This window comes from Erigeron canadensis, chromosome 4, assembly GCF_010389155.1.
Source record: "Erigeron canadensis isolate Cc75 chromosome 4, C_canadensis_v1, whole genome shotgun sequence".
NCBI classification, from domain to species: Eukaryota; Viridiplantae; Streptophyta; class Magnoliopsida; order Asterales; family Asteraceae; genus Erigeron; species Erigeron canadensis.
Window position 1 is genome coordinate 37,757,051 of NC_057764.1, and position 72,089 is coordinate 37,829,139.

The 72,089-nt window shown below is 32.6% G+C and overlaps 5 protein-coding genes, 1 non-coding gene and 1 pseudogene across 11 annotated transcripts; 4 read left to right on the top strand and 3 right to left on the bottom strand.

Annotated features, from left to right (window-relative positions):
• Positions 1–713: 713 nt before the first annotated feature.
• LOC122597545 lies at positions 714–2,185 on the bottom strand (annotated as a pseudogene).
• Positions 2,186–9,321: 7,136 nt separating this feature from the next.
• On the top strand, positions 9,322–10,756 carry LOC122598183. Its single transcript, XM_043770783.1, has 5 exons — positions 9,322–9,440; positions 9,600–9,714; positions 9,862–9,900; positions 10,012–10,101; positions 10,202–10,756. The coding sequence occupies exons 2-5, from the start codon at positions 9,641–9,643 to the stop codon at positions 10,560–10,562; spliced, it is 564 nt and encodes a 187-aa protein (XP_043626718.1). The 5' UTR covers positions 9,322–9,440; positions 9,600–9,640; the 3' UTR covers positions 10,563–10,756.
• A 7,508-nt stretch (positions 10,757–18,264) lies between these two features.
• On the bottom strand, positions 18,265–19,671 carry LOC122598180 (elongation factor 1-alpha-like). Of its 4 annotated transcripts, XM_043770782.1 has the most exons (3): positions 19,207–19,671; positions 18,814–19,140; positions 18,265–18,606 (listed from the first exon to the last, which is right to left on the bottom strand). In XM_043770782.1, the coding sequence occupies exons 1-3, from the start codon at positions 19,669–19,671 to the stop codon at positions 18,265–18,267; spliced, it is 1,134 nt and encodes a 377-aa protein (XP_043626717.1). The 4 variants fall into 4 exon arrangements, with proteins under 4 accessions (XP_043626717.1, XP_043626715.1, XP_043626714.1 ...); XM_043770780.1 differs by having other exon boundaries at positions 18,265–19,136; positions 19,215–19,671; XM_043770779.1 differs by having other exon boundaries at positions 18,265–19,140.
• Positions 19,672–23,947: 4,276 nt separating this feature from the next.
• Positions 23,948–24,028, bottom strand: TRNAL-AAG. The gene has a single exon. It is a non-coding gene; the product is annotated as a tRNA-Leu (tRNA).
• Positions 24,029–24,499: 471 nt separating this feature from the next.
• LOC122596740 (kinesin-like protein KIN-13B) lies at positions 24,500–29,991 on the top strand. Its single transcript, XM_043769369.1, has 11 exons — positions 24,500–24,706; positions 25,293–25,502; positions 25,600–25,896; positions 26,027–26,104; positions 26,192–26,273; positions 26,552–26,711; positions 26,796–27,098; positions 27,491–27,709; positions 28,315–28,738; positions 28,824–28,889; positions 29,560–29,991. The coding sequence occupies exons 1-11, from the start codon at positions 24,545–24,547 to the stop codon at positions 29,740–29,742; spliced, it is 2,184 nt and encodes a 727-aa protein (XP_043625304.1). The 5' UTR covers positions 24,500–24,544; the 3' UTR covers positions 29,743–29,991.
• A 5,966-nt stretch (positions 29,992–35,957) lies between these two features.
• Positions 35,958–37,362, top strand: LOC122598296 (heat stress transcription factor C-1-like). Its single transcript, XM_043770889.1, has 2 exons — positions 35,958–36,218; positions 36,531–37,362. Exons 1-2 carry the CDS (start codon positions 36,015–36,017, stop codon positions 37,281–37,283), a joined length of 957 nt encoding a protein of 318 aa, XP_043626824.1. The 5' UTR covers positions 35,958–36,014; the 3' UTR covers positions 37,284–37,362.
• Positions 37,363–56,807: 19,445 nt separating this feature from the next.
• Positions 56,808–59,570, top strand: LOC122596231 (indole-3-pyruvate monooxygenase YUCCA2). 3 transcript variants are annotated; one of them, XM_043768776.1, is made up of 4 exons: positions 56,820–57,681; positions 58,318–58,566; positions 58,869–58,994; positions 59,172–59,570. In XM_043768776.1, the coding sequence occupies exons 1-4, from the start codon at positions 56,995–56,997 to the stop codon at positions 59,361–59,363; spliced, it is 1,254 nt and encodes a 417-aa protein (XP_043624711.1). In that variant the 5' UTR covers positions 56,820–56,994; the 3' UTR covers positions 59,364–59,570. The 3 variants fall into 3 exon arrangements, with proteins under 3 accessions (XP_043624712.1, XP_043624711.1, XP_043624710.1); XM_043768775.1 differs by having other exon boundaries at positions 56,827–57,681; positions 59,148–59,570; XM_043768777.1 differs by lacking the exon at positions 59,172–59,570 and having other exon boundaries at positions 56,808–57,681; positions 58,318–58,582; positions 58,869–58,956.
• The last annotated feature ends 12,519 nt before the right edge of the window (positions 59,571–72,089 follow it).

Sequence of the window (72,089 nt, forward strand, 5' to 3'; positions counted from 1 at the left end):
TCTTTTTGGAATCAAACCCAGTTTGCATATTCCTTTTATCCCTGGAGATACTGATATTGCAGCAGTGGAAGATTTCCTTAGAGAAAGGGAGGCAATGATACAAAAGCTTAAATCTAATTTGGGAATGGCAAGGAATAGGATGAAACAGTTTGCAGATGCAAATAGAAGTGATAGAGAGTTTGCAATAGGGGATTGGGTTTATGTGAAATTACATCCTTTTGCACAACAATCTTTGAAGGCACATCATATCAGGAAATTGAGTCCTAAGTATTTTGGACCATTTCTTATCATAAAAAGAATTGGTAAGGTTGCTTATCAATTGGACTTACCAGCTGAAACCCAGATCCATCATACATTTCATGTATCATTGTTAAAGAGGGCTGTAGGACCATTGCCAACTCCATCACCGTTGCCTCAAGGTCACAGATTCACATTACAACCCAGAGCCATTTTGGATAAAAAAAAAGTGGTCAAAAGAAATGGTAAAGTGGCTGTTCAAATTCTAGTTCACTGGGAAGGTTTGGATGTTTCAGATGCTTCTTGGGAATTCTTGGAAGACATGCAGTTGAGGTTTCCACAATTTCATTTTTGAGGGCAAAAATGCTTAAAGGGGGAGCTAATGTTACACATATTATCCAAATTAAGGAAGAAATGGAGAAACTCGGAAGTACAGGGACTGAAAGTGTCACAATTAGAAATAGTTTGAATGTTTGTTAGAAGTTAGTTACGAAGTTGTTGATTTGGGTTATATAAACGATATATCTCTCTAAATTCATTTTCAGTTTGGAATCAATACAATACATTTCTCCTATCTCTATATTTCTCTCTATCACAGTTGGATCCTTCTTGTACACGCTCTTGATCACGCCTACACCAACATTCTGACTCAAGTCCCTGATAGCAAACCAACCCAATGGAGGGTACTCAGAGAAAGTCTCAACCACCATCGGCTTTGTTGGAACCATCTTCACCATTACAGCCTCACCATTTGTCAAGAACTCAGGTTCCCGCTCCAGCTCCTCAAAATTCCTCCGGTCAATCTTTCTCAATAACTCAGCAAACTTAACAGTACTATCAGAAGTATGGCAATCAAGCATTGGCATGTACCCTTTTCTAATTTGACCCGGGTGGTTCATGATGATGACGTGAGAAGTAAAACTAGCAACACCCTATGCACTATGCAGAGTCATCCTTAGAGTTTGAAGCTACATACCCACGTTTAAGATCCTTCAATGCAACATTTTTAACACCGAAACCAACAGTCTCCTGGCACTGCCTCAAGCAGTGCTTTGTTGTGCATCTCAATAGATTCGACCTCAGTTGTCAATCCACTGAGGCCAAAAGTGACCACCATACCTGGCTTCATCACACCAGTTTCAACACGTCCCACAGGTATAGTTCCAATCCCACCAATGTGGTAGACATCACAAATCGGAAGGCGGCGAGGCTTGTCAAATAGTCTTTTTGGCTCACTGATCCGGTCAATGGCTTCAAGTAGAGTTGGACCCTCATACCACTCTAGATTAGGTGGGTTGTATCCACATTTTGTTAAGTAGAGCTCCAATTCTTGGACAATATCTTCAAACCTAGACTGCGAGTATGTGGATCTAGTAGCATCCATCTGCATAACAACAAATAACAAAGCTAGCTAGTTAACCATAAAAAATAAGCACAACTATCTTCTTTAATTGCATAAAAGGAAGGGGAAAAAAACAAGTACCTTGTTACAGTAGCAAATCATTTGCTTGACACCAAGTATAAATGCAAGCAACATGTGTTCACGAATTAGTCCGGTGGTCATTCCATATTCATAATTTTCAGAATCAATGATGAGAAGGGCGCAGTCAGCCTGGGAGGTTCCAGTGATCATGTTCTTGATATACTTATGATGCCCAGGAGTATCAAGGACAGAGCCGTAATATTCAGTGGTCTCGAATTTCGACATTGTATTGTCGATAGTATTACCCGTTTCACCCTCTGCCTTGAGCCTGTCCAACACCCAAGCATACTTGACTCGACCTTTTTGCATCTCAGGAGCCTCTTTCTCGAACCTTTCAATCACACTCTTGTCAATTCCACCTAGCTTGTAGATGAAGTGGCATGTGGTAGCTGACTTGCCAGAATCCACATCTCCAATAATCACAATGTTGATATGAGCCTTTTCTACTTCTTTTTCTTCACCCATGATAAAAACAAAAATAAGCAGGCTGACTGCCTGGCCTGCAATCAAAATTCAACTTTTAGACAAAATAAAGCCAGTCCACTGCATAACAAGTGAACAACGATAACCGAAAGGGAAATCCAATATAGACGACAATCACCTTTGTAAATTATTATTATTACACGAAATGGGTAAAAGAAGATTGAATAATCTTACTCATTAAAAAAAGGTAAAAACCCCTAAATTCACATTCACTGATTCACATTATCATTAGTATAGACTTAAATATGGTGGGGTCAAGTTGTTTTTAGATTTAAGCTAAGACCATTAATTTATAATTAACGTTCAAACCATAACTGAACAAAGAAAATATTTCAAACTTAAAACCATAACCAACGAAGCAAAGATGTCCGTTAATGAGAATTTACAAATGAAACCATTAGTTGGGTAATGTTAAAAGTGAAAATGTCATTGATCAATTTAGCACAATGGGTACCCAAATCATAATTCCACCAACAAATTTGCTTCATTGCCAAAAAACATCTCAACCGTAGCAGTTCCAATGGGCAAAACCAATGCTAGCTTTAACAACCAATAGATCAATGGACAAGATTTTTTGTGTGCTTCTACCATCACTTTATCAAGGTCAGTATTACCATTCAAGTTAGCAAAGCTTTGATCTTTTCACAACAATTCACATATGCATATTACATTAGTAATTACTAGAAAGGTACCGCACAAAGCGGTGATGTAATGGCGGTGGTGATAGGTGGTGGTGGCGCACAATGGCAATTGGTGGCGTTGACGGTGGCGGCAAACAGGATAGGTTATTGATGTAATGTAGTTTTAATGAATTGTTAAAACTTAAAATTCTAACAAAAATGGGTTTTGCTTTATAATATACTAGAACGATACCCGCGAGATGCGGCTGTGTAATGACGGTGGTGGTGGTGGTGATGGGTGGTTGTGGCGTGCGTCGGTAGCAGCGATAGTGACAATGTAATGGCGGCAGAGACGATGGGGTGACAGGTGGTGGTAGCTCGCGGCTGTGGCGATTGGTGGTGGTGGCGGCGTCGGTGGTTATAGATGCGCTAACTACTAATAACAAACTTAATAGCAAATTATCAATCAAACTTTCATCATCCAACAATTCAAATAACTATGCCCTAACAAATAATAGTAACTAGTTAAATAGCTTTAACAAAGAAAAAGAGTTAGGGTTTAGAAAATTGACCTTTGAATTCAAATATTTACTGTTGTAGAGTGAAAAGGGTTGTAGAGTGAAAAGGGTATGTGATAATCCAAACACGTAAAAGATTTAGAGAAAGGTTTAAATATGGGAATTTCACTATGGGCAATGAGAAGAGCGCAGTCAGTCTAGGAGGTTCCAGTGATCATGTTCTTGGTAAAAGTTGTTGATGGAGACATGCTGTGCCTTTTAAATCTTGTTTGGGTTCTTTTGTCTGTGATTCCGGAGCATTCAGTGATAGCTTTCTAGTAGAAAGTTTCTACTGAGCCCACGAATCTTCTGTCTGCAGGGTGACAAGAAACATTAGCGAAAATGCAAAGCTATGTACATTTCATAAATATATTGTCCACTTTATTAGAGATAATCATTCAATATCATAAATATACAATTAACACCTATATATGACATTGAATGCTTATCTCTAATACACCTGCTGCCATGATGCTTTCCTTTCACTTGTCTAAGGTGATCAAAAAAAAAAAAACAGATCCAATATGAAATATATAAATGCCATGCTTGAATCAGTGACAACTTGACACCTACCATGATGTGGGATTGCATTAATTAGACCAGGCATCATTCTTTCAGGCATAAATCAATTGTGTGTTTGAACCTACAGCATACTCGTGCATATCATTTGTCACTCATACTGCTGTTTGATCTTCTATGTACATGAAGTGAACTTATCTTCTATGTACATGAAGTGAACTTATAAAAAGAAACACACAATACAAACAAGTAAACAGATTTGGGCTTGCAGGAAGCATACAGATGCAAGTCTAGTAACACTTTCCCAGAAACCACTTAACAAGAACATGAATTTGAGTGGGGATGCTCAAATTGTAAACACAAGTGCCTTCAATTTCCAATGATCATGATGTAAGGTCAGATAGAGACATTATGAAACAAGAGTGAGTGATTCTGAAGGAGTGTGACGTGAAGTAAACACCTCTGTTTGGCAACATTCTCCCTAACTCATTATGAACCCATGAGGAAGCTAACAAATAAGGTTCACTAAACGCAATCAATAGTATAGCCCTAAAACAGTAAAAAAGGGTAATGGGGGGAACCCTAGCCCCGGTACCACAATTGGATACCCATTGACCCACCCCGTATGAGTCATATGATGTCGGTAAAATACCTCCATCCTAATCCCCACATGATCTGGGCACCCAGAAGGATCGAACCCACATATTTAAACTTCACATATGGGTCTAGGCTTCATTGGTAATGGGTACCTTAAAGGAATTATTTTTTGTGCCTAGCAGGGATCGAACCTGAGACCTTAAGGTCACAAAGTGTTTGCCTTACCACTAGGCTAATTCCTTGTTGGTACAGCCCTAAAACAGTAACAAAATCAGCATACAAGCACACATAAAAACACAGATCTTTTTGCGTGGAAAACCTCTTAAAGCGACAATAAAAAGACATGGACCCTTTGGTCCCTAAAATTCACTACCACCAATAATAGAGCGATACAAACTGACAACGCACGAAATTGTACTAGTTTTATAGTTAAATATAACTCATGAAAATTGTACTAGTTTCATAGTTAAATAAACTAATTTTTAATCAGTCATAAGCCCCGATTTGTTCAATTTTAAACTAATAAGCAAGTAATATGCAACATACATATTAAGCATCTTGATTCACGAGACGTTCACAATTTAAACAAAGTTGCAACAAGGACGACGCTTGTTAGACCATTTATTGACAACCCCACGAACCAACGTTCATCTTTTCCATCACTCCTTCCAACGCTTTGTAAGTGAAACCAGACAAACCAGACATGTCGAACAACTTGTGAATGTCATCAGGTTTGCTATTCAACCTGTAAACAATAACATCAAGCACCACGTTCAAGAGGCTTTTGATCCTCAATCTGCAAGCAGCCTGAAGAGAAAAACAGGAAATTTCTTAAAAAGCAAATTTTTTTATTTTTTATAAATAAAAAATTTCACATTAATCACAGAAAGTCATTATATTACAATGGTTGGGCAACAAGTTGCTCCGCTACCCCTTTTGACTAGCAAACCCAATCTGCTAAATACAACGTTTTGGGCGAGGAAAAAAGAAAAAAAGAACCTGATAAAGCTGAAAAAGAATGGACAGAGTTTGTTTTGAGGCAAATTCCCAATCGAAATCCTGCAGTGCGGCGGGACGAGCATCATCGTTGTCATCGTAATCTTTGTCGGCAGTCTCCCAACGTTTAACACAGAATTCATTAACCAATTCAACAATATCTTTAGTGAGCTCGATGGGTATCCGACCTTTAAATCCCCTTTCTACAAACTCCAGGATATCAGCAGATTCAAAGCAGCATCTGAGATCTACTTGTGCGACCTTACCTCCCTTACATCGATATTTAAACTTGGCCACCTCCCGATCTCTATTATCCACTAATTTTATCATCGTCATCTTCGTAAGTCCGACCGGACCAGAACTTTACACGGTCATCTCAACTTTGTGCTTCTTTTCTAATTTTTCTTTATTTGCTTGTGTTCATATATGTTTATCCCTAATGTTACATTAGGCAGCAGTTCTCTACTTTATTGAACAAATTGTAATGAGCTAAATGAATCTCATGTCTCATATGTTAATGCTATGTTATTGAGTTTTTTTTTAAAGAAAGAGGAAATAAGAGAGGAGAGGAGAATGGTAGAGAAGGAGTGAATTTTCCTTCCTTCCAAATCATTCTAAGAGTGGAAGGAAAAAATTATAACCAAAATGTATTGATTTCTCCTTCCAACTCCTTTCTTTTCTTTTCTCTTTTTTTCTTTAAAATTTTCCTTCCTTCTAAATCATCCCAAAAGTGGAAGGAAAAAATTATAACCAAAATGTATTGATTTCTCCTTCCAACTTCTTTCTTTTCTTTTCTCTTTTTCTCTTTAAAATTTTCCTTCCTTCCAAATCATCCCAAAAGTGGAAGGAAAAAATTATAACCAAAATGTATTGATTTCTCCTTCCAACTCCTTTCTTTTCTTTTCTCTTTTTCTCTTTAGTAAAACTCAAGAACACAAATATTTTAAAAATCCTTCATTTTTTCTTCCTTTCTCTTCAAAAAAAAACTCAAGAACACAACATAAGTGTTGGGTTAGTATTGAGCCGATTTTCTTACATTCTTATTTCAATTTTACAAGTTAATTATATACTCATCTCTAAATACTTATAATTTTTATACTTTTGGATTAGAATCCTTAAGAATTAAAAAATTTTGATATTTAAATCTTATCACTGGATTTAATCTAACAACTAAAGTTATCAAACTTTACTTGTAATGTTGAGATCTCTATCTTATACTTTTATAGTTTTAATTGTGTACAAACATTACATTATGATATTTGTTATGTCATTTCATGTAATATTTTTCTTTTTTAAGTATTTCCATTATGTTGTTTGCAATAACTATATAAGTCTTATGACTTATGAATAACAAGTTCTTCATTAGCAATGTTGACATATAATAATCATTTCCAACTTCAATTAACGTGAAAGTTATTGGTCAAAGAATATAAGTTTTAATACTTAACAGATAAAAGATACATTTTTTTTAATAAAATTTAAATGTATCAAATTGTTTTAAGTAGACTTTTATATAGATTGTGATATTAACTTTTCACAAATATATTAGGTCAAAACAGTTTTAAGTAGACGAGCAATAGTACTCGCGCATTGCGGCGGTGAGATGATGGAGGTGATACATCATAGGAGGTGATAAGTCGTAGAGTGTGATATCCAAATGTTTAGCCGTACGGGCTCCGTACTCGGATTAAAAATTCGTCAAAGTATATCGAATAACATCTCTAATGAAAGAGCATGAAATTTTAAGAACACCCATACAATTTTTATAATTAATAGTTGAGATTTAAAGAGAGAGAAAAAATGAGTTGTTATGATTTAAGGGTATTATAGGTATACTAGCTTAAGCACCCGGGTGATACCCGGATAGTATTAACTTATTATAGTTATAAAAATTGTGATGTAAATATTAAATATGAAAATTTGACAACATAATTAACAGTGTTATACACATACATTCATAATACAGATCACCCAAGTTTATTTCAATACATAAAACATAAATAAAAAAGTTCAAAATAGAAAACGATACTGATAATAAATTCAAAATGTGAGTAAATGACAGAAAAAGTTAACAATTTTTGACAGGTTATTCATTGTTTTGTTTTGTTTGTGCTGTAACAAATGGAATTTTTACTTTTGAATAAATTATTTAACCTATGCATATTGTATTTATTTATTTCTCCTTCTTTTTCATATATATATATATATATATATATATATATATATTTAATTCATTGGTTATGTTTTTCTGATGCAAGTTACTCCGTATTAGCTATTATGAATGATAAATAAATACGCAAATCATTTTATTAAAAATTTATTAATTACAATAATTTACATAATTTTATCTGTCTTGCTAATGACATTCATATGCGTTGTCATTGACAGACATATAATAATTGGACTTTTATCATAAAATTCAAAGAAGGATTTTTAATATGAAATGTAAAATTTTTTTAAGACATACTAATTTTATTTGGAACATGCTAAATACATTCTAAGACTATAATTCACAAGCATAAAAAACTATACAGTTAATACCAAACTCACACCCCTAAATTTTATGTTAAGTGATTATTTTATGCACGTAAAGTATATACTATATGACTATATCTAAAATAACTCATATTTTTTATTAATAAGTTTAATATGTTTTAAACATGATATTAAATTACAGTTTTTTTAAATTAAATAATTAATTTGTTTAGTTCTATGAATGAATAAGTCTAGAATATGATATATATATAATAATAAATTAAAAATGATATAATTTGCTTTAGTAAAAAAAGGCACTATAATTCGGCAGAATATAACAAACTAGTGTTTAGTAGTTACATAGTTTTTGTTATATCCAAATATAAAATTTATGATATCATAACTAATAATTATTAAAATAAATAAGAGGATGAAAGGGTTTTAGATGAGCTTTTTTAAACTAAAATTAAGATTGGACTTCAGTTTTATATATATAGAAGAAATAGATAGAGATATTTAAATTAGTGAATAAAGAATGAAGGTAATTTAGTTAGTTCAAATCATCTTTTGAGATTTCAAAAAAGAGCAAAATGTTTTATAAGATAGTATATATATAGACTAGGCACGTGTTTGAATTTTTGGTTAAAAGATTCAATTAACCTCAAAAGTATAAACGTGTGTGGAGATCTTAAAATACATATTGTTAAAGAGTTCGATATCAAAATTTACATATTACTACATAAAATAAAATAAATGTAATGTGTTTCGGGTCAAAGCCCACGTATCTCGTTAACTATTAAAAATAAAAAGAGTTAATTGTAAAATTGGTCCCTATGATTTATACATTTTAGCAATGAGGGTCTCTATTTTAAGAAATTTTTGCAAGACTAGTCTTTTTTTTTAACAGAACCGTTAGCGGGTGTCGTATGAAAATGGACCTCCATTGCTAGTGTATATATCAACTAGTTTTCAAAAGAAAAATTAAAATCTTATATTGTAATCTTATATTTATTTAAAAAAGTTCTCAATGTGTTAATTGCAAGATTGGTTCTTGTGGTTTTTCCATTTTAGCAATGGGGGTCTCTTTTTCGAGTTCACTAGCAATCGGGGTCCTTTATGTGTCGTATGAAAAGACAATATTACCCCTGCACATGATGACAACGTGAAGACTTGAAGGCATCAATCTTGGAATTCTAAGAAAAAATTTTCAAAATAGAAACCCCTATTACAACGATATTTCGAAAAGAACCCCGTTACTAAAGTATGTAAATCACAAAATCAATCATGCAAAGTTGCAATTAACTCAAGTAAAAATTTCCAATAACTAAAGTCCCTACCCACCCGACCCATTTTTTGACGAGGGAGGGTGTGACTGTGGGAGGAGGGAAACCAAACCTAGACATTTTCTTTACAATTGATTAACCCATTTTTTGATAAGTACCTGAAATCCTCCCCCGCCAAGTGGTCAGTCAGGTATGTCGCTCCTTATTTCTTGCAATTTTGCATAAGTAACAATAATTTCTCTGAATTAAATTCTTTCTGATAGTGCATTCAAATACCCCCTCCCAATTGTTGTTGGTCAATTGATTAATTACTTTTTCTACAAGTTAAAAAATTTGATGATTGTTGCAGAAACTAATACTCGTAATAAATAAGTAGTAATAATAATAATAATGATGTCGGATGGAGATTACATGGAACGAAACGCAGCAGCGGCTAGGTTTTTATCTCTACCTAAAGACGATCAGTGAGCCCCCTCCCTTCATACTTCCATTTACCTAATATCATTATCATTATTACTATGTTTTATATCTATATATACACGCACACGCGAATTAATTAAATATAAACCATGCTTGCCTGCCTAATTGTTGTTGTTATGAATTGATTGTAGATATAAATGGGTACAGGGAGTGATCTATCTAGGTCATCTGTGAGTATTCATTCCTTCATTTTTTTATATCTATATACTTATTCTAATTAAGTTTGTTAAGTTTTTTAAGCATAAATTCTCATTGTTTTTGTTTTGATGAGTTCATTGTAGGTCTGAGGAAAGGAAACGATACCAAAGATATTTACTAAATAAAAAAATAAAAAACTACGAGCAGATTTCATATCTAAACGAGCAAGAATTGTGAGTAGAGTTATTATTCTGTCGATTTTTTCTAACTACTAGTAGTTGTAGATTGATTATTTCAGAGTATTAGTTAACGAGAGTTGATTGATGGTTGAAGGATAAATGTGGGGGGTTTGGGCAGAGAAGAGGCCGAGAGTCTTTACAATCGATCTCAGAAGAAGCCCTACAAGTGTCCATCCCTTCTAGGACGTTTAGAACAAAAAAAGTTTAAAGAAATGATGATGGGACTCACGGTAGAAGACGACGAAGAATTAATATACCCACAATCTGATGATGATGGGGCTTCTTCAGAAGCAAACTCCAATCAGACTGATGAAGGAGCTTGTTCAATTAGAAAAATCAATTGTTATGATGACCAAGGAAAAAAAGAATTGGTGGAGATGGTTAAAAGTTATCAGATGAAGTTAGAGGAGTTGAATCAGATAGCAAATAAAAGGAAAAGTAACTTGAGGAATTGATTGATTGATTGTACAAGAATGATGATCCCATTTTATCCACCAAAGCAAATTAGGCACTAATTAAAGACGTTTTTCAATCTGATAAAGAAGAAAAAGAAGATAGTTAACAACTGGTAGTTTTATGTCTTCTTATGTCAACTTTGTTTCTTTTATCATCCCTTTTTCCATCTATATATATTTTTGTTGGGGGAGAATTGAATTGTCTTTATACGCTTTTGTGTGTGTTCTTAAGATTTTTTGGGGGAAATTGTCGTCTTCATATGCTTGTGTGCTGGTAAGATTTTTAATTTGTTTCATGGGATGTGTTTGGCTACGGGAAATGAAACCAGAATCATGGAAATGGTTTCATTTCCTTTGCTTTGTAGGTTGAGATTTAATAGATACAGGAAATCATCTGCATTTCCATCCCTTTTGAAGGGAAAACAAATTCCTTTCATTAAATATCTCCATGTGGTTTGTAGATATATACTGGCAACTTATAAAAAATGAGGGTATATAATGTTCTAGTCATATTGCTTCCATCTTCATAAACTTAAAATTCACCAAACTCTCTCTCTAGCCACAATAGCACCTTGAGTCTTGAGATTAACTACAAATCTCACCATCTCCCACGTTGGCTGCTCAATCTTCAATTCGTCATGGATGTTGCTTTTTGATATCAGTTTTGTGTTCATCTTATGCTGAAAATACTCAAACATTTTCTTCTACTCCATCCCTTGGTTACATTTTTCACTAATTGTTTATGTGATTATTGGCTTTAAATCCTAGACCATTTGAAGTGGGAAGTGATATTCGTACAATTTCTTTTAATGAATGTACCATTATTGTGCATTATTGGCTTGTACAGTCAGCTATACAATATGTACATTGTGGTACATTAATCAAAGATAGTGGTACGAATATCACTTCCCATTTGAAGTTGCCTTCATGTTCCCCTGGTTTGCTTTTTAACATCGGTTGGTTTGGGGCACTTTTGACATGTTTTTTAACCTGTGTGAACCTTATCATTGTTTTCCTTATTCTGGGCCAAAGTTAAAAAACCTGAAGAGGGTTCAATACCAGTCAAACCTATTTTCATGCCGCCTTTCGGGAACTTTTTTGGTTGATTTTCTTTTGAACATTTTGCATCAATATGTGCCTTCGTGTCGGATATAAGAAGTGCATTCTCCTTTTGAGGGTCAGAGGAACTGTGTCATTAGTTCTTTTGGTTGAATCTAAGATAAGATGTTGCATATTCTTGCCAAAAAGACATAGTTTCTTCTAGCTAAGCTTTCTAATCCAGATCAAGTCGTTGATGGAGAAATGCTGTGCCTTTTAAATCTTATTTGGGTTCTCGAATGTGTAAATGATTACTTATGGTGTGCAAGGGTGCCTCATTCCTCCCCCTTTCACTCTCTTTTGTGTTTGATCCCAAAGCATTCAGTGACAGCTTTCTACTGATCCCCTGTAATCTTCTGTCTGCAGGTTGACAAGAAACATCTATGATAAGCATTCAATATCATAAGTATTGAATGTTTAATTCTAATACACTTGCTGCTATGATGCTTTCCTTATCTAACGGTGATGACAAAAAATCCATCCAATATGGAATATAAATACCATGCTTGAATCAGTGCTAACTTGACGCCTACCAGGATCCGGGATAGCATTAATTAGATCAGCCATCATTCATCCAGAAATCATTCAACTTTGTCTTTGAACTTACAGCACACTCATTCACATCACTTCCACCCATTATGCTGCTTGATTTTCTGTCTGCAGGAAGTGAAGTTACTAAAAAAACACAATAATGCAAACAAGTAAACTGTCAAGATTTCCTTTTCAGGTTACGCAAGGAGGGCGAGTCATTTGACTTGGATGCACTGGGCCTAACTGGGTATCCTGTGGCCGTTTCTGAGACCTAGCGTAAGGATTTCATTACGTTACGACAAAGCATTGTTCATATAATCATTACTCCATATACTTTTCTGAAGCTTGCGTTATTTTGTCTAAACAAGGTGACAAGTTATCCGTTTGAACTTATATAGTAACAGATATGTACCACTACCAATCCACAAAATATTAATGACCAACATGCTTGCAGGAAGCATACTAGCTGATGCGAGTCTAAGCCTTCCCCGAAAGCAAATCCAGTAATTTGAAGAAAAATGACTTTGAGAGGGGATGCTGGAGAAGTGTGCTGGCAAATAAGACTTCAACAGTAAACGCCATCCTTTAACAACATTTTCCGTAACCCATTATGAACCCATGAGGGAGCTAACAAATAAGGTTTACCAAACGCAATAAGTACGCCCCTGAAACAGTAACAAAATCAGCATACAGACATAGATCTTTTTGTAAAATGACCAACATATTTATAAACCAAGAAATAGTCCCAGAAGGAACTCTAAACCTTGAACGCAAAATGTCATATTAAAAAAAGAAGCAAGCTAAACCTGACATCACATGAATATTGTAGTAGTTTCATAGTTAAATCTATCACATTGAGTCATAAACACATAGTTAAACATAAGACAATTATCCAAATACAACTTAAAAACTACACAGCCAGTGATATGCCCATTTGTTCATCTTTAGATTAACAATGAAGTAATATGCAACATACGTATTAAGCACATGGAACCACGAGACGTCCACAATTTAAACTACTGTCATAAAGACGCTTATCGGGTGATTTGCTTATAACCCCAAGCACTACAAAGTTTCAGCCTCTCCTTTCTTTCTTCGAACGCTTTACGAGGGAAACCCCACATGTCGAAGAGCATCATGACCTAACCTGTCAACAATAGCATCATGCACCACATTCAAGAGGCTTTCGACCCTCAGTTTGCAAGCAGCCTGAAACGAAAACAGACGACCAACATATTTATAAAACAGATGATACCTCTGTGGATAGACACAAAACAATGACAATGATATTTAAGAAAACAACAATATATAATACAATAAACCTTCAAGGTATTATTCTAATTTACAAAAAACAAATATATTAGTAACAAATCAACCACACAACAATTCCCCAAATTTGAACCTGATGGGATTTGAACTTATGAGAAATTAACATTTGTTTGTCAACACATCCCTAACCTATATGAACATATGAGGAAGTTAAACAAATATCAATTATATTAAAAATTACAATTAACTTATGAGACAACAAAAGGTCAAACTTGATGACCATATCTTTGTATTATTATATATATAGAAAAAAATAACACGTGTAGTAGCAGTAGAACGTGCGCAAGCTGAACAAGAATGGACATGGGCTGTGTTTTGAGACAAATTCCCAATCGGAATCCTGCAGCGACGTTACCGCCCAGACATCTGATATCCACTCGTGCGACCTTACCGCCCAGACATCGATATTCAACCTTCACGTCGCGACCGCTCTTATCCAAAACCTTTATCATCCTCCACCCTGGTCTGGTCTGGTCTGGTCGGTCGGATTATTTTTATATATTTGTGGGAATAATAATAACTTTCTACTACGAGTATTACCAAAGGTAATTCACAGATTCATAGTGTGGATCTAAATAAAGCTACTCGTATATAAGAAAGTACTTGTAATATATAAATTTGTTTTTATTTATTTAATTTAATTTTCTTTTTATTTATTGAAAAATACTAAACAAAGCCCTACTTAACATACTTACAAAGATTGTACGTATTCATATCAAAAATCCACCCCTGATTTTTATGGCTTTGTTTATCAAAACCCTTATTTATTTTGCCTAACTGGATTTTATTCCAAAGATGTGATCTTAGGAAACAAAACTTAACTTTAAATTTATTTTATTTTGGAAGAAAAACAACTATTACTATTACTAACATATCTAAATATATATATATCTATACTATATTATAAAGCAAGTAGGGTTTCAAATTTCAACTTTCAATTTTAACAATGTACACATGATAATACATAATGTATCATCCATCATTACCTACAACTTTCTCTCTCCTCCATAAATCATTAACTTTATTCATCTAATTCTTTCAAAGTCTTTTATATCAAAAACCGGACCTCGATAAATTATAAAAATTATATGGGTGTTCTTAAAATTTCATGCTCTTTCATTAGAGATGTCATTTGATATACTTTCGACAAATTTTTAAATCCGAGGGCGGAGCCCGTACGGCTAAGACATGTGGTTGTGACACTCTATGACATATCACCTCCCATGACCTATCATACTCTATGACCTATCACCCTCGCCATCTCACCGCCAAAACGCGCGGGTACTTGCCCTCGTATATATAAAAAAGCTTTATATTTAAAATGGAGAATCTTAGACCCAAATTTAAATTTTAATCAGAGCTATTACATAACATGATGATGTCATATTCTTTATATATATATATATATATATACTAGGTCTTTTACCCCGCGCGATGTGCGTATTATTATAAGTCATTGTTCAATTAGTGTTGATTTAATGTTTTGATGTAACAGTATCAAATTCACATAACTTGCATATTGATGGGTAACCATTTAAAAAAGATTAATAAAATAGATTTAAAAAAAATTTATGTATCAATTTGCATATAAGGATAATGTCGATCATAAACTTTGATTTGGAATGATAAGGATATATAAAACTAAACAATATATTATACCAAAGTTAATGTTTTTTTTAGGAAAAAAAAAATCAATTTTATTATAAAAATTTAATGTCCCGTACATAATAAAATATTTATTAAAGTTTTATGTTTAAATTTTTTAAAACTTTTTTTGGGTATATAAATTGTCAAATAAATATAGAGATGCCACATAGGATAAATCCTATGTGGCAATGTTTTAACATAGGTTTAAGATTGAGGAGGGCTTTAGAATCGTTCGGATTCCTACTGTTTTAATAATTATATAGATATATATATATATATAACTTTTTTAAGTATAATTTAATTTAATAATTTAAATATGGTTATTAATTACGGAAGTTAATTCCTACATTTTATAGTTATAAAATAGTCTTTATTTCAATGATATAATTATGAAAACAAATTCCTAAATTTTATAATATATTGTCAAAATAACTTTTTTGATTTTATTTCACATTATATTATTTTTTTTTTTGATTTATGTTGTATATTTTGTCTAAATTATGAGTTTATATTGAATTTTTATTGGTTATTGACTTATATAAATAAAAGACAATTGTTTCTAAAAGCTTTTTTAGACAAAAATCTTATGTGGCAACTTCTTATTCTTTCCTATAAGTGTTTTAAAAATTCATGACATCATAAATCTTTTGATTTTTTTTTCTTTTGATCTTTATATAATTTAATCTAATATGAAAACCAAATTACTTTTTAAGTTAATATATCTCTTACTAATAACAAATCAAGATCCCACAAATTTTATGTCAAATTTTCCTTTATACGAGTAGTTATTCACTAGTATTAAATAATTATGCTAATGTTATTATTAATAATATAGAGTTATAGTATATTTTAATTTGTAGCTTAGTTATTAGTTTCTTTTAAATTGTAATATAACTGAAGGAATATAATTATGAAATTGTGTTTATTATGAAATTTTTAGCTTTTATAATGATTTTTCTTCTTATACACTATGAGTAAGTAATAACTTTCATAAAAAACTTCATTCTCTTTAACTTAAAGGTGTATAGCAAATGAAAAGTTACTTGTCCGATATCTATTTAAAGGTTTTAATACATTATTATGCTTATAACTTTTTTTTTTCATTCTCGTGTATTATTTTATCACATGTACTCAAATATGTGACATATAGTAAATGCTAAAATATTCTATTACATCATATTTAATTACTATTGCATTATTTGATTCAGTATTTGACATATCAACTTTTCATATATAATAATGAAACAAACCTACAATTATTGTTTTAATAAACATTATTGATTATTGATTATTGATTAGCAAAATTTGTATTAAAAACCCGGGTTATTTAGCTAGTAAATATTAAGTTTTACATTGTTAGTATCATATGATATTTAGATAAAATATATTTCTGATATGTATATGATGCGTAAAATAATAAAAACAAAAGATTGTAAAAATAGCAGCATCACCATTTTTTAAAAACAGCAATGAAATATATTTCTGATATCATAAGATGTTTGCTTCATACTTATCGGATGTGTTTGGTTACGGGAAATCAAACCAGAAATTTGTAAGTGGTTTTGTTTCCTATCTTGTGGATCGAGATTTAGCAAACACATGAGAAATCGTATTTCTCAAGAAATCATCAATATTATACTAGGACTTTTACCCGCACGATGTACAGTTATTTAAAAATGTTGTTTTAGTTATATGAATATTTATAATAACTTTTAACAACTATACATTATTTAGGCTATAACTTTTAACAACTATACATTATTTAGGCATGTACATATAAATCTATATTATCATTAAATGGAAATTTTTACATTTATTGAAATAGATAAATTCAAAACATAACTCTTATTATTTATGAAAATCTTTGCATTTATATAAAAACATACGTTATCAAATATTCATATTAACTATCACATATTATACTTCATGCAATACTAATGAACATAAAATGAAGTTAAAATGTAAATATAATGTAAAATCATAACGATCTTTTATTTTTTGCAAAGTAATATATGACTTATTAGAATTTCATCAAACTCTTTCAAAGAAAATAGTTTCATAAAACTTACTTCATCAAATAATAAAATTCATAAAAGTTGAAAAGTTTTAATTAGATATAGTTAGAAACCAAATTCAAATTATAATTAGATTACAAAGAACAAACCTATGATTCAAATTATGTCGAATTCACCTAGTAATTGATAATAATTTTATAAAACGTAAAATCACCACCACGAAAAGGATAAAAAACTATATTACAATGTGATATATAATATTGGTTATATTAGATAGTAAAATTAAGAAATAAATAATTTGAAAACCAAATATTTTCTAATTTTAAAAATAGATTTTAAATTCATATGTTTCTATTATGATATAGAATGTGATTTTTTACTTTTATTTTTGTAAGATTTTGTTTATATATAGATTTTATTTTTATTTAATTTAATAGTTTTAGATAATATAATTTTGTAGATTTATATTTTGTAAAAAAATATAGAGATGCCACATAGGATAAAGACCTATGTGGCAATTTTTAAAAATATTTTTAAATTGTAGAAGGCTTTAAAATGCTAGGATAACTATTGTTTTAATATTTATATAGATAGACATGTATCATTTCCAATCCTTTTGAAGGGAAAACAAATTCCTTTCATTAGAAAATTTTCCCTCCCTGTCGTTTGTAGATAGAAATTGGGAACTTAATACAAATGGGGGTATATATTTATTGTTCTAGTCACGTTCCAGTCATTCCTTCCATCTTCAAAATAAAGTAAAATCCACCGAACTCTCTCTGGCCACAATAGCTAGCACCTTGAGCTGCTCAATCTTCAAAATAAAAATGGGCGTATGGTTGATCAGAACATAGTTGTGATTTGTGGTACGCAATACAAGACTCGAGAGAAAATCTGGGGTGGGTATTATCAATTATAAACCATCTACTGATACGATTTACAATACGTGTTGAAACCAGAGTTGACATTCAAGTAATCTAATTTGTAATCGGCACTCCTGTCAATTACTTAGTTGATATTTAGATGAAACTACTATCCTACAGCAAAATAAACATGAAAGTACAAGGAAAGTACGCCACCATTCATCCAGTTGGATCCTTCTTATCCACGCTCTTGATCACGCCCACACCAACAGTCTGCCTCAAGTCCCGGACAGCAAACCGACCCAATGGAGGGTACTCGGAGAAAGTCTCAACCACCATCGGCTTTGTTGGAACCATCTTCACCATTCCAGCCTCACCATTTTTCAAGAACTCAGGTTCCCGCTCCAGCTCCTCAAAAGACCTCCGGTCAATCTTGCTCAATAGCTCAGCAAACTTAACAGTAATATGACAGGTATGGCAATCAAGCATTGGTGTGTACCCTTTTCTAATTTGACCCGGGTGGTTCATGATGATGACGTGAGAAGTAAAGCTAGCAGCACCCTTTGCAGGATCATCCTTAGAGTTTGAAGCAACATACCCACGTTTAAGATCCTTCGATGCAACATTTTTAACACTGAAACCAACACTGTCTCCTGGCACTGCCTCAAGCAGTGGTTTGTTGTGCATCTCAATAGATTTGACCTCAGCTGTCAATCCACTTGGGCCAAAAGTGACCACCATACCTGGCTTCATCACACCAGTTTCAACACGTCCCACAGGCACAGTTCCGATCCCACTAATGTGGTAGACATCATGAACTGGAAGGCGGAGAGGCTTGTCAAATAGTCTTTTTGGCTCACTGATTCGGTCAATGGCTTCAAGTAGAGTTGGACCCTTATACCATTTTAGGTTAGGTGACCTCTCAGTCAAGTTATCGCCCTCAAAACCAGAAATTGGGACAAATGGGATTTTGTCAGGGTCATATCCGACTTTCATGAAGTAGGACTCCAAATCTTCGACAATATCTTCATACCTATATTGTGCGTATTTGGGTCTAGTAGCATCCATTTGCAAAACAACAAATAACAAAGCTAGCTAGTTAACGAATAAGAACAACTATCTTCTTCATTTGCATACAAAGGAAGGGGAAAAAACAAGTACCTTGTTACAGCAGCAAATTATTTGCTTGACACCAAGTATAAATGCAAGCAAAATGTGTTCACGAATAAGTCCGGTGGTCATTCCATATTCAAAACGTTCAGAATCAACGATGAGAAGGGCACAGTCGGCCTGGGAGGTTCCAGTGATCATGTTCTTGATGAACCTATGCTGTCCAGGAGTATCAAGGACAGAGCAGTAATATTTAGTGGTCTCGAATTTGCACATTGTATTGTCGATAGTATTACCCCTTTCACGCTCTGCCTTGAGCCTGTCCAACACCCAAGCATACTTGACTCCAACTTGGTGCATCTCAGCAGCCTCTTTCTCGAACCTTTCGATCACAGTCTTGTCAATTCCACCTAGCTTGTAGATCAAGTGGCCTGCAGTAGTTGACTTGCCAGAATTTGCATCTCCAATGACCACAATGTTGATATGAGCCTTTTCTACTTCTTTTTCTTCACCCATTATAAAAACAAAATTAAAAAAAGAAAAAAAAAGAAAAAGAAAAAAAGAAAGCTGGCTGCCTGGCCTGCAATCAAAATTCAATTTTCAGACAAAATAAACATAGGCCACTGCATAACAAGTGAACAATGATAACTGAAGGGAAATCAAGGGAAATCCAACATAGACGACAATCACCTTTGTAAATTTGTATTATTATTACACGAAATGGGTAAAAAAAGATTGAATAATTTTACTCATAACAAAAAGGTAAAACCCCCTAAATTTACATTCACTGATTCATATTATCATTAAAATAGACTAAAAATGGTGGGATCAAGTTGTGTTTAGATTTAAGCTAAGGCCATTAATTTATATTTAACGTTCAAACTTATAACCATAACCGAACGAAGCAGATATTTCAAACTTAAAACCATAACCATACGAAGCAAATATGTCGATTAACGAAAATTGTCAAAGGGAACCATTAGTTGGCTAATGTTAAAAATGAAAATGTCTAACACAATGGGTACCCAAATAATAATAATTTCACCAACAAATTTGCTTCATTGCCAAAAGACATCTCTCAACCGTAGCAGTTCTAACGGGTAAAACCAATGCTAGCTTTAACAATCAAATAGATCAATGGACAAGATTTATTTTTGTTTGCTTCCACCATCACTTTATCAAGGTCAGTAATACACTAATACCATTCAAGTTGGCAAAACTTTCATCTTTTCATTAAACAAGTATAACTAATACATAATTAAACAACAATTTACAAATGCATATTACATTAGTAATTACTAGAAGGGTACCCGCACAAAGCGGCGATGTATTATAAATCGGTGGCGGTGGTGGCAAGCAGTGTAGGTTTGATGTAATATAGTTTTAATGAATTGTTAAAACTTAAAATTCTAACAAAAATGGGTTTTTTTTTTTAACAGCAGTGGTGATTGGACTCAGCGGCATGCCTCTTCATCGTCCGGTGGGGATCAGCAACGTCACCAGCACAGTCAATCCGAGGGCATGACTGGCGGTGGAAGTCCCACTACCGTTCTAAAAGAAACCAGCTAAATGCTAGAGAAAACCCCCATGCCCCACCTCATTGGCAAGGACTTCCCAGTATGCCTTTCAAAGGTTTCGAACCCGTGACCAACATTTGGCTGATAGACATAATGGGCATGAAATGTCCAGTTGGGCTAAATCCCAAATATACTAGAGCGGTATCCAGGCTGTGTTGGTGGTGGCGGTGATGGGTGGTTGTGACGTGGGTCGGTAGCCGCGGTGTAGGCGATCTAATGGTGGGGGAGGTGATGGCGGTGATAGGTGGGGGGGGGGGGGCACGGTGGTGGCAGCGGGGAGTATAGATAAGTATAGATGCGCTAACTACTAATAACAAAAACTTAATACTCGTAGCAAATTATCGATCAAACTTTCATCATCCAACACTTCGTATAACTATGCCCTAATAAATAATATTAATAACTAGTTAAATAGCTTTAACAAAGAAAAAGAGTTAGGGTTTAGAAAATTGACCTTTGAATTCAAATATTTACTGTTGTAGAGTGAAAAGGGTATGTGATAATCCAAACACGTAAAGAAAGGCTAAAATTTGGGTATTTCACAATGGACAATTTGGCGGGAAAACATCAGATGGCAATTTGGAGGGAAAACATTTGTCAGCTCGTGCGTTTGGCCATGTGTGTGGGTTGTGGAAAGAAGAATTGGGAATTCATGGCATGTGGGCTTTTTGTTAAGGGGCTTGGTTTATTATGGGTTGGGGGCTTGGGGCTAGTCTTAAAAGCCTTTTTTTTGGTATCAATCCCAGAATACCTGTTTTGGTGGTGATCACAGTTTTTTTTTATGACCCAATATCGGTCTATGTATAAGATCCAAAAGGTACATTGAGTGGCTCATGAGTATGTCATAATAGATCCGAACACTTGGCCCGAAATGGGTTCCAGACTAGTGCGTTTTTAACAAATCAGAAGGGTCTGTTTCAAACTGAGTTGTATAGATATGAAAAGCTTAGTTTGGGTGCCATTTTTAGCATATGGAATGGACAATTCTGCATTCACCAAACCACTCGTAAGGCTTAGTTCGTTTCTGTTTCTATTTCACATACTGCCTGGCAAATATATAGTAGTTTCTTAAGGGAATGCTTATGCGGATTTCTCAGGAAATCATGATCTATACTATGTTTTTGCATTTGCATCCCTTTTGAAGGGAAGGCAAATTCCTTTGATTAAAACTTATAGATAGAAATTGGCAACTTAAGAAAAATGGGTATATATCATGTATTCATGTTCTAGTCACATTCCTTCCATCTTCAAAAGTACAAGTAAAATCCACCAAGCTCTCTCTAGCCACAATAATACCTTGAGATAAATTAACCTAACCTGTGTGAACCTTATCATTGTTTTCTCTATCTTGGGCTATGCTTAAAAAACCTTATCAGATGTGAGTAGCGCATTCTTCTTTTGAGGTGCGGGAGGAACCGTGTCATTAGTTCTTTTAGTTGAATCTATGATAACATGTTGTATATTCTAGCCAGAAAGACTTGGTTGAATCTTATTTGGGTTCTTGAAACTGTGATTGACTACTTGTAATGTGCAAGTGTGCCTTCCCATTTCACTCACTTTTGTGTTTAATCCCGAAGCATTCACTTCCTTCTACGATGACCTGGGATTGCAATAGACCTGGCATCATTCATCCAGACATCATTCGATTGTGTTTAAACCCGCAGCATACTCGTGCATATCACTTTCAACCAGTTCTGCTGCTTGATCTTCTGTCTGCAGGAAGTGACCTTATTAAAGAAGCACTACAAATCTACAATGCAAACAAGTAAACCGGTAAGGTTTTCTATTCTGGTTACTCAGGGATGGCGAGCTTTTGACTCGGATGTATGGGACCTCACCGGGTATCCCATGGTTGTTTTAGATATCTCGTGTATTGATTTCATGAAGTTACAACCATGTTACCTTGGAGGTGGTTAACAGTACACTACAATACGTTGTTCTTGTTACTCAATACACTTCTCTGATGCTTACGTTATGATGTCTAAACGAGGTGAAAAGTTATCAGCTTGACCTTATAAAGTAACGGATATGTACCAACTACTGAATCAACAAACATTTGATGCCCATGATTTGGACTTGCAGGAGGCATACCGATTCAAGTCTAAGACTTTGCTGAAAACCATTCAAGTTACTGGAAGAAAAATTAAATAAGAACATGAATTTGAGAAGGGATGCTGAAATTGTAAACACAAGTGCCTCCAAATTTCAATCATCATGATGTAAGGTCAGACCCAGACATTTTGAAACAAGAAGTGAGTGATTCTGAAGGAGTGTTATGGTAAATAACACCACAACAATAAACGCATTCGTTTGGAAACATTTTCCCTAACCCGTTTGAACCCAAGAGGAAGCTAAAAAATAAAGATTACCAAATGCAATCATACAGCCCCGAAACAGTAACAAGATCGGCATAAAAGCACACACACACACACACAAACCGTTCCCAGCATCTTGTAAGTGATCTTTCTCTTCCTTCTAAAATGCCTCATAAGCTTTAATTATAGACCAAGCAGCAGTTCCACAAGGATTTCTAAACCTTGAATACAAAATGTCATTTCAAAAAAAGAAGGAAGCTAAACCTGCCAAGTGCCAACACACGAATACTGTACTAATTTCATTGTTAAATCTAACACATTTAGTCATTCACACATACTTAAACATAACACAATTATCCAATCACATCTAACCTGAATATTAGACCATCAGTCATATGCCCCATTTGTTCATTTATAAAGCATTTGGAACCACGATACGCCCACAATTTAAATTAAACTGCAACAAAGACACTTGTTAGACCATTTGCTGATACCCCAAACTCCACAAACGATCATCCGTTCCATCGCTTCTTCAAACGCTTTCTGAGCGAAACCAGACATGTTGTAGAGCCTGTAAATCTCATCAGGCTTGCTATCCAACCTCTTACTAATAGCAACACACACCACGTTCAATAAGTTTTTCATCTTCAGTCTGCGAGCACCCTGAAGAAGCCAAAAAAGAATGGACATAGGCTGTTTCGAGACAAATTCCCAACTGAATTCCTGCAGCGTGAGAGCGGCGTTATTAATCCTTGTTGATATATATTTATTACTCGTATTAATTAACTAATTTGTTGTCAAGGATTTAGAGTAATTTTAACGTTCAAAAAAAGTAATTTTTTTGTGTCAAGAAAATTAGAGTGAAAAGAATACATATAAAAAACGGAAAAAAAGTAGACATGTTGAGAGTGGGATTTGAACCCACGCCCTTTCGGACCAGAACCTTAATCTGGCGCCTTAGACCAACTCGGCCATCTCAACTTCATGTTTCTTTTTCTAGATTTCTTATAATTATAATATCTTAATCTGGTTGTATCGAAAAAATATCAACTCTGTTTGTCACCCTCGAGAGGGCCCCACACCCACTAATAATTCCCCCCCAACCCTGTTTTCAAATTCCAAAACACATCTTTCAAATATCAATAAAAACACTCAACACAAACACCACCCCCCTTATTTTCTTCTTCTTCAACACTCAAAAAAATCACACCAATCTCAATCCCAACAACTCCATCTCACCTTTACCCACACACACACAAATATAAATCTCATTTTCTTCTGCTCTCAAAGAAAATTTAATATCGTATTTCTTGTTTTTTTTTTTCTTACTATTTTTACCCCTTTCTTCTGCCGGCCAGCCTGCTTTTTTGTCTCTATCTTATTTTAAATCAAATACCCACAAATAAAAATCCAATCTTTACTATTCTTTCTTTCAAAAACCCTAATCTTGATTTTAATCAAGGGTATTAATATTTTCCTTTTTTTACTGTTAATTACATGAATAATACAAAATTAGGAATGCAGAGATCCAGTTCTAATCATAAGCTTCAATACCCATCTTCTGATAACTTCATTGAATCCAGTTTTAATAATAAATGGCTTCAATCAGCTGGTCTGCATAATCTTTATTCCTCAAACCCTAATTTACCCCCACTTCAGGTAAAACCCTTTTTTTTACTGTTTACTTTTTTATTTTAGTTTGTTTTATAAAATATATGTTAGCTGTTCGATTGCTTATTGACTACTTATAGAAGAGATGATGGGTGTTTAAGTAGAAATGTTATCTAAACAAGTGTGTTTTGGACCGGTATATGTGCCCGGTCCGTTAGATAAGATGGTTTGTATCATTATTGACCAACATTTTTGTCGATTACAAGTTTAAATTAAACAAATGTTTGTGTTCCTTAAGGTTGGAATTTTTTTAACCCCAGCTGACATGTTAGGCGTATCAAAGGGTGGTCCATCTAACTAATCCACCGTGATCATTGAGTTTCTCTAATAAATTAGATGGCTTTTTGACACCCCATCAAGGATTAACCAGGCTACATGCTAAAGATGTCGGCCCATCAACCAAGATGTCGGTTCATTTTCCGATGGAATGACAAATATGTGAATCATTGTGTAGTTTAAAGAAGCGTTATTCATGTAACTTGGCTGAGAATTTGATGAAAGTTTTAGCTATCTATTCATTACTAATATGTAAGTGTTGGTGGATATGTTTTTTTATATTGGTGCAATGGTGCAGGATTTTGGGTTTTATGGGAATAGTAATGATATTGAGGGTCCGAGAACAAATAGGAATATGCAGAGAGGGAATGCAGATACATTTACTCCTTCGCTTTGTTCTCGTTCGTCGAGCTTTACTAAGTATGGTAATGTGGAGCAAGTTTCGCCTAGTGACTTTAGCCCCGGGTTACTTGATCTTCATTCTTTCGATACCGAGCTGCTAACTGAGGTCTAAGTTCTAATTACTTGAGTTTATTAGCTGAAATATTATAATGCAATAAACGAACATTCGTGATACTGAAATGTTTAATATATTGGATTTGTAGGTTCATAGTGAAAACAATTTGAACTTGCTAAACCAGCCTTTGTATGGTGAAGGTTTTGATGATGTCAATGCTTATTCTTTGACCAACAAGTTTGCTAATATATCTTGTGGTCCAACCGAATACAATGCTGTAAAGGGGTCATTGGCAGATAAAGAGAAGGCTAGCAATGTTGCTAAGATTAAAGTTGTGGTACGTAAAAGACCACTTAATAAAAAGGAACTTGCGAAAAGGGAGGAAGATATTATCAGCATTGACTCTAATACCAGTTCACTCACTGTTCATGAATCGAAAGTTAAGGTAAGCTTACGGTGAAAGTTAAAAATTTAGCATGTAACTGTTTTTAGGTTGTATAGTCTGAACTTACATATTATGTTGTGACTTTACATTTTGTAGACTGTAATGTACTAGTGTACTACTACCCTTGTAGGTTGACCTGACTGAATACGTCGAGAAACATGGATTTGTTTTTGATGCCGTGATGAATGAAGATGTCACAAATGATGAAGTGGGTATATGAAACTGTGTCCTCAACCTCATTGTGCACCCTTTTGGATTATTTAAATGCTGATAGTTTTCTTTTCTTGTGTTGTAGATATACTCACAAACTGTGGAGCCCATCATCCCAATTATCTTCCAACGAACAAAAGCAACCTGCTTTGCTTATGGGCAAACAGGTACAACTCTGCCTCTAATACTGATAAATTTGTTATTTACCTAAAAGTAGTTTGGCCTCGGAGGCTTTGTGTTTTCTTGTTCTTTGGATATGCATTATGTGTTTTGATAATGATTGCTCCCCTTGAATTATCTAAATAGAGTTTGCTAATCCATACATTAACATAAAAAGTGAGCAAAGTGACTTTCGTTTGAATGATCATGTAATCAGCTATGAAACATAAATCCAAACACAACCAGATTTGGACAGGCTTTTAAAAGTTCAAATGTTTTTGTTTAGGCAGCGGGAAGACCTATACAATGCAGCCATTACCTCTAAGAGCTTCTCAAGATATATTGAGACTTATGTTCCACAACTATCGAAACCAAGGATTTCAGTTGTTTGTCAGTTTCTTTGAAATTTATGGTGGGAAAGTTTTTGATCTTCTTAATGATAGAAAGTAAGTTTTTGTTTTAATAAATTCTTTCTCAACCAGTCCAAGAATTTTATGTAGCTAGCAACTCAGCTGGGTTTTGTTTTACAGGAAGCTTTGCATGAGGGAGGATGGAAAACAACAAGTTTGCATTGTGGGCTTGCAGGAGTACATAGTTTCAAAAGTGGAAACAGTGAAGGAACTAATCGAAAGAGGTAATGCAACTAGAAGTACTGGCACAACAGGTGCAAATGAAGAATCCTCTCGATCACACGCTATTCTTCAACTTGCTGTCAAGAAATTGGTTGATGGCAATGAATCCAAGCCTCCCCGTATGGTTGGGAAACTATCTTTCATAGATCTTGCTGGAAGTGAACGTGGAGCGGATACCACTGATAATGATAAGCAAACAAGGTGGCTTAGTCAATGAATTCATTTAATTTGAAATTAAGAAAGGAGAGGTGGCATTATGGGGGGCTGGGTATCGGATTAACACAGGCTGGTTTGGGTTGACCGCAAACACATGATTGAGTAATGGATTAGTTATGCATACAAAACTATTGCAGTGATAATCTAAATCTTTGAATAAGTATTACTTCGGAGGTTGTATGCATCAAAGGTGACTTTCAACTCGATTGAACAACTCCTGTTTTAGCCAACTCTTTTTATATTGCCAATTGAGATAAAACAACAATGCCCAACTCAACACCACACACAAATTAATACTACCATAAGTAATTTGTTAAAGTTATTGTATCTAACAAGAAAGCCTCAGCATTGATGAATCTGGATTGTTGATATTGCAGGATGGAGGGTGCTGAAATCAATAAAAGTTTGCTTGCTCTAAAGGAATGTATTAGAGCTCTTGATAATGACCAGGGTCATATTCCATTTAGAGGGAGTAAGCTTACGGAAGTTCTTAGAGATTCGTTTGTTGGTAACTCGCGCACTGTTATGATATCATGCATTTCACCAAATTCCGGATCTTGTGAACATACTTTAAACACACTACGATATGCTGACAGGTGACTAAAACCTAAAAATCCTTTTATTAGAGGTGTTTGAATGCTCGACTGCTCGTTATAAAATCTGTTTTTGATTATTAGGACTTAAAGTTGTCATGAACTCACAATAAGATTGTATATGATTAATTAAAGTTTGAACAATCAGCTTCACAACTGCTGCAGCAAAAATGATTATTTAACAAAGTGATAAGCTTACTCATTTGCCCCTATTTTTACCCATATTTTCATTGTCAGTAACACTACTGATACTTTAATTAATGGAACTATACTCGATATTCCGTTAAATTTTTTATGTTAAAAATGGCTGTCATTTTTGTTAGTTGATTCAAAATAGATTGCACATTTAATTCAGTTTTTTCAAGAATTTCTTGTTGACTCATTTTATCTATTACTAGCTGTTTTGATAATCAGAATGTTTCAAACACTTAGACAACAACTATCCGTATGTCACAACTTTTAACTGCCAAAAACGCGTTTTGTTAATATCATGTCATCAGTTTGAACTTTGTAAAACACATCCAAACACCCACATAATCTGTTGGGGCATACTATTACTTGGAAAGCATAGAATATGTTTGGCTGACTTTCACATTATCACATATTAGGGTCAAGAGTTTATCAAAAGGAAGCAGCTCCAGAAAGGACCTATCATCTTCAGCATTAAACCTTCGCAACTCGATCCAGTTACCTGTATCATCATCTTCATCAATATTAACGCGTTCTGAAGATGTTAAAAATGATAAAGTAACATACGAAACTAATAGATTTGGATGGCCTAAACCAACAGATAGGAATGTATCAACGTCTTTAATCATGGAACATCCTTCTATTGAAAGATCAACTGTTTATCTTCCTTCAACAGAAAGTTACAGAAATGATTATGGAGGTACAGATGAAGAAATTATGGAAGATGATTTTGAGTATCCCATGGAGACCCGTGAACCAAAAAATATTTCAACATTGGAGAAGCCGGCCACTCAAATAAAACCTATAGTTGAGGCCACTGACGATCTCAATGGCCTTCTAGAGGTAAATTTGAGTCCCCATTTGCATGTTTTTGCAACATACAAGTAACATAAACTGTAATTAGCTTATTATTTGATTTGTGCTTTAGGAAGAGGAAAATCTTGTACTTGCTCATCGGAAACAAGTGGAGGAGACTATGGATTTTGTTAGGGAGGTAAGTAGCATCTTTGCTTCTTATGTCTAGAGGTGGCATATTTGACTCATTTACATAACGATGGGTCGATATGGGATTATTTTTTACTGGCAAGATGGGTGGGCTTGGTTACAAACATCTTTTTGCTCCCGTTTTTATTGATAAGTAATTAATTACTGTATTTAATATGATTAGAAAATCTATAGTAGTCATCTTTTTTTTTTTTAATTTTCATACCCAATCTTGATATAACACATCAGTCCTCTCTTCTCTCCTTTACAACGCTGCCACTCCCAGCAGTCGTCAGTCATCACCATAGTTCTGGAAAGTTAATATAGGAATAAGATTGAAAAACTACCAAAAATTATCCGTCATTGCCACATTGCACAGTACCATGCTAGTATTGTTTCAAATAAAAAGTGACTGAAAACTGAAATGTTGATAGTCGCCCAAAGTATATGCCATTGCTTTCAATGTCTTATATTGCTTTATTTTAAGATATAAAGTTATTAGGCTATAATATGAATACTTAATAGGTAATGATAAATGATTATTTAGTTTTAATACTTTATAATCATTTAGATTACTATATCATTTTGTAACAATATTTTGTACATCTTTTTGGAAGCAGCATTATATTTCGTACATTAATTATTCTGTTATAAAGCTTGCTAATAGTCTTTCTACATAGGAAATGAACCTGCTGGTAGAAGTGGATCAACCAGGAAACCAACTAGATAAGTATATTACAAAGTTAAATGTCATTCTTTCACAAAAAGCAGCCGGGATTCAACTATTACAGACACAACTACGTAAGTTTCAAAAACATCTTGAAGACTACAATGTACTATCATCATCATCATCTGCCAACTGATGCAGCATACAAGCCAATGTTAGTGTGAGTGATTGGTTTATTATGTCTTGTATTGAACATCGAGTGTTTCATTATTTTTTGTTTTCTCTCATATATATGCTTGATGTGGGTTTCTGAGTGTGAATTGTGTAAGGTTTGTAACTTTACAAAAATCGATATGCCGTTTATGATTTTTAGTTGAGCTGGCAAAATGTGTACACGAACAAAGAGTTTACACTCTACACTAGTAAACATCTCATCATTTTTAGATTTTTTTAGAGTTATATATTCGTCTTTATAAACATGTGCCACTAATCATCATCGTTTATATATATTAAAAATGAAATCTTGATACTGTTTCTAGAAAAAGTGCATTACAAGATTTGTAGGTAAGGATAATTTTTGCCATTTTAGTCACATGAAGATCAAAAAGGAATATGATTGTTGTTAATTAATTATTTTTTTTGTCCTAATGGTTATATTAGGATGATGATAATCACTTTTGACCAACTTGTATCCCTTACATTGTGAAAGCTGTTGGGGGGAAAGTATGCACAGTTTTCACTTTTACCATTTTTTTAAAAATTTGTATTCTTCTAATCAATTGATTGCGATACACATTACATTAAATTACAGTAGTTTTTAGAGTTAATTACATGAATGATACCTGTGCTTTGCAACACGATACAAGCTTTGTTCCCAACTATGTATAAAATGGAAGGGGATTCCCGGATCGATGGCTGTGAAAAATTGAACTATCCGTGTGTAGTTTTTTTTTTTACAACACGACTATTGTTATAGTTTTTTTTTTTTTTTCCTTTTAAGTTAGGGATTAAACTTTTACAACGATGAAAACCATAGGAATCATCGTTGGAATTAACTCTAATTTTTGTTTGTGGCTTGTTTGTTCAATTTTTGTTTTTTTTTCCCACATGTATTTCCCCCTTTTTTGAAAGATGAATTTTGTTGTAAACTTTGTGTCGTGATTCGACAGTGGAAGGTCTAGCATATATTGTTTTAATCGGATCTGCGTTAGAGAGTTCTCTCGAAGTAAAAATGTTTATTTTAAATAACCGATGGAAGGAAGAGCCACTAGTAATCACCATGTTAAATCGAAGTTACAAAACTTGTACCAACTAATTAATGATTTTGCCATGTGCTCAAACGTTTGTAAGACCAAAAGGTGATGACTCAATTAGTGCCTAAAACTTTTAAAGTAGAATCACCATATATATATTTTATATTTTATCTGATTTATATAAAATTAAATTCATTATCTTGGGTAATATGAAAAATTTAGTTATTTGGTATACAGTAAGTTTTATACAAATAATAATGACAACATAGATAATAACATTGATAATAACATTGGGACGGAAAGTATATAACTTTGACCACTCTTTTTATGGCATAAGTTCATGATTATGATTTATGTCATTGCCTTAATATCTCAATAAGCTACTTATTGCGTAGACAACAAAAGTTATTAGACTTTCCGCATCAATTTAGGATATCCATCTAATAAACATCCTAATCACCGTGTCACGTCACATTTTCATCTATTCTTCCCACAAACACCTTTTACCCACAATAAATAATATAACCATCCTTCATACAAACAACCAAATAACTTCCCAACTAATTTTTGTCAAACCAATTCATCATCCATCCAATTTTTGTCATTTACCTCCATCCTTCACCATCCTTCTCTACAAACACCCAAGGATGGATACCTTCCACCTCATCACTAACAACAATACCCTTTCTACAAACATCCTCCATGTCATCACAAATCACCTATGGATACCCTTGTTATGCATGGTCCTAGATTATATACATGTCTTTTGTTGTCAACTCAATCCAGTTGAATGTGGTGTATAAGTTTTGTGAATTACTGGTAAATAAATCATCAACAAATTAATTGATACTTGAGAGGAATTGAGACCTAAAAGTCTTGAGTTTAAATTTTGGTGTGAGAGTTTCTCTTTAAATTGAAACTGGGTATATTAAGAGGCAATGTTGTTAAGTCCAAATTTACCATCTAAAAAATAAGAAAAGTAGAGATAAACTATATAATGACCATATCCAATGAGAGAAATGATATTTATGTTAAAAGCTTCGGTGATACCACTATATAGGTTACTGAAAATACGACTACATAAATTTGTGATCCTGTAAATAACACTTGTAATAAAAATTAGCTATCTAAATTAAGAGGTTTGCAAGATTTAATAGCAGGAGCTATTTTTAATTGCATATATATAACTCAAAATCTAAGAACTATGATTGGTCACTAAACCTCAAATTTCCTCTCTTTAAGACTCTAACTGATGTACTTTTGCCTAAACTACAGGTAATTATACATGAACATTAGTTATGATGTTGATATGTTGTCATTAGTCTTTGGGTTGGCAATAAACAGCTAGTTAATTAAGTTTTTGACTAATTAGTTCGAAATGAATTTATACTACCATTTTGAGTTTGCTTCAAATTAATAACTTAAAAAGCACCGAATTTTGGAAATAATTAAGGCTCCATGATATGCGTAATAGACCAAACACTAATATCCTCCGGTTTTTTTTATAAATACGGATTGAATATCACAACAGAAAATCTAGACTATGTTCTCTTAACCACGTTCATGCTAAAGAGCCCACAACCAATACTTGGCAAGAAGAAAAACTCCAGAATAATCAAAAACACGACAATACATTAAGGAAAAACTTTGCTCTCTAAAACTCGAATATGATTCTTTCCGAATCCAAACTCTCGAAAAAGAACTTCTATACCACTGGGCTATTAACCCGTGGTTGTAACCAGTTTATTGTTATCATTTGGCTTTAAGTAATTAGTTGTGTAAAACCAACTTTAAATTATAAACTTTTTAAATAGCCAAAGAATAAGCTCAACTACCCAAATTACCCAATGACAAAAGACAATTCATATGTCAGCAAAAGATAGACAGTGCTGGATAACTAAAGTTTATTGTCTCCGGATCAATAGAAAAATAGAAAATCTCTGCTTTAAATCTTACTATTATAAAACTCGTTCTAGCTTAATTAGGTTTCAACAGTTAACCTATTGCCAATCAATCTATTCCATCGTCGCCCCCATACCATTATACCAAATTAGCGATGGTCCATCTTTAGATTAATGATAATAAATTTGATGTTGAACGAAATGAAAATGAGTAAATCTAGATTTAAAAAGATTTTACAAACATACTCTTTTTCTTTTTTGATTGAACCACTTTACATGTCACATGCATTTATTGAAAATTATTTTATAAAATGTTTGTTAGCCTAGCATTGTTTAATTAAAAAAATATTTTAGTTTTTAAAGACAATCAGACATAAGAAAACCAATTTATATACTAAACTTACACTTCTATTAAGGAAAAAGATAAGTAGTATTCTTGTGTCTAGCATTACACTATATATGAAAGCGTCGTTATGAATAGTAACTTGCATTCGGGTTTTGCCAAATTACATCTCTATCGAATTTTTTTTATTACGGGTTACTTTTTTGTTTTTACACTTGTTTTTCCTTTTGAGTCATTCTACCTATTTGTGGCACACCCTTTACCACTAATTGCATTTTGCTACATCAAATCTGCTTGAATTCTAAACTAAATATTGATATTTTTGTCATACCCCATTCTGTTCGGGTTTCCACTTCGAGTTATTTTTTGGTTTCTTGCAATTGTTTTTAATTATACTGAATACAGGTTATTTTTTCGTTTTTTTACACTTTTCTTGCCTTTTGCGTCATTCAACCTTTTTGTAGCACACCCCGTACCACTACTTACATTTTGCTAAATCGCATCCGCTTGAATTCTAAACTAATATATTGATTTTTATTTCTATATCACATCCTGTTCGAGTTTTCGCTACGGGTTACTTTTTTGTTTCTTTCACACTTTTAAACAAGCATATTTATAATAGAATTTTTGATTGAGCGGTTGAATGTTGAACACAAAGTAAAAAAAATTTCTAGTTGTAAATTAAGAGAGATGGTGACGTTTTTTAAAGAATATGTTAATTATTCCCTTTTTCCCTTTGGGCAAATAATGGCAATGGCTTTGATTAGTACCCCATAATGTAAACAACTTAACACGAATTGTTATAGTGCATGTGTATCGAACTTCAATTTTGTATATTGTATGTAATGAACTTTTAAATCTTGTGTATTGTATGTATTCAACCAATCAAAACTTGACAAGTGGCAACTTATATGGTTGCCACATATACTCGGATACATACAGTGCACAAGATTTAAAAATTTATTACATACAATACATGTAATTGAAGTTCAATACATATTATAACTATTTGTGTAAAGTTGTTTACATTCTAAAATACTAATCCCTATTAAATAATCATATTTTATTCCTCATAATAGTACAGTTATACACTTATACTAATGCAAACATAAAATAACCAATTAAAGATTACAAAAAGATTATAGCCATGCACTTTCAAGTGTATTGTTGGCTCCTTTCGATTGGTTCATAAAAATATTAAAATATTAAGGTTTGTTCTAGTCGTTGAAGTTTACAATGACACCCCACACTCTTTTTTCTTTTTATCAATAAACAACTAAAGAAATAAATATTTTCTGTACCATGTCCATGTCTGATAGTTACCATTATTTATAATTAAACTGATGTTGCTCTAATGAAGATCGATATGTTTTTGGTTTGAAATAAACTCTCTAATCAAACTAAATTGATCCATTATGAAGAGGAGTTGAGACTTGATTGGGGAGTTGCTCAACAAATTGTGATATTTTGGTAGCCAATTTATTTAGTTCATTGTCATAAAATAACTTTATATATATAGTACATAACGAATATGACTTCAGTGACGAGTGATATTCCATATAATTAGTACAATCCGTCCCATCAAACAATATGACTACTAAATCAAATAAGTTTTTATTTAGTTTGCCAAAATTATTAATTAATAATATATATATATATATAGAGAGAAAAAAAAAATTGAGTGTAGGGCTGTTATGCACCCAACTTGGTTGAAAAGCCCCTCACATATCAATATTTTAATATTTTAAATAAATATTTGGCCCTCCATGATTTTTATGGTTTAAAAAAAAGGTATGTGAAAGGTTTTTCACCTAATTTAAGTGTCTAACAACTTCATATTCTCTTCTTCATATATATATATATAACTTGTATTCACCCTTTTATAAAACTTTAAGACGATAGAAGATTAACTAATTTGTTATTTAATTGATTGTATCCACGATGATATTTTGTAAACTTAAGTTAATACGTTAGCCAATCAAGTCCTTACACAATTCCACTTGCAATCCACCATTGATATATTTTATCTCTTGATTATTAATCAAGTATTTGAAAAAAACAAGACAAGGTAATGAAGATCAATGATTTTAAAAAATTGTTAAATATATACTTAGTACTAATTTATAAACTTAATCAGCACTTAAAATAATCCTGAAACATTAGTAATATTTAATATGGTCAAAACCGAATATGTGGCACCAAAGCATTTGGGTACGTGTTCATCTATGTATTTAATTTATTCATTTTATAGTTGTTTTATATTGAAAAGGCAAGAAAGTATTAATTTTTTAATACACCACATCAAAACTAGATTCGGACTTTGTATTTAAAAACGTTCTTGTTCAGTTGTTAATGTTAGGAAAAACCGGCATTATGCGTGAAAACCAAGAGAAATGCTTTAGACAATTTTAATCACGACCTTAAACCCTATGATACGAGTATAGATTTATATTTATCTTTTTTATAGATAGTATACTTCTCTTGATTGCACTTTTTTAGTATCCATTTTCATATTTTAGTTTTTTTCGGAAATATATATCTATATATATATTTCAAAAACACATTAATAACCCCATCCTTTGATATGCTTAAAACATTTTTCATTCAAAAAAGTATAAATATATATATAACGCTTATTTAGTTTGTTTGATAACATATTATTGCAATCGGGATAGAATGATTTTGTTTGATAAAAGTCACTACAAGTTATACGGAGTAACATTTTTGACATAAATATTTTCATACTCTCCATTTTAGCGCGTGACTAAACTCGGGAAAATATCTAAAGCTCCAACCCCACCACACTATTTCAGGTGGCCCCACCGTCGTGACCGCCATGCTTTCACACCTTAACTTAAAACTTATAACTGCTTTTGTCACCATATCATTTTTCATCTTATATATATAGTATATAGACACGCACATACAAACTCATAAATCTTAAACCCCCCCTCATATATCATATATATATATGGAATCTAACGACATAATCGCACCCTTTGTCCTGAAAACATATCAAATGGTCAACGATGTATCTCTGGACGGTTATATCCGTTGGGGATTAGGTAACAACAGCTTCATCGTTGTCGAACCTCTCGAATTCTCTCAACGCCTCTTGCCCGGTTTCTTCAAGCACAACAATTTCTCCAGCTTCGTTCGCCAGCTAAACACTTATGTAAGCATATATATTTATTTATTTAATTATATTCCTGAGAAGCAAATTAACTCTGATTAATTAATTAATTTTGTAACTTAATTTTATTTGCAAAATTAGATAGGTAGCTTACTTCCCATTTGTCGATTCTACTTAACCAGTCATTATTTTAAATATTGAATAGTAGTGTTTATTTAAAATGATATATTTGTACTTATGTAATTTGAATAAACTAAAATAATATTTGTTTAGTAAGATAAGCTAGAATGAATTATTATTTGATAATTTGATTATTTGTGAAATTGAGTTGGATTTTGGTTATGATATATATAGGGGTTTAGAAAAGTGGATCCTGATAGATGGGAATTTGCGAATGAATGGTTTTTGAGAGGACAAACGCATTTACTAAAGAATATTGGTCGAAAGAAACAAATTCATTCTCGAAATAGCATAAATTTTATGCGTTTGGAAGAAGACGAAGATGAAGACATGGCAAATGAAATTGTGAGATTAAAACAAGAGCAAAAAGGACTAGAAAAAGAGCTAGTGGAAATGAATAAAAGGCTTGAAGCAACGGAGAAACGACCCGAACAAATTATGACCTTATTACATAAAGTAGCAGAGGATCCGGAGATCCTCCCACGAATGATGCTCGATAAGAACCAACGTATAAAACGATTGGTGGATAAAAAACGCCAAAGGATTTTGATTCCTTCCACGTCTTCCTCTCCCTCTTCAAGTATGAAGTTTAAAGAGGAAGAGGAGTATGGAATTATAGAAGGGTTCATGAGTTCGTCACCAGAGGGATATTATGGTGACGAACCATTTTTAATTTCATCACCATCCCCGACACCAGAGACACAGTCCATGGCCATGACGTGGCCACACACTAAAATCTCTCGTGTTGGAAATGAGTTTGACATGGGATCCGAATCCATAAATAGAATTAATATGTATGTAAATAATTATAAGGATGGAAATAGTACTGGTGGATTTGATATAGATTACTCCGGTGGGTTTCCACCGGGTAATGATGATAGACTGCCACTGGTGTATCCATTTTCATTGCTGGGTGGTGGATTTTAGCTTCCTAGTTTTTTTAATTAGCTATTGATATTGTGATTTTATTTTTGTATGAATGCTAGAGAATTGTGATTTCATTTTATTTTTTGTTTTTTTAAGCCGCAAAAAATTATATATTAAAATCGCATCTATGCTTAATTACTTAATATAATTTTCTATGCATGGATTATTCAGTTTTTAATGCAGGTCTAACATTTTAGTTCTTTAAAGACACTACAAGAAAAATGTTGATTAGTGACGATTTTACTTAGTAACGACGTCACTAATATTTTCATTTAGTTACCATTAAGAAAAAGTGGTCACTAAACAAATTTAGTGGCCAAAAAATAACATTTTTTCATCTCTAAACAAAATTAGTCACGGACCTTTAGTGACGAAAAATGACGACTTCAAATTTGGTAACTAATTTATCATAATGACCAAAATTTGGTCACTAAACAAAATTAGTGACAAAAATTTGGTCATTATGATAAATTAGTGACCAAATTTTAAGTGGTCACTTTTTGTCACTCTTCGTCAAAAAATAGTGACAAAAAATATGTATGTTTTAACATAAAAGTATTGAGTAATAGCTTCTTCTTTTTTGTTATGAAGTGTTTAAATAAATGAATTACTAACTTGATTATATATAAACTATCTTCATAATTAATTTCAAAATGTGTAATACATTGGACATACTTCAAATTTTACTAGTATGCTACCTGCATTATATGGCGACGAGTGGTGATCTAACATCGACTATTGACGGTGTTTACGATGTCCAATGGTGTATGTTGATATAAAAAAGATGGTGAAAATATTTAAGAAAATATATAAGGAGTTAAAGTGTGAATTCGTATGATAAAGGTTTATAGTATAAAATTAATTTATTAATGACAAATTGAATAATTTTTAATAACTCTTTCCATAAAGGGTATTCATTTAAGGCAAATACTTTATACTTTTATCGTTTTGTGACTTACTTTTGTGTACTTACAAGTGATTATGCATATTATAACGATAGTGTACCCAGAAAATGACTAATGAAGAATTTAAACTATAAAGGTGTTAAATATTCAAATCAATTGTAATTTACTTGGAAAGGGGGTTTATGCAGGATTCATGTTGATCAAGATGAATGTTTGAAGGAAGAAAGCTGAATGATTAAAGGAAGGAAGTTGTTTGCATAAAGATCATGTTGGATGAACAAGAAAGGACTTAAAGAACCTTTCTAAGACTTCTAAGGGACTGAAGATGTACATTTATGCTTCTATTATTTTTTAGGCTCGTTTTGTATCTACTCTTAAATTATTGGGACTAAATGTGTAATTATGTATAGGGTTTAGCTAGCCAAACCCTTGTTATTGTTCATATCACCTCTTCGAACAGCCTTTAATCCGTTGGAGAAAACCCTATTTCCTTTTCAGTTATTATCACGTAATAAACCTATTTTGATTAGATACCATCTTACGCGACCAAAACACCGTTAGCTGACTGTCACCCCCCCTCCCACGTGACTTGCACGTGAGGGATACAAATATAATTTGTGTTTCTTAATTACTTAAAGGGATAATTGCAGAAAATAAAAAGCACTTTTCGACCAATTCACGAAAATAACAGTGATCTTTAAAAGTTTTACTTTTTAGCAATGAATTTTCATTTATTCCCGAAAATAGTAACATTTGACACGTGTACATGATGACGTGACATTTTTTAACGACGACATGACATTATTTTTTATTTATTTATTATGTAATTTCTATCAGCCGTGTCATTTCTCCCAAAAAAATGACATGGATCCGTTTCAGTTTTGGTTCCGACAAGGTGTTTCTTTTCATCATTTTCTTTTGAAGCTAATTTCAGCTTGATTTTATTGATTTCCGTTGAGTTTCTTCCTAGCTATTTCAAGCATTAAAAAGTTGTGTATGAGAATCTTAAAGGGGGCATAGATCTAGCTCTTCTTTGTCTATCTCAAGATTAAAAATCTCTAAAATTAGATGCCAAAACGTTCGTCGTTTTAGCCGGAGGGAGATCCTAAGGATGTTCAAGTTGAGACGAGAGTTTCACAGGCCGGATCTGGGCCGTTTAAGAATAGTTCGTCGACAGATGACATAGATCCAGATAGCGGAGGCCCAGAGGTTAACTCGAACTCGAACAGACCGCCGACGGTTTCTAAATTAGTTGAAGAAATCGAGAAGAAACCACTTCCACCTCCAGTATTTATTGATAGAAAGTAAATATTTTAAAGGTCACTGTTATTTTCATAAATTGGTCGAAAGGTCCTTTCTATATTATGTAGTTATAAAGTATGTCACGTCATTAAAAAATGCCACATGATCAAAAAAATGTCCATGTCATCATGTACGTGTGTCAAATGTTACTATTTTTGGAAATAAATAAAAGTTCATTTCTAAAAAGTAAAACTTTTAAATGTCACTGCTATTTTCGTGAATTAGTCTAAAGGTGCTTTCTATTTTCTGCAGTTATCCCTTACTTAAAAATGATACCTAATATTTACTCGATATTGCTGGTTTCAAAACTAACGTTTAGTTATTACTTTTTTTAAAAGGTGAATTTCGCTTAAAGTTTCGCGTCGTGATTCGACAGCGGGAGGTCTAGTATACACTGTCTTAACTAGACCCGCGCTAGAAAACCCGATCTTTCAAAGCATAAATGCCTATATCAAATACCCGATCTAGGAAAAACCTTTACTAAGGACCCTTAAACTTGAACCCAGATATACCATTGCCTAACCATCATAGAAAGGCTTCCTATGTATGTCCACCCAAAATTTAATCACAAAACCTCTTAGAATGAAAATATTCTTTCATCAACCACTAAGTTAATGCTCAATGCTCAAGTATTACGTCTAATTTCCAGTTATTTCTACAAACTTACCTTCCTCGCACATCTAATCTAAAAATAATTGTCATGTGCGGGTATTTAATATTCATAATTAGATTTAGTATTTATCTTTCTCTAATTTTGTGTCATGTCACCAAACATAAACATTAAATAGGTTATTGGATGGATGTGCTTATTTCAACCAACCAATCAGAAAATAGGAAATACGAACCAATCAGAATAGAGAGAAATTGAGAAAAAGAAAGGCAAATCATTGGGTACCGCGCCACCGCGCGTGATAAACTTGATCAAGTATCACGGGGTGCACGTGATAGCGAACGGGAATTCAACAAAACGACAATACATCCAAATTCCATCTCACAGGATTTACAATTCCAACTTTTGGGTTCGAAATTGGAGATAAACACAACATTTTATCAAGAAATGTTTGTTTAAGTTCAGTCATAGAAATAAACGGATATATACTTAAAACCAACAAATTTACGTTCATTTGCAACACATTAAGAACATAAATTGGCAAATACGAGTATAAACATCAGACAAACCATTTTCATATTCGTCAACTTGAAAATTAAAAGGAGATAAAACACAAATGGTTGGATATGGTCTTAATTTATTAGCTTAATTTGTGTTTTACATTTGTACCACATTGAAAAAAGGATGAAAAACAAGTGTGCTTATAAGTGTTGGATTATTAAAGTATTCAAATCATCATTTGAAAGCTATTTGAAGAGAGTTGCACACATTAATCCATTAAAAGCGTAACTAGCATTAAACTGAATAATAGTATGAATTATCCAACATGGAATTATCATCAAAAACGTATGGAGATAGATAGAGAGAAAAAAAAAAAAAAAAAAAAACTATGCTTAATCTTTTGTTTTGTGATGAATCCTAGGAGGAAACAAGTTCGGTTAACCACCATAATTGTGGTAGTGTTTGAATGCTAATATTCCTTTTGTGATGAATCCTAAGAGTAAACTAGTTCGGTTAACCACCATTGTGGTAGTGTATAGTGAATGTTAATTAATATTCCTATAGAATAACGATATGATTATCATGTCTTCAATTAGTTTCTGTCGTAATATTTTGCTCTCTATTTTTTGTAAATTTTACAACCAAAATTTTAACATAAACAAACCTTAACTAATAACATCCGATAATAGAAGAAAATTTTGGCTACCAAAAGTTGATGGTTGAAGAAAGAAAAGTTGATATACAACGGATGTTTTGTGTTTAAGGTATGAAAATATAGGTTAAAAGTTTATTTAAGTTAAAGAAAATACTATTAAGATTTTCATAATTATTGTAAATAAAATATTTTTCAAAGAATATATCTATGCGTATTGATAAAATAACTTGTAGAGTGTAGACCTTTAAAATAAACTAGGACGTTACCCGCGCAATGCAACGGTGATCGTGGCGGTGACGATGTAATTGTACAGGCGATTGTTGGTGGTAGATGAAACGTTAATTGATGTAGATTATTGATGTAAATGGTTAATGAAGATATTTTCAAAGATAAAGGATTGATAGTGTAATTTAATCATTAATGTTAAGGGTATTGTAAGTGAAAATATTAAACATTTTAAGGATGTTAGATGAAAATATTACATGGAAGGACATTTTAGACATTTCCTCTCATGTAACTTTCAACATGGGGTATTTTCTTTAATTAGTAGTATAGATTAAATAATAAAAAAACACCCTTAATTAGTTGTTGAAGATCCTATCTTTGTCCGATCACACGCACTTTCTAAATTTGTTAATTAACCAATAAGGTTATGACACCATATTGAATCAAAAGATCCCCACGTTATGTGCTTTCCAACTTTAGTGAGACACGCTTCGACCTGTTTCGGCCCCATTACTCCACTATTTAGTGCCTTTTCTAATAATCTAATGTTGTGTTATTTAGACCATGTTAGTCACATACCAGGTAGCTTAATTAATAGTGACCATCATGGTATCGTTATAAAGAAATCTTATATTTGAATTCTGTAAGTTATATAATTACATTTTGTAAGTTATATCGTGTAAGTATCATCGAAAGGATTTAAAACGGTTACATATATACATAACCCGATATATATAATATATATACATCTCAGATGCAAGGTTGTGGAACTCGAGAATCGAGACAAAATCGGAGAGGGGAGAGTCAGGATTTTTTAAAAATTGGATCGGATCGATGAATAGTGAGTTTTTTATGTGTACATTAATGGTTTTTCAAATTGTAAGTAAAAATTTAAAAAATATATATAACTTTAAACTTAAGCATAACATAATTTTTCAACTTAAACATAATTGTCTAGAAACAATGACATAATTCATAAAAGCTTTAACAAAAAAAAAAGTTTGACTTTGTTTACCCGATCCGATACAGCTGAGACTTGACCGATATGGCTGAGTCTTGACCAAGTTGACCCGAATTTAAAACCCTGACTGATTTTCAGACCGAGTATGACAAACTCGTATCGCCAGTCGGCCGATACACAATCCGACTCGGTGAAACCGGTCACATCAGCCGAGTTTCACAACCTTGCTCAGATATCATCTGAGTCAAATACACACAACATCAAATTAAACAAAGATAACATCACTCGTCATTTAAATCGATCGGTCCGTCTTTTCTATATTACTCTGTATTAGTTAAACGAAATTCATTATACTGATGATAATATACGCATATCTATTATTAAGAATCTATGTCGACAATATATAGTATATGTGTCTTTAGGCTCTTTATTTAAAGAGCCTAATGACGTGATTTTCTCCTTTAATTATATCTTAAGTTATACTCGTAATCACTAAGTATACGTTTCTAAGAGTTATATTATGTACCTAAAATAATGAACTTTTCTATCTATAATTTTATTTATATCTTGTGTCGGTTTTATGGTAATTAACATTATGATTTTTATTTATGGTTTTATTATAGTGATGAGTATTTACATATTCCTTTTCATTTCTCGTCTTCTATAGATATATAAGTTGTTGTTTATATCTTTTAATTGTCTCAAAGGAATGTCTCACCACATCCTTCTCATCCCTTCCCATTTAGAAAAAAAACATCAAAAAAATAAATAATAATAATAATAGTAATAATAAAGGAGGTGGCAAGCAAATTTGACATGAGGGTCAATATTTCTCTTTCACCAACCAAACGTTGCCTATAAGGCGATCGAGGCGATATCGTTCCCATTAGGCACCGATTGATACTTGTTTCCTTCCCGGGGTACCGAGCATGGGAGCACGTACCCTTATGGCGCGCATTATGGAGTTGATATTTGGAAATACGGTAACAAAGTGGTGCATCTCATCCCGATCGATACTGTGTTAATACTCGTAAAGTTTTGGATAAAGACATCTCCAAGTACCAATCAAAGAATTGCTTTGCAATGGATAGGTACAATACATAATGCAGGTCTAAATCACAAGGATTGAATTGGGGAAAATGTATGGATCTCCAACCCTACCTCGACTTTCAACAGGACATGATATACACATATATTAGCTCTTTGTATGTCTGTTCATTTTGTCTTATTTGGTATATGCATTGTAACTTGTGGGAAGTAGTATTTTGGTTCATAGGTCTTATCTCTTTCACATAGATTTGTATTTATCTTTGTTTAACTTCTTTAGCTTTTGTTTTTACCATGGTTGTTTTGTGATATACGTTCTATATTAATCATACATTTTATATTTTATATATTTCCCAACTTGTAATGATATATATTAGAATAAACACGATTCGATTCGAGTGATAAAACATCCTCAATCGTTTTGTGAAACCTGTAAGAGTATAAAGCATAATTGCTATTTATTTCGGGTTCCCATAACAAGGTGATTGAGTAATAATTGGATGAATTCGGCTGATGTTATGCACGAATTAGATAAGGAAGACACACGAAAATTAGTGAGGAATTAGTGTCTCATTAACCTTAATTTAGGGTTTTTGACTCTTTATTTATAATTAGAGTATTTACACATTCAACCCCTTTGGTGTTTAATGTGTGTAACATTAGTCCTCATAATTCCAATCATCTAATGGGAAACCCTATACTAATCTTTAAGAGTAAATACGCCCATTATATATTTATTAGACATAGGGATTTCAGTTATCGTCAAGTATCATATCAGGATGATACATGATCAGTGACGGTCACACTAACGTGGTTCCAACAATATATCTACAACACTAAGGAATATATTTACTATAATTATGTATTAAACACTTATACAGTATGCTATATGTATTTGTATTTTATGATATATTTATCAATTAATTTGTAGTGCTAATATCAACAACCATTATCCTTACACGACAATCACTGCTTTAAACAACTACGTATTATCCTCGTGTATTTGAGAGAAGTGACTACACAATTTTGAGATAAAACTTGTTTAAATCTCAAACACGAATTTTTGGGCTCTCTATTTTCAAAGACTTACTTGATAGTTTATACGATAACTTTTCTCTTTATATAATACTAATCTTAATACTCGTACAATGTACAGATTGATATATATATTATATATATATTCAATAAGGTAAATTAAAAGTGAATATGGGGTTATAGTTTGTTCCCCATCTAAGCTTAGACGGGGAACTTTTCACATTCAAATATTTTAATATTTGTTTGTATTTTAAATAAAACCATGGACCCTCATGAATCTTATGATTAAAAAAATAAAATGTGAGTTGTTCCCTATCTAAACTTAGATTGGGGCATAGTTGTTAAGCTTTTACAAATCACGATTGACTCTTACGAGTCGAGTCGATTTACACCAAAAACGAGTCGACTCATTAGGTGACTCGTTTTTGTTCATACTCTTACGAGTCGCTGTGTGAACTTAGACCGAGTTATGAGTCGCAAACTTATAAATATTGTATTTTGATAGTATGGTTATATATTATATATTATACTTAACTTGCAACAATATTTTATGTGTTATCTATGTAGTTTTGATCATTTTACTACGAATTTGGAGATAAATTGTAACTTTAAAACTATTGAATATGTAATATTTTGGTAAGTTTTTTAAGATAACGAACTTATAATTTGTTTTTAAAAACGTGAAATATATAATTATGTTATATTATGTAGTACTGAAAAATGTTCCGACTCTTACGACTCGAGTCACGTTCCGAGTTACGAGTCAAAAAATCATTTTTCAAGTTGACAACTATGAATGGGGACAACCCCATACTCACTTCTCCATTGAATAAATATCAATGTTAATATATATTATATATGACATACCGAATTCAAATTATATTAGAAAATAGTTTAATCAACATAATCCACACAACAATTTTAAAACAATAAAATAAGAATATATCACTTCAGTGGTAAAAATCATATCTCTATTATTTCTTGACGGATATATAGGCGAAAGACACCTATAATCAAATGAAAGCATAAAACACAAAGAAATATTTGTGTATATTAATGACAAAGCAAATATGTACTTCTGTTAATAAAATTTTAAATTGTCACACATATATAACTTATAATTATTAATTATTAAATACGGTTAGTAAAATAACAAAATATCCAAACAAACCTACTAATGTGCAATACATGTAAAATAGAAAAAGAAGTAATATCAATTAAAAAAAACAAATAAATATAAATTGGACACATGTCTGAATTGAGTGCAGTTCTATTTGAAGCAGAGTTTTCAGATTTTCTTAGACGTTAGTGTACCCCGACAGTTTCACTCTTTAGATAATACGTTTGCAACAACGTACATGCAACATGCAATGTAACAATCATATTTAAAAAAATACATCCATTAAGGGCTTAAGGCCTCCATAGCAAAGCTAATAAACAGATATTGTAAATCATGGTAATAAACAGATATTGAAAGCTAATATCTATAAGAAGTTTCTTTAATTGAATTATTAAGAAAAATGTTACAATAAAAAGTCATGACAGGATATTAATAGATGAACAATTTAAACGTTTTCATCAATGTTTCAGTATTACGTTATTTATATTTGAATTTACAAGTTTTTTATTTCATATTTTAATTGCATTGTTTATATTTGAATTCACTGGTTTGAATTTTCACAACTTTTATTGGATTACATATATTTAATTTATTTTTAATGTGTCATAAACAATTCGTGTATTTGATACAGGTCTAAATCTAATATATCCTATATGAATTATGATTACTAATAAATAAATAAAAAGGGTAATGGAGGGGACCCTAGCCCCGGTACCACAATTAGATATCCATCGACTCACCCCGTATGAGTCATATGATGTCGGTACAAAACCTCCATCCTAATCCCCACATGATCTGGGCAGCCCGAAAGATAGATCTTGCGTATTTAAACTTCACATGTGGGTCTAGGCTTCATTGGTAACGAATAGCATAAAAGAATTATTTTTTGTGCCAAGCAGTGATTGAACCTGAGACCTTAAGGTAATCAAGTGATTGCCTTACCTATATAAATATAAATGTAAATTAATAAATACGTGGATATAACAACCTCATAAAACAAATAAATATTATTAAAATAACGACTTTATTTTTGTGAATCTCTTTTAAGTAAGATTATAAATGAATAAGAATATGTGTAGAATTAATAAAGACACATATCGTTTAAATATTATGACATATGTCGTTCAAAGAAGTGTTAATAATTTTGTTTTAGTTTATTGGTAGATATCTTCTTCATAATGATGAAATGATCTATGCGTGCTTATGTATCCATATTTTTTTTACTTCTTTATTATTGTTAAAATATACACTACAAACAATATTGCATTTGTTCATACTTTTAGGTGAGTGCGAACAAATTAAAAATTTTGTCACGCTTTTTAGTGTGTAGAAATATATTAAATTAAAAGTGTATGAAAATTTCTACATACTAAAAAGTGTGTAGAATAAAAGTTCACACTTTTTAGTGTGAACTTTCATAATTATTTTGTTATACCTCATTTGTTCACGGTAATTTTTGTTAGTTACCGTAGATAAATGGGGTGTGACAAAATAATTTAATATATTTTTACACACTAAAAAGCATAACAAAATTTTTAATTTGTTCACACTCACCTAAAAGTGTAAACAAATGCAATATGATTTGTAGTGATATATATATATATATATATATAACAATATAAGCTTTTAACTTTTGATAATGGTTCTTAATAGTAATAATAATAATAATAATAATAATAATAATAATAATAATAATAATAATAATAATAATAATAATCATCCTTTTTATATGATATAATATAATATACTATATAGATATATACTTATGTTATAATCCTTTTTACAAGTATTTGTATTGTCAAAAACATGTTTCTAATATATCGGTAGGACGCATGAGTGATAAACGTTCGACCTGCATAGTAGCCGGACCCAGCAGACAAGTTTTCTTCTTTTCAGATTCTCGGCAGACAGGTATGATTTTCTAAACATTTCTCATTTTTCATCTTGCACTCCTTTGTGGCCGGAGGTCCCTATGGAAGCAGTCTTTCTACCTTTGTGTAGAGGTAAGACTGTCTACAGCTTATCTCCCCCATACCCCGCACATGGATTGGATCTTGTTGTTGTTGTTGTTACAATATATTTTTTAGAATTAATAAATTCATACATCATTAAAAAAAAAAATGCTCACAGGCTTGAATCTCAATTTATACCTCAACACCAATTTTTATTGGTTTACGTAAATTAGCTTCATATTGTCTTTCTCCAATGGTAACACAGTACGTGTGTAAAATTTCAAGGTGTGTAGCTGAAAAGAGTACAAATAGGTGGCAGCCATCCCAATTACTTGGAATTTATAATCTAAGAAAAATACTACCTAGAATATAATAAATAAATACAATCGAGTAATTAATTGGGTTCCGATCGATATGGTTTACCTCCCTTTTGGGGACCAGTCTTAATAAGTGTGTTATAAGAGTGTGGAAATGCCACGTGGATCATTAGTGTATGTTTAAAACTTAAAATACAAACACCGCTAGCGCTTTAACGTGTGATTAGATAAATACGAGATTGTTTAACGTGTGCTTAAATAAATGCATGATTGTTTTTTTTTTTTTAATAAGAATAGTTAATTCTTTATGCTAGTTTTTTTTTTTTTTTTAAAGTGAATTTCATTCAATAAGTACGAGTGATTTTGATACATTATTTAACAGAAAAACAAAGATCCCATGCCCTATAGAGGAAATTATTTTATTTAAAAAGTGACCAATCCTTCTATGTAAGGATTAATGCGAGTAATTTTAATTTAAGGTAAGTGATCCGTACTGCAGACTTTATATAAGCTTAGGTACTGCAATTTTAAAAAAAGATAAATTAAACATTTGAATTTGATAAATATACATAGCCCTCTTGAATGTTACATAATCCCCCCTGCTTTACCTAAGATAGGTACTGCATGTTTTACCTAACCTTTCACCTTTAATTTATTGTTGATGTTTTCTTTACATAAGAGATAAATTTATCTTAATAAAAATTTAGACAGTGTCAGCTTGATACCGTATAAAATGTATCTTAAATTTTCTAAAGTCTTTAACAATCCCTTTCTTTTAGTTGGTCTTGATACCGTATAATATGTTATCAAACATATTGTTAACGGATTTACTCAGGCCTCAAACTCTCATTTCTTATAAGTCCTAATTAAATAAATTTAAGCGTAAGTCCAAAAGTACACATGCTCGAAAAATGAAAAACCCAAAGCCTATAATATGTTGGGGGGCCTAAGGCGGCTGTCTAACCCACATGTATGGTAAAGCAGGCCATGATATGAGGTCCTGAGGATTTTTAGTACCAATCGGGAAATAGAGGCCTCTCGTTCTAGCCAATTTAAATATGCCAATTCAAAACTTTTATGCCTTATAGAAAAGGTTCGAAATGATCATGGTTGAGTTTGCCCTTTATCATGGCCTCCCTTGCATACAAAAACATGCTTAATTATTATGTAAGTTATACTAATTTTATAAGAAATTATATGCTTTATAATCTTGTGAGATGGACCCACTACCTTTTCTCATAAGATACAACATATATGAAAAATTAAATTCATTTCGAGACTAGTTTTCATTTGAGATGAACTTGGATTTATATAATAAATAAACAGATGAAACCATTAAACCAAACATCGTCACTAAAAATAAATAAACAGAAATCACACATATGACCTATGAGCCACCTTTTTAACTTCTTTGCAGTCGGGCAATCGATACTTGTTGACAAAACACGAATACACATGCACATGAAACACGGTTTTAATTTCTGTAGATACATGAAATCGACATAAAACAAAACAAATGCATATTTAACTGGCACCTAATGTGTTTTTCTGGATGATCGACATTATACAGTATTATGCTGGATACAGGATTAATTGTATAGGCAATTAGGCACTGGATAACTAAGAATAGGACCTATAGGCTATAAGCCTATAACCCTCTAGCTTTTTGTTGAAGATTAATGGTTCTGATGGGCTTATTGTACTAGGCTAGATTATGATGGGCACCCTTTTTATTGGGTCTTGTACTCTTGCTATTTTAATATCCTTCGTTATTTGGGCCTTTAGGGCGATAAATATATCCATTTTTTAGGCTTCCCAACAATTTACTATTTCCATAATAAAAACATTACTAGATTTTAGACCCGTGTCCAATACTGGACACGGGGTTTACGATATTATCAATATTAGATGTTCATACATTTAACTTATAAAACTTATAATTTTGAACGTATACGATTCTAAGTGTTATACTTTGCAAGTTTTAGTACAATAATCATAGGTTCGTCACTGTTATTATTAGCTGAGACATATTGATGAAATTGTTTGTCGTAGTCATTCCACAAGGCACATGCTACAATAATTTTTCTATTATAGAATTTTTGAAACCAGTTGTACTCATAATTTGATATTATTATTAAAGATAATTAGGAATTAAAATATAAATATATTTGTGATCCGGTACTTGACATTCAAGTATATGTATTTGATCATGATGCGAGCTTATAACACGAATAGGTTTACTTTTAAGCACATGTCCTATGATATTTAGATAACAATTAGGATTGTTTTCATATTCTTTGATAACAATTATGATTCTTGATTTGAGTGACAATTAAAATTTTAAAAATTAAATATAAATACGTTTTGTAACTTTTTAAAAAAATCTCCTCAAGTTGATACTAAAAATAAATATAAATTAAGTATTGAGGGCTAAAAAGTGTAAATTATTGATGGAAAACAAAAAAGTATAAATTAATGAGATTTTTTTTCTACAAATTAATATAAATACTAATATAATAATATATTTGGATAATTATTATTAGAGTTTTTAATTTACAGCTAATCTAAATAATGACATAAGCGAGAGTCAATTCGATGAAATTGAGCGATTTGATTGGCTAATAAGTCATTAGTTCAACTGTCTTATAGTATATATTAAGATTAAGATTGCATTTCATGTATACGATTCTTTTAAATTGTTATTGTCAGGAGTATGTTGATTTGTTTGGATTGATTTAAAACACTCGGTTTTTGGTTATTAAAATCAATCGAATAAATGATCTCTAACACTACCCCAAAGTATTGGCAAGACTCCATTTGATGATATTGATCGAATAATTCCCTCAACTCCACTCTCCATCGCCCAAATCATTTTTCCAGTCGGACTTCATCATTAACATAAGCTGATATTGATTTCACACAGAACATTAATTCGTTGAAACACCTGAATACTCCTGAATCCAGCCCTAATGTGGCTCTCACACCACCTGTTGTACGTAATTCAAATCCAACATAAGAAGAACTACTAAAGTTTCTAAGCCGAATGACTTCTTTGGTTGACCAACAATCGATTACAACAATAATGGATGTACCAAATAATTTGATTACATAGAAAGATTTAGTGAAATTGTGAAAAACTATAACTAGCTGTTTACCAATATCTTAGCCAGTAATTAATGATTTGGATAGTTGAAATAAGTAATATGAAGTAAAATAATGTAATTGACAGTTATTTTTGTTTATTAAGTCGAAAAAGAAATATGAAATTTGACTTAATTATTAACTTTATCTATACTTATACTTATACTTACTCTTTTATAATAATTATCAACCCTTTATTTTAGGAAGTGTTAGAAAATGGTTAGATACAAAAGCACTAAATTACCCTTAATAAATACCCTCTATTGAAATGGTTATTAGAGATTACCAAATTTGCCCATAATGAATTAATTTATACTTTGAAACCTTATCTTGCAAATTTACATTCTAAGTCTTTATCTTTTAAAATATTTTCACTATCACCATTACATCAACTTACACGGTTACACCATTCAACACCAATTGTTGATGTCATCACCACCCATCACTGACACCACTAAACCGTCGTCGCCAGTGTCCGCTTAAGATTTTTTGAAACCTTAAACGAAATCAAATTTAAGGGCCTCCTTCATTAGCATATTCATTAAAGTAAATAAATAAAACGTAAAAAAAAAAGTAGCTTGACTTATGTTATTAAAATACTAGTGTAAAATGTGTATAGATTGATACAAAAACCAATAAAAATGTTAACGCAATGCAAAAGTTCTAATGATATCTAGCAAAAGTTCAAACACTAAGCATTTTACATAAAATGTGGAGGCCTTATATTTTTGGGGTCTAAAGCAATGGCTTAGCATTGATAACTATTGAGTTGCCTATGGCCATCGCCGTCATCACCACCGCATTATGCGGGTACCATGCTAGTTAAAGTAAAAAGTAAACGGGCCTAAGTTCAAGTTAGCAAAAAAAACTTGACCCAATTCAATAACTAACTGCCAGTGATCAGGCCTATATCAAACGGTAATTCAAAACTTGTTTGTGTCTTTTTTTTCTTATGAACCTTAATGGTGTATAAATTTACTTATTTTTCAAAAGAAATTCTATAACTAACTACTTTGAGCTTTAAAAAACATCATTATTCATGTTTAATGTTAGTGCCTTCATAAGTGACAGAAATCCAATAATTTCGTCTCTAGATGTTGTCACAAGTGGAAACAAGGGCTCCGCACATGTATTTAAATATTTTTACCTTGTTTTAACTTTTGTTTTCTATGCATATTTATAGTCCTTGCAAGATAATAAGAACACTCTTTATTAGGAAATATTGGTGGGTTCTTTAATTATGTGTGAAAATGTTTTTAAGCTCCTCCATTATTAAAACCAAGTTAAAAATAGATTACGGGGGTCCAGGCAATAAATCTCAGGTTGTTTTATAGAAGAATAAATTAGATAATAATAAATAAATTATTAATGGTTGGTATATATTATTGTCCTTTAAATTGTTGATGATGATTTGTGGCCCTTTTGCTCAATGAACAGCCAAAAAGAAAATGGGTGCTAAATACCTCACAATATATGTATACCAGAATTTCATTTAAATTAATATATGCGTATCACTTTATAAAAGTAATTTCGAAAACCATATCGTTTTAAATTAAGAGTCGTGGTCTAATGTTATTTCGTTAACTATAGATTTTCTTTAGGTATATATATGTCTTCTATTATTCATGGACTAGCTTTTTACCTGATAATGCTTTTTGAATTTTAAGCAATGCCAATCATCGTCGCGATACGAAAATATATAATTTGAAGCCTACCCCATTAACAAATTTGAAATATATACCTCTGGGATAATTATTTTTTCATGATGGACTCCTTTTAATAATCAAATTAAGCTAATATACTTTATCTCTACAATATTGTGAAACATGCATATAGGCATATAGCCCATAACTTAAAATCTTGTCTTTTTTTAAATTTTGTATATCAAATTAAAATAATTATAACAAAATTAATCATAACGTGAAACAAATCTTTAATTATATTAGCTTAAATTATCTTCCTTCTTTGTCTTTATATGAGGAGAAGTATTAATCATTCAGACGAATGTTCACGCAATACGACAACATGATGGTAATGGTACGTAGTAAATATTAAGTCATAGAACAAATAATTAATATTGATATTAAAACTTGAACCTTAATTGGTCACTTATACCAAAACCAACACGTTAATCATCTCAACCAAATGACTTTTAACATAGAGTTGTTAAATGAATGAAAGGCAAAACACAAATTATAATTAACAGAGAAAGGCTATAAGCACAAAAGGTTCCGTGAAAAGGCTATTGTCATGATTGATTAGTAGACGATGCCTGTGTACGACTTATTATAATTTATTAAATCGAACTTACGGTCTAATTAAAGCATGTATTATGATGTCTAGGAAGTGGGTTAAATTCTTTTCGTTTTCTATATTTGATTTAGATAATGCCGAACAGTTAATTACTCGAGCCTATTCAAACCCAAACATCACCCTACAAAATTGTTTTGTTTTCTTCCTCAAAGTCTTCTTTCATTATTATTTCAAGGATTCCTTGATAAGTACTTTGTTAAGCTGAAGTTTGTTTTTCTTCATGTAATTTTAAATAGTTGTAGGAGTTTTATGGAGCATTACTTGGTTTTTGTAGTTTTTGGGCTACATGTAAGCTGGGGCCTGAATGGGGTACTATAAAAAACGATCTGGAGTGAAAATTAGTGGCTTAACCTCTAAACTTGGGGATTTTTTTTTCTGGTTTTTCATCCAGATTTTTTTCATCCATTTTAATACCCTCACAGTCGAGGTTCGGGGTGGTGTTTAATTTGTTGATTTTATTATGTAACTATCTTTGTACTCTTTTAGACTGTCTAGTAACTTGCTAACAGTCTTTATGATTAATATATTTTTGCCTTTGAAAAAAAAAAGTTGAAGTTTAATCAAACTTCTTGTTAACAGCATTAAAGACCGTCAATAAATCAATAAAAATAACTTAATTTGAACATCAATTGCACATAAAACTTTTTTAATTTATATTGTTAACTAGTGCATTTTAATATGTTATATCTAGTATTACATTGTTAAAACAAAAATTAGACATTTATAACAATACCTGTATTATTCAGTTGTATTTTGTGCATTATATTTTGTACCTTCATTGTGTATGGCTAAATTGTTTTTGTATGAATATCATTTCTTACATTGTTATATACGGAGTAATTATTATATCACAAGGAATTTTCTAAGCAGGAAATTAACACACAAATGAGGAATTATCAACATTTTAATGACATATATAATATACGTATGTAGTGATAAAATTGTATTCCTCTAAGCTATATGTCACATTCCTTTTAATTAATATGATGACCACAAAAATGGTCCAAAGAACCAAACAATTGAATACTCATGACTACACGCAGATGGGTAGAATCATAACACGAAAACTAATGAGAAAACAGCATAATGTACCAAATGAGGCATCATATGACAAAAATATATAGTATCGTTAAATTAAAAGGATGCTGGTCAACGTAAAACTTTTCCTTTTTTTAAATTTATTTTTCAAATTTACATACATACATACATACATACGGTTCATTTTTCATGTACATCATGAAAAGCTGGATTTATACATGTATTGTTAGGTTATGTCATTCGCTAAGACACATTTATTTATGAATAATGATAAAAAAAAAAAAAAAACTTTTTAGCCTTGTTATAAAGATAAAATAAAAATAGCCCATTTTTTAAAATTTATGGATTCGTTACTGTGGATAAATGTTTTTTATTTGTTTTTCTTTTTGGTTTATTTTTTGCATTTTGTGAGTGTATGTTACATTGTTACTTCATTGAGAACTTTGTTTTGTGTTCATAACTTCATATTTCATCAATATATGCTTTGAAAGATAAGGTTTTGGTACGATATATTTATGCATTTTATAGACCAAATATATAATAATTATAATCAATTATATCTAATTACATGCATGTGTTCTATCCATCCGACGACTCTACTATTAGAAAACCCTTAATGTGTGAACTCAATACTAACCAATACATTGCTACATCAATATTGCCACATCAATATTGCCACATCAAAAATACTCTTTCTAATACATCCCCCCCCCCCCCCCCCCCCAAATTCACACCCCAATACCCAATACATACAATACATTCCACTACACTCCAACATATTGATTTTCAAACTTTTAATAAATAAAACCATAAATATAAATTATAAAACAAATACATAATATTGTATAAAAATTTATTTCATAATTTAAAAACATTACAAACTTATTTAGAGAAACATACAACATAATAGTGTTCCAGAGCAATTTAACAACAAAAATTATTATTGATTTCGCCCAAATGATCAGTTGGTTCAAGGTGGTAACAACACAAACAAGTTGTTCAAGAGCAATTTGAATCTTGTCGATCTTTCCGTGCAAATAAGTAAAGTATTGACACTTAAGGTCAGTACAATATCCGGTTTGTATATAATCGATTTGTTCTCGACACCATTGCTTCTTCACACTTAATTTTCACATAACTGCAATAAGTTCCTTTTTAAACAACTAGTGGTCGAGGATATCAGCCATGATACTTTCTTGCACTTGATCGACAGTAATTGGTGGTTTTCAGTTAAGGACATTTGATGAAGAAGCCATTTAAGATGTATAAAAGTTTGTGATTTGACCAGAAATGTTTGATAAGTAGTCAGTATTTATAGGTAAACTAAGAGACGTTCCTCAAACGTTCGAATTCAAAATATTTAAACTTTCAGTCCCTGAAACGGCAAAAAAAAAATAAAAAAAATACACTTTCAGTCCCTGAACGGCTAGCCTGGATGTCACTCTATATATACCAACCCAGAATACAATTTAGTTTCATTACCATTCCAATTTTCATTCTTTAATAAACTCGCACATTCTTTTTAACCAAATGACGTCCTCGTCATCAAAAAAGAATGTTCACCGACCTCGTCTTACCATAGATGAGATGAAAACACGAATCATGGCTGATATCAAATAAGACACCCTCCTTCAAACTGAAATCTCTGGGGTCATGGGTTACTTACGGTAGAAAAGACAACGATGCAAACAAGGGGTTGAGGCAATACAAGCACCAGGCCGGAAGGTCTCGAAACACGAAGAGCACTATTCTTCGTTTCTACAGGAGCGAGATCAAGAAGGTCAAGCAGGTAGTCGATGATGTTTTCAAAGCCGTCACACGTTGCATGACCAATGCACTTGAGCCGAATCGTACCACGACAATCGCGGGGAAGACAAAGGTTTATGGGAAGTCAAATGTCCGTAACACGACAATTGGTGGCTCAACAAAAACGCTTACCGTGGCATAGGAAGTATGTCAATAAAAGACAATGAGTAATGTAATGTGTTTGTTTTAATTAAGTAATGTGTTTGTTTTAATTATGTAATGTGTTTTTAATTATGTAATGTATTTTTTTTATTAATAAAATGCTTTTATTTTGAATAACTTATTTTTTTTGTTAAAGTTATTTGAATAAGAAAAGCATAAATTCAAAAAAAATTATATTTTTTATTTGAAGTAACCGTTAATTAAGATTTAAAAAAAAAATCACTTTGCTTCCTCCGTATTCCCCACCACGGATCGACTCAATACGCACTCCAATACGGAGCAATACGGCCCACACCCAATGGTGTGACCGTATTAAAAGCTCAATACGGAGCTAGTATTGATACATCGGGGTTTCTATTACGCACATATATATATACATGTGTTTATATGCACAAATGACTTGACTCACAGCATCAAAGTACCTTTCTCAATTGAAAAATTCTCCTTTCTTTTACATACTTCCCACTAACATATAGTCTTCTCATACTCAATATAATAAAATATATATAAAAAAAAGTTCCTGGAAAATTTATTCAACTTCACCCATAAGTTCATTCTTTTTGCATGAGTTTTATGTCAAAGAATTGTTAGTGAAATTTTTTATGCGCGTAAAGCTAACTAATGGAAGAATATGCGAAGAGGGTACATGATCCATATTTTCAACCTCACATGGCGGTTGGGATTACGGTTTCAGAAGACTCATTGGCTAACTGTGTTTGGGTGTCAGGGCCGGTGATTATAGGAGCGGGCCCCTCAGGGCTCGCTGTAGGCGCTTGTCTCAAGAATCAAGGAATTCCTGCCTTGATTCTTGAAAAGACGCATTGTATAGCATCTTTATGGCAATTGAAGACATACGATCGTTTATGTCTTCATCTACCTAAACAATTTTGTCAGCTCCCTCTTATGTCTTTTCCAAAAGATTTCCCAACTTACCCAACTAAGCAACACTTCTTAGCTTACCTTGAAGCCTATGCTAAAAAGTTCGATTTGAAGCCTGTATTCAATACGGTAGTCTTAAAAGTGGAATACGATAGTGGATGCGGTATGTGGAGGGTGAAAACAAAGGTGACCGAGTATATTTGCCGATGGGTGATAGTGGCTACGGGGGAGAATGCAGAGGAAGTTGTACCCAATATTGAAGGGATGAATGAATTCAAAGGACCAATTGTACACACAAGTTCATATAAAAGTGGTGATTCTTTTGAAAACATGAAGGTTTTGGTGGTTGGATGTGGGAATTCAGGCATGGAAGTTTGCTTGGATCTTTGTAACCACAATGCTCGTCCATCACTTGTGGTTAGAGATTCTGTACGTACCACCTTTTAATTATATGAAACTCCAAATACTCACATAATCTGTTTAATTAAATAATTTTTTTTAACTGATCGGTTATGCAAAACTGAATCTTGATATATATATATATGCTATCAGTATATATATATATAAATTTAAGAATAGTAACTTGCATATATATATATATATAGTAAGAGGTACTATATATATTGTTTACTACGTACTATTGTAACTTAGATTACATGATCCATATTATATACTTGTCCAATCTTTGGAAATGTTTTTAGTGACAAGTTTTAGATAAAAGAAAACGGATATCATTAATCTAAACGTATACCTTTTATATAAAAAAAAAAACTCTATGAAAAATAATAATAGAATAATATATATATATATATACACGTACTCTCTGAAAAATCAAACTAAAAATGTAGTTTCACTTTCTTGGACTTCGTTAGCATGCGTATTTCTCCTTGATATTGATACCCCTTTCTTAAAGTCACACTCTGCTAATTAAAAAGATTCCAATTAAGGAGTATTATGTGCCTGTACGTGAAAGATCAAGTTGTGTCCCTTACTAAATTTAGTGAGAATAGTAGTAACTAACTATTAAGTTTCGTTTTCTATATATTTTGGCGGGTGTTGGATCAGTTTCATATATTGCCACTAGAGATGCTTGGTAGATCAACTTTCGAACTGTCAATGTGTTTGCTGAAATGGTTCCCCGTTAGAGTAGTTGATCGGTTATTGCTCATGGCATCACACTTGATGATCGGTGACACAGATAGACTCGGACTACATAGACCTAAGCTTGGTCCCCTTGAACTAAAGAACGTCTCTGGTAAAACGCCCGTGCTGGATGTAGGTGCACTTGCAAAGATAAGAAGCGGACACATCAAGGTTTAAATTAATAAACGTACTTCATTCATTTTTTCTAATACTATGTTATATTGTTTTCATTCCATGCATGTTTCAAAAATGTATATATATATGCTCATTATTTACCCCCACCTCCCCGGCCTAGCTCCTTTTATCCCCGTACGTCTTTGTGAGAACGTACACCAAACCTAGCTAGAACTTGCTAAGAACACGTACGGACCACCCATATAAAAGTATCTATGTATATAAAAGTAAGTTGGCTTTTTCAATTCGACGTCTAGTTCTGTCACTAATTAAATGAACACATTGAATCTTCAATGTAGGTTTTTCCAGGAATTAAGAGACTTATTGCATGCAATAATGTGGAGTTTGTAGATGGAAGAACGGAGGAATTTGATGCAATTATTTTAGCCACAGGTTATAAAAGTAATGTGACTTCTTGGTTAAAGGTATATTATTAATAAATACTCGTATCACTCTAAGTATATATATATTAATTGGTCACTAATTATTATATAAGTAAAAATAATCTATCAACACGTACATAGTAGTATAATCTGATTGTAAATTTTATTTCCTATTGGTTTTTTGACTCTAATTAGAACACAAAGTTATTCTCTGAAAAGGATGGATTTCCCACGAAACAATTCCCCGAAGGCTGGAAAGGAGAGTGTGGATTATACGCCGTTGGGTTCACAAAACGTGGGTTAATAGGTACATCCCTAGATGCTTCTAGGATTGCAGAAGACATTGCACGTCAATGGAGCACAAGCACGAAGCATTTCAAGCCGTTTCTACAGCATCCACCACCATTATAATTAACTATATATGGTCGCTCAAGTTCATATATATATAGTTGATGTTATAATTTCATGTGGAGTAGTATGTATGTTTGATTAGATTCATTAATTATTAGGAAGTAAGATTAATTAGTTAGCTAGGGCTTGCTCATATATATGAAGTGTAAAGAAGTGGTGATATTTGATTGATGTGAATATATATACATAATGGGAATTATTGATCAATTCTTAGGTGTTAAATGTTGACACTAGCTTACAATTTGATACCAAAAAGTAAATGAAAGATGAGCCAAAATGAACCGACGGTTGACAAACATAACACAATATTGTACCACTTGTATTAGTACAATGTGGAAATTATTTCGAAATATGTAAGTTGGAGCTTTCGAATCTTAATCATGCTCATATGTCATGTGTCCATCGATACTATGACTTATGGTACCTAAATATATATATTATCATTCAAATGACTTCTCTTTAGCTTGAGTTATCCATATCGATCAGAAAGTAATAATTCAAAAAAGATAAGGCGAGGATATATATTTCCTTTTGCCCGGGACCATATATATATATATATATACACGCATCCTCTTATTTCATCTGCGTCCTAATTTGAAATTAATTAAAGATATGATTTTGGTGCACCATTACTACTCCAAGTTTTGTAACATTTTGGTAATTGTAAAGGGCCGGGTAACCTTACATGCATGTTGTTGATGTGTTGTCACCCCAAGACTTACGGTATATATAGGAAAAGTTTATATTTGAAATTAAAGTTAATTGGTTGTACGCCCTAATTAATAATATGCCAATCATTTAATACAAAATATGATTAATTGAATCGTTACATATTTCAGGACATTATCATTTGCTTACTAAATAGGTTTCTTCATCAAGCAGAAAAGTAATTGGTTTTCTAATTAAGTCCAAACACATTGTATAATTTGGTAGTTCATGTACGTACAGTTGGAGATTCTTGCAAGAATATTTATCAAGGCCTTGACGTTAGTTGAGTACACCGGCCGGTGTTCCATTTTTTTTTTTTTTTTATAATTATCTGTCAAAGCCTGACGTTCCCAAAGCCGGGTATACTTGCTCTATAAATATTTTTCTTTTTATTACGCTTTGCATTCAATTTCATCCAAAAAATTCAAGCAAGCAGCTTAATTTCATGCATCAAGGCCTTGACGTTGGCTTTTTATTACGTTCCCAAAGCCGGGTATTTCTTTATGAACAGCAACTTAATTTTAGTGATTAAATTGTGAAGCCAAATGTTGCTAGCTAGTCCCTGGCCTATTATTGTCAATCTTGTAACCTAGCTTGCCGGCCATTAGTTATCATTATTACAAAAGATTGACATCTTGTTCCATTAATGAACAAATTGCAATCAAATGTTGTACATATTCTTGCATAATGGAAGTGTTAAAATGGTCACCTTGATTGTTACATATATGTGTGCTTCTTATTTGAACTGTTTATGTCTCAGGAATAATTAAGAGGGTGGGAACTGACAAAAGAAGAAACTAAAGTTGGAGGGCTTAAAGTGAAGAAGATGAAAGAAGAGGGTGCTATGTGCTTATGCTGCTTGGTGATGGCTATATAAACTGGATGTATCTCCAGTTTAGGGTTACAACACATATTCTCTATTTTGGGCGATATTACCGTTATCACATCACATACCCAGATTATCATCATCATGTTTGTTCTAGTTATGATTCTTGTAATGTAATCATGTGTTGGTCCCTTAATTTTTCACATCTGTGAGGATTATTGTATCTTTCTTGTTCTTGATACTTTGTGTTAAACTCTTTCATTTAATCAAATCCAGTTAACCTCTTGGTTATATTTTTGTTAGTATCCTTTTTTTTATCATGGTATCAGAGCCAGGTTCAAAGTTTTCATCTTTTTTTTTATGATTCCGCAATCTTTATACAAAAATATATATATACATATACGAATATTAATACTTATTTATCAAATGGTTTCTCTCATATTATAAGATATACATACAAATACTTACACATACATTCGCAAAGCTTATATCCAAAATCTCTTTTGATATTATCTATACTTGTTCCTTACTGCTCGTGTGTAGGGTTTGGATCTTTTTAGATCTTGAATCTTGCCACTGGTAGCGGTTCTTGACAAGATTCAGATCTAATCTTCTTAGATTAGAGTTTGTTTCTTTGTTTCTCTCTCCTGTTCTTGTTTATCAATCCTTAGGGTTGGTATTAGATTTTTGGAGAACATTGCTGCCTTATCTGTTGTCCCTTTTCTGGTTTTGGAATTACTGTTGGAGACCCCACTGTAAGTTATCTTTCCTACCCATCTAGTAGCAAATTGTTTCTTGCTTGGAGTGCTCTGAGTAAGGAAAGTTTGGCCTATCAGTTGGGATTCGTTTTTTATTTTATTTCTCTGTGATACTCTGTCATGTCTGTCTCTGTTTATTGTGAGATTGTTGTTGAAATGTCAAAAGTTGTTATCAAGTTCTATGTGAAGTTTGGTTAATCTGTTTGTTGTTACTTGTTCTTTATATTATCCTTGTTCTAACCTCTCTTGGTAGAAGAGGGGGTTCTTGAGTATACCTGTCAAGGCACTTGAGTGTCCTTGAATCTGGCCTCTGCTCTTGCACCCTTTAGGGCTTAAGTGGTTTTTCTTGCTTCTGTTTGTCTGTTCTTGTTGAACAAGTTTGTGTTGATCTACCTGTGTGTTGTTTGTGTTCTTGCTTTCACTATGGCTGATTATGTTAATGAAAATGATAGACCTAATTTGGATGGTTTTGAACATGATGTTAATGTGTCTGGCACTCTTATAAGTAAGCTTGATTTTGGTTATCCTTTGTATCTTCATGCTAGTGACACTTCTGGTACACCTCTAATTAACATGAAACTAAAAGGAACTGAAAATTATAAGGTTTGGTCATGTGCTATGGAACTTGCTCTTGAAACTAAGAATAAAATTAGATTCATTAATGGAACTTGTGAGAGACCTGATGATAATGAAATCCTGGCAAAACAATGGGATAGATGCAATTATGTGGTTTTATCTTGGATTCTGGGTTCTGTATCTGAAGAAGTCTATCTTGGTCAAATTTTTTCAAAAGAAGCTGTCACTGTTTGGCAAGAGTTAAAGGAAACATATGATAAAGTTGATGGGTCAATTATCTTTAACTTACATCACAGAATTAACTCTTTAACTCAAAATGGTAGTCCTATCTCTGATTATTATCATAAACTTAACTCTCTGTGGAGAGAATATGATGCTTTAACCAAACTGCCTACTTGTGTTTGTAATGCCTCTGCTGAAATCAAAACCTACAATCAAAACATGAAGTTGATGCAATTTCTAATGGGTCTGGATGAGGTGTATGTCCCTGCTAGAAGTCAGCTTCTATTAAGGGACCCTCTCCCTAATGTCAAAACTGCTTTTGCCATCATTTCAAGGGAAGAATCACATAGAGGGATAACCTCTGGTGATTCCAGTCAAAAAACTCAAAATAGTGCTTTTGTGTCAAAAACCTTTGGTAACAAAAAGAATCTGGGTAAAGGTCAATCTTCTCAAAACTGGAACCAGTCTCAAAATTGGAACCAAAATTTTCAAAACAAGGGTCCTAATCTTAATCTTAAATGTGATCATTGTCACAAGTATGGACATACCAAGGAAAGGTGCTATGAACTTCAAAGAAACACCAATTACTATATGAAAAAACCTATTTATCAGAACTTGTCAAGAATTCTTCCAGCAATCAAGCTGGAGTTTGTGAAAATCAAGTCATCAAATCTCACCCAACCACCAGCTCAAGTACTGGTTCTTCAAACAATCTCTTCAGTAATGAACAATTGTCTTATCTTATGAAAATGTTTGGTGAAAAATCTCTCCCAAACCCTGCTCAGTCTAACATGGCAGGTACTTTTACCTTCTTTAACTCAAACAGTTTCTTTAATAGCAGTTTTAGTAAGTTCTTCTCCTTCAATTCTGCTCAAACTAACTCTAAGACCAAAAAGTCTTGGATTAATGATTATGGAGCCACACAGCATATGACATGCAGTGACTAGTGGCTTTTTGATGTTGTGGATGTCTCCCAGTTTGGCATGACTGTTGGACATCCCAATGGGACTCAAGCTAGGGTTCTTAAAATTGGAAGTTTAAAACTCTCAAATAATATAACTTTGTTTGGTGTGTTATATGTTCCTGAGTATTGTGTTAATTTGCTCTCTGTGCACAACTTAGCTAGAGATAGCAGGTTGTTTATCTCCTTTGATGAACATATGTGTTACATACAGGATTTGAAGACCAAAACCCTCTTGGGGACTGGTAGTGAGGTTAGTGGCCTCTACATCTTTGATGATAACATCAAAGGTGAGGCTGCTCTTTCCCATAACTGTGTGACCTCTACTTGCTTTATTTCTGTCCACACTTGGCATGATAGGCTTGGTCACCCTGCTGACCAAGTCTTGCATATTCTAAAGGACCAACTTGACATTGACAAAGTCACTCATTCCTCACCATGTGAGATTTGCCATAAGGCTAAACAAACTAGAGAACCCTTTCCTCTAAGTCAACACAAAAGCAGAAAACTTGGTGACCTTGTTCATTTTGACCTATGGGGTCCATATAGGGTTATGAGTAAGGAAGGTTATAAATACTTCCTAACGATTGTGGATGACCATACCAGAGCTGTGTGGGTGTATTTGTTAAAAGGAAAAGATGAAACATTTGAGAATATAGTTAACTTTTCAACCTTCTTAAAAACCAATTTGATATTACTGTGAAAATCTTCAGGAGTGACAATGGAAGTGAGTTTGTGAATCACATAATGAACATTTTTTTCAAACAGAATGGAATTGTGCACCAAACTTCTTGTGCATACACTCCACAGCAAAATGGTATTGCTGAGAGGAAACATAGGCATCTCCTTAATGTTTCTAGATCCCTTATGTTTCAGGGGGGGTTACCTCTAAAAATGTTGCCTGAATGTGTTTTAACTGCTACTTTTCTTGTAAACAGATTGCCCTCTTCTGTGCTATGTGGAAAATCACCTTATGAAATAATCTTTAATTGTAAACCTAACCTTTCCTTTCTGAGAGTTTTTGGTTGTCTTTGCTTTGCCACTGTCCTAAATAATTTTGATAAATTCAGTACCAGATCTAATAAATGTGTTCTCATTGGATACTCTGAGGGAAAAAAGGCTTATAAACTCCTTTGTTTAGAAAATAATGCCATCCTTTTCTCTAGGGATGTCAAATTCTATGAAAACATCTTTCCTTTTAAATCTAATAATAAAGAATGCAAGTGTGATGATTCTGGTACCACTCACTTGAATTTCTTTGACAGTGTTCTGTTTGATAACCAAAACTCTTTAATGCCCTATGATGAAAGGAGAGGGGCATCAAACAGTGATGGCAGTGGTTCAAGCAGTCCTGGTAGCACACTTAGAGCTGCCACTGAAACTGGTAGCACAGTTAGAGTTGCCATGGACCATGAACCCACTGCAACACTTATTGATGAGAATTCCAATTCTGAGGGAAACATTATTGAACCACAACCATCTTATGATATTGATCAAACTACCACCCTTAGAAGATCAAATAGACCTACCAAATTACCCAAAAATCTGGAAGACTTTGTCCTTAATACCAAAACCAAACACAGTATTACCAATGTGCTAAATTATGCCAAACTGAACACTGAAAATCTTTGCTTTGTGTCTAACCTTAACAAACTGTCTGAACCAAATACCTTTGATGAAGCTTGTAAGGACCCACTTTGGGTTGATGCTATGAATTCTGAAATGGAAGCCCTTTACAAAAACAATACTTGGAATCTTACCCATCTTCCTGAAAACAGAAAAACCATTGGATGTAAATGGATTTACAAAATTAAGTACAAGTCCAATGGTGATGTGGATAGGTACAAAGCTAGGCTTGTTGCCAAAGGGTATGACCAAAAGGCTGGTGTAGACTTTGATGAAACATTCTCTCCTGTTGTGAAAATGGTTACCATTAGATGTCTTATAACCATTTCTGTTCAAAATAACTGGCCAATGTTTCAACTTGACATTAATAATGCTTTCCTTTATGGTGATCTTGTGGGAGATGTTTATATGACTCCACCTCCTAGATACCATTCTAGCTCTGACCCTAGAGTGTGTAAGCTTGCAAAGTCCTTGTATGGACTCAAACAAGCTCCTAGGAAGTGGAATGAGAAGCTTACTTTTTCCTTACTTGAAATTGGCTTTGTGCAAAGTAGGAGTGATTACTCTCTGTTTACCAGGAATTATGCTAATACTTTTGTGGCTTTACTTGTCTATGTGGATGACATTATCATCACTGGTAATTCCTTACTTGAAATTGAAAAATGCAAGTTGTTTCTAAAGTCTAAATTTTCCATTAAAGACCTAGTAAAACTGAGGTACTTTCTTGGAATAGAAGTCCTTGATTGTGACCAAGGAATCTGCTTGTCTCAAAGGAAATACTGTCTGGACTTGTTATCTGAATTTGGTTTGTTAGGCTGTAAACCTACTCAAACTCCCATTGAATCTAATTTGGTTTTGAATAACAATGACGAAAAGGATAAACCTTTGAACAACATAATTGAATACCAAAAGTTAGTAGGGAAACTTATTTATTTGACCTAGACCAGATATCTCTTATGTTGTTCATATTCTTAGTCAGTATATGCATGATCCTCATGATTCTCACTTGAAACTTGCTATGAGAGTGATCAGGTACATAAAGAATAACCCAGGTAAGGGTATCATTTTCTCAAAAAACTCTTCTCTCACCCTCTCTGCTTATGTTGACTCTGACTGGGCCAAGAAGGCAACTGCCAGGAAGAGTATTACAAGATACATTCTTTTCTTAGGTGGTTGCCCAATTGCTTGGAAAAGCAAAAAACAGCAAACTATCTCTAGATCTTCTGCAGAAGCAGAATTTAGAGCTCTAGGAGCTGTCACATGTGAAATAATGTGGGTTTTAAAGATTTTAGAAGAACTTGGCATCCATAAAACTGAACCTATAAAAGTGTTTTGTGATAGCAAGGCTGCAATTCAAATTGCAGCCAATCCTGTCTTCCATGAGAAGACAAAACATTTTGAGATAGACCTCTTTTTCATTAGAGAAAAGATTTTGCAAGGAGTTATACAAACTGTTAAGGTTTCTTCTGAAGAAAACATCTCTGACATCTTTACTAAAGGATTGCCATTAGACCAACATAAGAATCTATGCTCCCAACTTGGACTTTTTGACCCCTTCTCACAATCAAGCTGAGGAGGGGTGTTAAAATGGTCACCTTGATTGTTACATATATGTGTGTGCTTCTTATTTGAACTGTTTATGTCTCAGGAATAATTAAGAGGGTAGGAACTGAAAAAAGAAGAAACTAAAGTTGGAGGGCTTAAAGTGAAGAAGATGAAAGAAGAGGGTGCTATGTGCTTATGTTGCTTGGTGATGGCTATATAAACTGGATGTATCTCCAATTTAGGGTTACAACACATATTCTCTATTTTGGGCGATATTACCGTTATCACATCACATACCCAGATTATCATCATCATGTTTGTTCTAGTTATGATTCTTGTAATGTAATCATGTGTTGGTCCCTTAATTTTTCACATCTGTGAGGATTATTGTATCTTTCTTGTTCTTGATACTTTGTGTTAAACTCTTTCATTTAATCAAATCCAGTTAACCTCTTGGTTATATTTCTGTTAGTATCCTTTTTTTTTTCAAGAAGTATACATGGTTTGTAATTAAAAGCCACACTTAATTTCTTGTAGCGCCAATACTTGACTGCAAAAGACGCTTAATCCTTTTATTTATATGTTATGTCGTTAGGATGCAAACCTGACCATTATATAATTCCACAGTGAAAAGATCAAGCTTAATGGTTACCAAAATGTAATACCAACTGGTCTTAGAATTAATGCATGGGCGGAATAATTATTACTTGTTAATTACTTATATGTTAATTGGGCTTGAATGGGCTTGTAAAGTGACCTTTGTTGTAGGTTTAGATGATGTCAAACATGTTAGACCAAAGTTCAAAAAGAAGCATATATATATATATATATATATTATCAAAAATCCTCCAATCATTTTTGCTATTATTAGTCTATTACTAACATTTACTAACAATTACTCGTGCATATCTGGAACCAAACAATGATTATCCTAAGTTCTGTATTAATCTCCAATTTTAATTTGTCAAACCTTTATTTTCAACTTTAACCGTAAATTTGTTTTTTATCATATTAGATAACACTTCATATAAAATATATGGATGAATCGAGTTTTAATCATACTTTTCATTAAGATAACTTTCATTAATTAATATATAACAAAATTAGTTGAAGTTCTTATGTTTGCAAATATATTGGTTGAAGTTTCTAGTTACACCATTTGAGTGGAAATTAGTTTCATCCGTACATATTTATAGTCAAAGTTTATGAAAAAAATTTGACAAATTAAAACTGAACATTTAATATGGAAGGAAAAAAGTAGCAATTAACAATACATGTATTACAAATGGTCATGTTACCTTTCTTCATAGTTCACCCAATTTTGCCCTAGCATAGGGCTTTTAATAAATAAGAAGCTTTTCCATAGCCTATGTAACTCCTCCTCTATCAAAATTTGCATGTGTTTAATGTTGTATATTTTCTTATATATTATGTTACTGCATGTAATGTGTCTTTGCTACCTCATCAATGTTTCCCATTAGGAAGTGATCGAATTAGAAAATGATATATTTTGGTTTGATTATTTGAACCATCTCATTCCTTGATTTCATTTTCATGGCCCAATTGCATTTATTAAGAAAAATGGGGATAAAGAAAGTTGATTAAAAAAAAAGGGATAATATATTAAGCTTTCATAATCGAGCTCCATCAACGTAATTAAACTGTTTGCAAATTAAGCTCAATTGTAATTAAGGTGATGAGATTTGAGGAAAGTTGATGCATAAAACATAATGAAAGCTAGCTAGAGTACTCCATAAACCTCTATCAAACATGGGAGCTATACCTAGCTTGATAAGAAGATCTAGGACCACATCAATAATAATAATAATAATCCCAAAGAGAGGGTGGTGTGGTGTGGTGGGGGTGGGGTGGGTAGAGGTCTAATTAACAAGTGTGCATCACAACTCCCCATCATTTGAAAAGGATATATGTGATATATTATACCAATGATTGGGTTAGGACCTACTCCAATCTAAGACATAAATTACTAGTGACATATATTATGTCATGACAAAATGGATTGATGAAGGCAAGCCAAGGATATGATTCAACAACTCAACAAGTGTATGAGGCTTAATTGGAATATTTGATGATGATGATGCGCATAACTTTTCTTCTTGGAATATTGAAAAGTTTCAATAAAAAAAAGTATTTATATGCATTCAACTATGTCTGGCAATTTATACCCAAATCAATTAAATTAGGTAGTATTGGGTAACTTATTTTGTTGATTGTGTATACTTGGTCTTCTAAAAATTGATGTGAGGGGGTCTTAGTTATAACACCGAAAATCAACCTTCACTTCTAGCGGGTGCAAACGGGTAAAGAGCGGGTTGAGCGGGTCTAGAAAACAAATTGAGCAACATACTGATTACTGAGAGTTGTAACATTATTATAATTCCTATGAATATTCCAGTTATTCCTCATTCACAACGATATTACAACAAAAGGTATAATATTTTGTATTTTTAATTATTATTATTATTATTATTATTATTATTAATTTAGTCATCTATCCATACTTATATATGATTTCTATGTGTTTGATTTCACTTTTACGAAATTAAATATACAGTTTGGTTTACTTAGAAATTGATATTTGATATTTAATTTTGTAATTTCTTATTATAGTTTATTATATAAATATAAATTGATTGATGCCATTTTTCTTAAGAAAAAAGTGTGTTTTCAACTTATGCTTATTGACATAAGCAGGATGAGCAGCATTAAGAGAGTTCGTAGCATGTCAAAAAACCTTGAGTCTATGACCAACTTTGCTGGGAACACAGGAAATGACCAACGTTTATATTCAACATCATAAGTTTTCGGTGTGTAAATTATTAAAAACCGATCCGCTTGGACCCGCTCCCCGTTTGACCCGCATTCTTGAAAATACCCGTTTGGACCCGCACACGTTTTGACCCGTTACCCAAACCCGCCCGACCCGCCCATTTTGCCAGGCCTACATTCAACCATTATATGATCAAATAAGTATATATGTATGGAGCGATCAAATTAATAAAGACAGTATGTGGATAGATGAAATTAATTTTTTAGGAAAATTTTTGATGTAACATGGTTTAACTTTGAAAACATCTGTAATATCCTGCATATATATTCTGAAAAATTATTATGAAAAGGGAGTTTGCTAAATACAGCCCTAAGGTGCATAAATTATTTGTACATTTACCATGAAAATCAGGGAACGAACTTTTAATATGGAAGTTTTATGCACGTAAGGGCTGTATTTAACATTTCCCTTATGAAAATATATTTGTCAAACTCTGTTTCTATCTTTTCAAATTGAATTTAATTTTTTAAAAAATAAAGCACCAAGATTAATCGTGTTGAATTTCTTAAGGAAATTCTTTTCTTGTCCAGCAACATGTACATTATTTAGGGATATCAAATTCTTGATCAAACATCATTGCTAGATTCATCAGAGACCAACTATATACCAGTCGTTAATTATATATTGGTTTAATGTGTTTCAACAATGACATCGGTGGCCAAAGCTTTTTCACCACCATATATGCTTGTCAACATCTCAATCGGGTGGTTCATATCAAGTTCCATTTTTCGATCTCTTATCTGGGAACATTGACAAATCACAAATATTCCATCACTGATCAGCTATTTAAAACATGTATCTATACATATAGTCTATCAATTGATAAGCTTAATTTTTGACTCAAATCTTCATGGCCTAACCGGTATTATCAATGACTGTTCTAGACTTTATCATTAGTTATCCCAAGATATTTACCGAGTATATAACTACAAAAAAAATATAATAATAAAAATAAAAAATCTTGATATATACAACAAGAGTCACATACACACAACTGTAAATAAGAAAAACGAAGATGCAAACATCTTCATGATTTGGGAAATATGGAGCAATTTTTTTTTTCATGTGGGGTTTCATGGTGGTTCGGGTCTGTTTGGAGTACTATTAAAAACGAGTTTGGGTGAAAAGCGGTGACACGACCCCTTGTCTCGGGGATAATTTTCCTGACCCTCTTTCAGGTTTTTTTTCCATCCATTTTAATACCCTCGCAATTAAGATCCGGACAATGGGTAATTTAAGTTGTTTCGTTTGTATACTTGTATCTTTGCTTTCCTAGCGACTTGCTAGTATTTGTGAATAAAATTTTCTTTTGTCTTTAAAAAAAAATACAAGCATTAATTTGTGGTGCATCATTTCTAGGCCAGTTACTTGGGGGCCGGTATTTAGCTGAAGTTGATTTGTAACAATTTGCTCGAAAATTAAAGCCGCTACAAGCAAGTAAATCTTCTTGCTTGTTTTTGTCCCCAAGAAGCTTATCTAAAAACTTAAAATTGTCATATGATTGCTTACATTATAAAGTTTGATAAGCTCCTTAATTAAATAAGTCGACTCAAACACCCCCTAGTTATAGGACCAACAACATTACAACATCTCCAGATTTAGAGAGCTAGTGGTACAAGCACAAATGAAATGGTCCACGGGCATGTGACATTCACAGGGGACGTGATAAATAACCCATGCCTATTTCATGATCTCCCTTTCATTCTAAAACAAAAGATTTTTCAAACTAAATAAAAAGATACTCGATCATTACAACGACAATATCTATCACTTTCTCAAATTACCCCTATCATCGTCGCGTTAATGAAATATTTTATTTGTAATTATAAGATAAGGACTAAGGAAATTAAACATATACGGTGGATGGTCCCAATACGTGACGAAGCTTAAGGTAATTAAACAACGGGGGTCGAAATCATGAGAAGAAAAAATAATACTAAGAAAAATAATCACGGGACTGAAACTCACAAGATCCAAAGATAAAAATAAGAAATGTAACTTTTCGAATGAATTACGGGGGGGTTAAACTGTAGTACTGAGCGAAAAGGAAGGGGTCGGGCCCCTTAAAAGCTTCAGCCCATGATGGTCCATGGGTGGGTGCAGAGTACCGGGAAGGATGGATGAGAAAGAGATGTCGTGAAATACATGTCAAGCCCCTTTAGGACCCTAGCTAGAACCAAGCCAGGGGTCGTGCCATTGTGGGAGCACATGGTGTGGCCTCGGACTTTTGGTCCCTATTTTTCTTCCATTCAATTGCTTTTATTCTTTCGCGGTCCATATATATGTACGTACAATTAATTAATATAAGCATTCATGATCCATCTTTACCTTATTACAAGTTAAGTTTCTTTAATATGCCCAATTTCTTAACTTTTTCCATTGGTTCATTGAGCTTACTTTAAAATTTACATCCAAACACGGAATAAAAATACTAAAAGCTCCATATCAAACATGTCTCTTTTTGATTAATTTCTATAATTAGTTTTTGTCCAAATTAAAGATATGATTCCATGTGACACAACTATTCCTTTGTAACTGCTATCTACTACATGTGCTCCAAAAAGTGTGGAAAAGGCGCATGCTGCTCAACGATTGTTCTCAAAAGTAAATTCACCAAGCAGGAGATAAGATATCATGGTTGTCCTGAAAAGGC

What these genes read in the sequence shown, in the direction of transcription:
- LOC122598183 (XM_043770783.1), top strand. Translation starts at nt 9,641, where the DNA reads ATGATGTCGGATGGAGATTACATGGAACGAAACGCAGCAGCGGCTAGG. An exon ending in TCTCTACCTAAAGACGATCA is followed by an intron (nt 9,715 to 9,861) that starts GTGAGCCCCCTC and finishes AATTGATTGTAG; the next exon opens with ATATAAATGGGTACAGGGAG. An exon ending in TATCTAAACGAGCAAGAATT is followed by an intron (nt 10,102 to 10,201) that starts GTGAGTAGAGTT and finishes TGATGGTTGAAG; the next exon opens with GATAAATGTGGGGGGTTTGG.
- LOC122598180 (XM_043770779.1), bottom strand. Translation starts at nt 19,671, where the DNA reads ATGGGTGAAGAAAAAGAAGTAGAAAAGGCTCATATCAACATTGTGGTC. An exon ending in TAATTTGCTGCTGTAACAAG is followed by an intron (nt 19,141 to 19,206) that starts GTACTTGTTTTT and finishes TTCGTTAACTAG; the next exon opens with CTAGCTTTGTTATTTGTTGT.
- LOC122596740 (XM_043769369.1), top strand. Translation starts at nt 24,545, where the DNA reads ATGAATAATACAAAATTAGGAATGCAGAGATCCAGTTCTAATCATAAG. An exon ending in CTAATTTACCCCCACTTCAG is followed by an intron (nt 24,707 to 25,292) that starts GTAAAACCCTTT and finishes GCAATGGTGCAG; the next exon opens with GATTTTGGGTTTTATGGGAA. An exon ending in TTCATGAATCGAAAGTTAAG is followed by an intron (nt 25,897 to 26,026) that starts GTAAGCTTACGG and finishes CTACCCTTGTAG; the next exon opens with GTTGACCTGACTGAATACGT.
- LOC122598296 (XM_043770889.1), top strand. Translation starts at nt 36,015, where the DNA reads ATGGAATCTAACGACATAATCGCACCCTTTGTCCTGAAAACATATCAA. An exon ending in TTCGCCAGCTAAACACTTAT is followed by an intron (nt 36,219 to 36,530) that starts GTAAGCATATAT and finishes TGATATATATAG; the next exon opens with GGGTTTAGAAAAGTGGATCC.
- LOC122596231 (XM_043768775.1), top strand. Translation starts at nt 56,995, where the DNA reads ATGGAAGAATATGCGAAGAGGGTACATGATCCATATTTTCAACCTCAC. An exon ending in CACTTGTGGTTAGAGATTCT is followed by an intron (nt 57,682 to 58,317) that starts GTACGTACCACC and finishes GTGTTGGATCAG; the next exon opens with TTTCATATATTGCCACTAGA. An exon ending in ATGTGACTTCTTGGTTAAAG is followed by an intron (nt 58,995 to 59,147) that starts GTATATTATTAA and finishes GACTCTAATTAG; the next exon opens with AACACAAAGTTATTCTCTGA.